At 44.7% G+C, this 62,775-nt stretch overlaps 1 protein-coding gene across 4 annotated transcripts; it reads left to right on the forward strand.

The window, feature by feature from the left end:
* The first annotated feature begins 1,741 nt into the window (after positions 1 to 1,741).
* On the forward strand, positions 1,742 to 58,195 carry acoxl (acyl-CoA oxidase-like). Of its 4 annotated transcripts, XM_056291819.1 has the most exons (19): positions 1,742 to 1,954; positions 2,491 to 2,587; positions 3,009 to 3,095; positions 5,281 to 5,367; positions 5,556 to 5,654; positions 11,536 to 11,650; positions 16,468 to 16,554; positions 17,423 to 17,495; positions 17,909 to 18,041; positions 18,817 to 18,851; positions 21,720 to 21,836; positions 22,613 to 22,766; positions 23,719 to 23,808; positions 26,416 to 26,525; positions 26,792 to 26,903; positions 27,741 to 27,828; positions 39,450 to 39,520; positions 51,541 to 51,642; positions 57,760 to 58,195. In XM_056291819.1, exons 1-19 carry the CDS (start codon positions 1,821 to 1,823, stop codon positions 57,955 to 57,957), a joined length of 1,989 nt encoding a protein of 662 aa, XP_056147794.1. In that variant the 5' UTR covers positions 1,742 to 1,820; the 3' UTR covers positions 57,958 to 58,195. The 4 variants fall into 4 exon arrangements, with proteins under 4 accessions (XP_056147794.1, XP_056147796.1, XP_056147797.1 ...); XM_056291820.1 differs by lacking the exon at positions 2,491 to 2,587 and having other exon boundaries at positions 1,804 to 1,954; XM_056291821.1 differs by lacking the exons at positions 26,416 to 26,525; positions 26,792 to 26,903.
* The last annotated feature ends 4,580 nt before the right edge of the window (positions 58,196 to 62,775 follow it).

A 62,775-nucleotide genomic window follows, 5' to 3' on the forward strand; every position in this document is an offset into this window, starting at 1 on the left:
TGCCGGAGAGCGCGAAAATTAGTCCGTTTCAACGGACCCCAATTTGCGTCCGAAAGCTTCCGGAAGTTCGCACAGGACTGGGTGTTTTCATTATGTGACGTCCAGCCCCCGCTTCCCGCAAAGCAACGGGGAGGCGGAGCGAGCGGGAAGAACAGTCAAAAGTCTGCTTAAAAAGTCACAGGATCCCTACCTGGCGCTCATGGCCTACCGCGAAACCCCGCTGGCGAATGGGTATAGTCCCACAGAGCTTCTCATGGGGAGAAGGATCAGAACTCTTGTTCCAGTCATCCCATCCCAACTCAAACCAACATGTACAGACACAGGGAAACTGAGAAGACTGAACAACCCTTCAGAGACAGCCAGCAACGGAACTATAACCGCCGACACAGAACACGTCACATGCCCCTCATCCAGCCAGGTGAACATGTGTGGATCAGAGACACTGACCAGCGAGGGACAGTGGTGTCTATGGAAGGCACACCAAGGTCTTACCTGGTTGAGACACCAGGAGGTACGCTGCGGAGAAACAGGCTTCATCTCTCTCCAACTCCTGTGGCTCCAGATAATACAACCAATTTACCCGAGTCATTGCCAGAGGGCAACCACGCAACAGATGCAGGGAAAACACAGGATACGTGGAGTCTGTGTCCCAACACAACCAACAGCCTTTTGTGAACAGCCTCTTTTATAATTGCTCTAAAGGAGAGGCTTCATGTTTAGAAGTATTTATTCTGCTATAAATACTGTAACGTGCATGGATAAGTAGACACGTTAGTTCTTGACTAACGGGTCGGACCCTTTAATCGACTGGTTAACGTTGTCGCTTCCGGAGTGGGAAACACGGGTTCACGTCCCGGCTGTGGCGACGGTCCACTGGACTGCCCCCCGAATTCGCTACATTGGTGTCAGAAGTGGGATGGTGACCGTGAGGTCATCGGAAGCGCGTGCGCCCAGCGGCGTGAGGGAGTTGATCCCGAAGGAGGCGGGTAGTGTAACGTGCACGGATAAGTAGACACATTGGTCCTTTATTAACAAGTCGGACCCTTTAGTCGACTGGATAACGTAGTCGCTTGCGGAGTGGGAGACACGGGTTCGCGTCCCGGCTGTGGCGACGGTCTACCGGATTGCCCCCCGAATTCGCCACAATACTGCGGTATTTACTAGCCAGGCAAGGAACAAAAAAAAATAGGTCATATTTTCGACGGTTTTTAAAAAATAAAATTAAAATTTCAGAAGTTCTTCAAGACAATTTAGAAAATGTAACGTGTATTTACACTGAGAAGCAAGACAACTTTTTTTTTATAAAAAAAAATGCAAAAATTATTTTCTTCCTCGTTATGAAGCCAGGCGTCAGCGATGCAGAGCGGCACGGCGTGTAAATAAGCAGTTAAAACACGTCTGCATGTGGAAACGGACTACGTGTTATAACCGCGGCCTATGTCAGATCTCTGAAAAGGTCTTCAACGGTCGGCAAACTTTGATCACGTGTTGCGCTGTATTTTTTTTTGGCGCCTGCATTTTATAGAATGTAAAAAAATATATATTTTTTTAACTTTTTCTCAAAATGTTGTTTTGATCGTCAAAATAAACCACGTAGAATTTTCGAAAGTGTATTTATAAATTCCGCATTTTCATTTTTTTCCGCCTTCTTTTTGGAAAACCGTCGTCTCGTTCGGCCCACTCGGCCGCTGACGTCACGCCGACGCGGAAGTACAGTCGCCTGCCTCCGGAGCCAGCTGGCTGGGTCTGGGCGTGAGATCTGGGCTCGGTTCGTCGCTTTACCAGTTTTGGTTCATTCATTCCTCTGACGGGGAGCCACGATGTTGAGCGGCGCGTCGACGGCGGTCGAAACGCAACAATCTACGCTGTCGAGATATTTGGACGGGGAGTTTTGGCAGTTCAAAGATGACATCCGCGAAGACATCCGCCGATGCGAGCTGTTCCACCAGACCAGGTACAGGCTCTTCCTCTCCCCCACACACACTGTTCGCTGCGCCGTTTTGATTTTCAGTCTCTTATTTCTATCATTTTCCCCCCCTGGTCATATTTGCAACATGCGGTTTGTCTAAAAAACATCTTCTTAGTGGACGGAGCAAGAGGTTGTCCAGAGTTGGTCCTTCCTGCGCGCGCACAGCTGTGGCTCCATGCACGTTTGCGCAGATGCACAGATTAGATTACAGATGTGGTTTAATCCGTCGTGATTAATGCTGTAAAACCTGCCCCCAAATTTTGCGAAGACAACTGCAATCCGTTTATAGCCATCTTGATTGAGGTTTAATATCCTTATTCAGTGTAATTAGTAGGGAAAAAAACCGTGAACTACATTTTTATTAACAGATGAGGCAAAATAATTATTTTAAAATCTGGACAACACAGTTGGCCCTTGAAAAGCCATATCCACTGTTGGTTTAAAAATGTGTAATTTCAGTGTTTAGCAGGGTAAGTCACAGAATTCAAGGACAACTTTAAATTTCCCCCCCTATACTATAGCTTTGACCTGACATTAGACCAGACCAGAGACCTGACCATGGAGAGAGTGTACTATGTCATGCAGACGCCTCTCATGCGACAGCACTTCAGAGATCAGGTACAGCATCTTTCAGCGCATCCACTAAATGATGAACACAGAAAGTTGTCAGACAACATTTTCCTGAGACAAGTCAGAATTTCGGCACCTCTCTTTCAGCTGCTTCTCCTGAGAGGGACTTTGTTGATGGCAGTTGCCTCTATTCAAAGGTGTAAAATCATTTGTAGTGACCCCCACATGTCTGTTTGTCTTTCTGGTTATCTGTCCGTCCTTGTCCATCTGTCAGTTGATCTGTCAGTCTGTTGGTGGATGTGATATATCATTCTGTTTGTCTTTGTGTTTATTTTTCTGTCTGTCTTTCTATTTCACTCTCTATTTGTCTGTCTGTCTCAATGTCTTTCTTTCTTTCTCTCTGTTTCACTCTCTCTGTCTGTCTCTGTCCCTTTCTGTCCCAAATGATATCTCATTGTCTTATTTTCAGGTAACAGAGAAACAGCGAGGTTTTATAGCCAAGAGTCTGGGCTTAACAGAAGTCATCTGTTCTGCTGATATGACGACTGGAGTAAAGGTAGGAGAAACACACACACACACACACACACACACACACACACACACACACACAAACACAGGCAGATGCTGATAGGAGCTATCAGCAAAGAAATTGAGAATTATGTAACCCCACTTTTATTTGCCTGAGTACACATGGAAGTAGGACACATTGTAATTACAAATTTTCCAGTTTCCTTTTATCTGTAAGAGATACACACACATAAAAGCTATGAATGCTCAAAGCCATGCGCATGCAATGTGGGGTCCATGGAGTTGTTTTTTTGTTTTTGTTTTTTTGAGGTAGGGGTGCCTGGCTCAAGAGCATGTCGGCAGTGATGGTAAAGCTCATAGATGTGAATGTTAGTAGAATGCCGTTGCCACCCACTGAACAGTTTTAAAAAAAAAGGTTTTGTAATTTGCACCTTGTGTCCATAAACCCCCTTCCCAGCTTGTATCAGATACTTCTGTAAGCAAACTACATTGGCTACATTGGCTGCAACTCTTAAGTATACAGAAACTCAATGCAGCCATTGTGCTCCCATAAAATATACAAAACAAAAAAGGAGTATCCTATGACACACACTTTCTTTCACCCCCCCCACACACACCCATTATCCAAACCGCTTATCCTGCTCCCAGGGTCGTGGGGATGCTGGAGCCTATCCCAGCATTTCCAGTACTGTTTTCCCCTAAAACTGTCAGTGCAGATTATGACCGTGTTTTCTCAGCCTTCTTCCGTTTATAACACTCAAATTGGCAGTATATACTCAAAATGAAGCAGAACCTTTCGAACAAAAAGACACGTATCGAACGAGAGACGAGTGAAAAGAAGCAGTGTGTTGTGTCTGCATGGTGTGGTGTGTGCATGCACCTGGTGCCAGCAGGTCCAAATATCACATGGTTGGTTGACGGTTGATCGGCGGGGCAAAGTTCAACTTCTATTTCATTTCCTGTCTCTGACTGAACTCCGACTGGCTACATCGTCGTGGAAAAATGAGCACGTTTGAAGGAAGACTCACTGTGCTCATGTGGGGATACCCCCATCATTATGATTAATCACAGATATTTTAGAGACAAATTCCATATTAGCCGGTAATACCTGCCTCATAATCATTCTGTTCCCCCTCCTGCAGTGTGGAGTGACAGAAGGAAGAATGAAGAGTTTGTACTGAGTGTACTGACCACGCTTTTCAGGGACATTTTAGACGGCGTTTCTTTTTAGGAAAGTTCTTTTTTCATTTCGAGGATACTGCTCACCGTACACTGGTGATCCCCTGACACAGACATTAACGAATAAATACAATGCAAGAATAGAAAAAAATCTGCTAGGAAGAAAAAAAAAATCTTCTGCCATATGATGATATAATTTGTTTATACAAGTGGTTCTAAATCTTATTTGCCATCTGAAACAAATACAGCAGCATCTATTTCAAACCTTTGTGCAACTTCCTGTTCCAAGGTTGAAGTTACAGAATGGTAAACGTTGTCACCAAATGCTGATTTTTAAAATTTTTCCTTCTCAGGCTACTTTACAGGAATAGTTACTTAAAACGGCACGGTGGCCCAGTGGTTAGCGCGGTCGCCTCACAGCAAGAAGGTCCTGGGTTCGAACCCCGGGGTTGTCCAACCCTGGCGGTCATCCCAGGTCGTCCTCTGTGTGGAGTTTGCATGTTCTCCCCGTGTCTGCGGAAGGTTTTCTCCAGGTGCTCTGGTTTCCTCCCACTATCAAAAAGACATGCATGTTAGAGTTTATACTCCTGTCTGTGCCCCTGACCGAGGCGTGGCGAGACAAACTGGCGTTGGACCCGGGTGCTGCACAGCGGCTGCCCACTGCTCCTAGCTACACAGCTAGGATGGGATAAATGCAGAGAAAAAAAAAAGGAGCCTAGCGGTATCGCATTTAACTGCTATCATGTCTTCCACGACTGTCTTGAGAGTTGCGCTTGCATTGAATTATTTGTACTTGTATATTCATATTTCATATCTGCGTAAGACATTATTTGAAAAGGTAAGCTCAAATTGTATTTGTGTATCGCCTGAAAATGTGCAAAACAGATTTGAACACACAACTCGGTTGTAATCTTGATGGTCTTTGGAAATATATTTCCACAGCAAGTGTTGTGACACGTAACATGCGTGCATGCACACATAAACAGACACCATAAACTGCATTATGTAACATGTGTTTTTTGTTTTTGTACCAGCTAGGAGTGATCTGCGGTTTGTATGGTGGGGCTGTCATCAACCTGGGCAACCCAGAGCAGAAAGACAAATGGTACCTGCCTGTCAGCGTAAGTGTGTATATACATACACACACACACACACACACACACACACACACACACACACACACACACACACACATATGCACATGCCCTACAGGTATACAATATTCACATGAGGTGTTTGGATGTTGTTGCTTGTTCTTAACTCTGTTTCTGATTTGGGGTGTGTGTGTGTGTGTGTGTTTGTGTGTTAGGATCTAGAGTTCACAGGGATGTTTGCAATGACAGAGCGGGGTCACGGAAGCAATGTGAGAGGCATCCTGACAGAGGCACAGTATGACCCCTCAACAGAGGTACACACACACACACACACACACACACACACAGCCATTACTGGCTCAAAGACAACCAGTAAAATATTTTCACTACTGACCACCGTCAGCAACCAGCAGTAAGAATCGAAGCTAAGTGGCAAATTTGTCTCCTCTTACACAAGACTGCGTTACAACCCTACTCCCCCATGCCCCATCCCCTTGAGCAATGGTGGGCTGCAGGTGGCTCAACTAGCACTGACAACACCTCACAATTTTACCAGCAAGCTAACGCAGAGGTCCCTCGAAAATGTCATGTGATGAGGTAATATTCTGTAAAGCACCGCACAGTCTTTCAGCTTACTAGACATAGCTATATATTTAATGATAATGCTGCTTACCTGTCCTACGAGGCGCTTTTCTTAAAGCTGCGGTTGGGCAAAAATTCCATAATAACCTTTCAGCAAGTGGTCTGAGAGAAAACTAGACTTCTGCACCTCCTCTTGGCTCTGTATTCAAGCTTTATAAGATCCAGCCCGGAAGATTTTAGCCAATCACGGGTCATTTCAAAGAGCGGGCATTCCTATTGGCTGTTCTACAACTGCAGATGCCTGTGTACATGATCAATTCACATCCACCCTGCCCGCCAGTCGCTTGTGGTTGTAACCCTATCCCTTAATGAAAATCAACAAGACCACCTCGAAATGGCTGCTTCACATGAACAATATTAGTGTAAGCTGAAAAACATATTTTTTACATGGATAGATTATCAACTATGATACAAGTTTCACAAGTCCTGCTTTAACGTTTCCTGCAGAAGTCATTTGGTGAGAGGGGCTAAGCGGAGTGATCTACTACTATTACTTTTGGCTGCTCCCATTAGGGGTCGCCACAGCGGATCATCCTTTTCCATCTCTCCCTGTCCTCTGCATCTTCCTCTGTCACACCAGCCACTTGTATGGCCTCCCTCACCACTTCCATAAACCTCCTATTTGGCCTTCCTCTTTTCCTGTTCCCTGGCAGCTCCATCTTCAGCATCCTTCTCCCAATATACCCAGTATCACTCCTCTGCACATGTCCAAGCCATCTTAGTCTTGCCTCTCTTGCTTTGTCTCCAAACCATCCAACCTGAGCTGTCCCTCTAATATACTCATTCGTAATCCTGTCCTTTGTCGTCACTCCAATGACATTTAAAAAAATTCCACTGGGAACCTGTCTGGCCCAGGTACTCCAATGAAAATCTTAGCATCTTCAACTCTGCCAGCTCCAGCTCCGCCTCCTGTCTTTTTGTCAGTGTCACTGTCTCCAAACCATATAACAGCTGGTCTCACAACCATCTTGTAAACTTTCCCTTTAACGCTTGCTGGTACCCTTCTGTCATGAATCACTCCCGACACTCTTCTCCACCCACTCCATCCTGCCTGCACGCTCTTCTTCACCTCTCTTCTGCCCTCCCCGTTACTTTGAACAGTTGGCCCCAAGTATTTAAACTCATACACCTTCGTCACCTCTACGCCTTGCATCCTCACCATTCCGCTGTCCTCCCTCTCATTCATGCACCGTCTTACTCCTACTGACTTTCATTCCTCTTCTCTCAAGTGCATACCTCCACCTCTCCAGGCTCTCCTCAACCTGCACCCTACTCTCACTGCAGATCACAATGTCATCCGCAAACATCATCATCCACGGAGACTCCTGCCTGATCTCGTCCGTCAACCTGTCCATCACCATTGCAAACAAGAAAGGGCTCAGAGCCGATCCTTGATGTAATCCCACCTCCACTTTGAACCCATCTGTCATTCCAACTGCGTACCTTACCATTGTCACACTTCCCTCATACATATCCTGACCACTCCTACATACTTTTATTCAACTCCCGACTTCCTCATACAATACCACACCTCCTCTCTCGGCACCCTGTCATGTGTTTTCTCTAAATCCACAAAGACACATTCAACATTCTCTAAGAAAACGTCACATCTGTAGTGCTCTTTCATGGCATGAAACCATACTGCTGCTCACTAATCGTCACCTCTCCTCTTAACCTAGCTTCTATTACTCTTTGCCATAGCTTCCTGCTGTGGCTGATCAACTCTATGCCTCTGTAGTTTCTACAGCTCTGCACATCGCTCTTATTGAAAATCGGTACCAGTATGCTTCTTCTCCACTCCTCAGGCATCCTCTCACTTTCCAAGATTGTGTTAAACAAACTAGCTAAAAACTCCACTGCCATCTCTCCTAAACATCTCCATGCCTCCACAGGTATGTCATCTAGACAAACCCCTTTCCACTCTTCATCCTCTTCATAGCTGCCCCCACTTCCTCCTTGTTAATCCACCGCACTTCCTGATTCACTATCCCTACATCATTCAACCTTCTCTCTCTCATTTTCTTCATTCATCAGCCCCTCAAAGTACTCCTTCCACCTTCTCAACACACACTCCTCGCTTGCCAGCACATTTCCATCTCTATCCTTGATCGCCCTAACTTGCTGCACATCCTTTCCAGCTCAGTCCCTCTGTTTAGCCAATCGGTACAAGTCCTTTTCTCCTTCCTTAGTGTCTAACCTCTCATACAACTCGCCATATGCCTTTGCCTTTGCCTTTTCCTTTGCCACCTCTCTCTTCACTTTACGCTGCATCTCCTTGTACTCCTGTCTACTTTATTCATCTCTCTTGACTATTCCACTTCTATTTTGCCAGCCTCTTCCTCTGTAAACTTTGCTGTACTTCCTCATTCCACCACCAAGTCTCCTTGTCTTCCTTCCTCTGTCCTGATGACACACCAAGTACCTACTTCCTAGCTGTCTCCCTCACTATTTCTGCAGTGGTTGCCCAGCCATCTGGCAACTCTTCACTACCACCCAGTGCCTGTCTTAACTCCTGCCTGAACTCCACACAACAGTCTTCTTCTTCAACTTCCACCATTTGATCGTTGGCTCTGCCTTCACTCCCCTTCTTCTTGGTCTCCAAAGTCATCCTACAGACCACCATCTGATGCTGCCTAGCTACTTTCTCCCCTGTCACCACCTTGCAGTCTCCAATCCCTTTTAGATCGCACCTCCTACATATGATATATTCCACCTGTGCACACTTTCCTCCACTCTTATATGTCACCCTGTGTTCCTCCCTCTTCTTGAAATATGTATTCACCACAGCCATTTCCATCCTTTTTGCAAAATCGACCACCATCTGTCCTTCCTTATTCCTCTCCTTGACACCATACCTCCACATCACCTCTGTTCCCTGTTCCCTTTACCAACATGCCCACTTCACCAAGTCCACTCCAATCACCACTCTCTCCTCCTTTGGTACATTCTCCATCACTTCATCCAACTCACTCTAGAATTCGTCTTTCTCTTCCGCCCGATAAAATTCCATGAATGTTATCAGTGCATATGCCTCTCAAGTTGGGCTTAGCGGAGTGATACGAGGCAACAGAGAGAGGTGGAAGGATTTACATTAAAATGTTCAATGTTACCTACTGCAGCTTTAAGAGTTGTGTTGCAACTTGCAAAGCTTCTTCATATTGGAATATTTAAATGTGCAGCAACTCGTAGTTTTTCAGAAGGTCATGGAGTTCTTTTTTTTGTTGTTTTTAAAACCTGTGCTGTCCTCAAGCTTAGTATACAACACAGGGAATTGTATGCCAATGAGTCCTAGACAGAGTTAATCTGTAAGTGGAGTTCAGCTTCTCCACATGCAAAGGCAACCTTTACTAATTTTCACGAACCACCTAAAATAACTCCATCCTTCGGATGATCTGTGGGATGACAAGAGCACAGGGTTTTTGTTATACATTTATAGCTGCCACCGGTCCCCCTCTTCTGCATGTTTGATCAGCTAAACAACCAGTCGGCATGGCTTCTCCAAGAGGAAGACAATCACCACAAGTGAGACAAGGAAACTTAGAAACAAAAATGACAACTTGTGTCTGATAAGACATAGAAACAGATGCTGAGAAGTGTTTGACAAAGCGTAATTAGATCAATCTTATCAATATCAGTTTAGGATAGCAGGTATAGCAATAAAGAGTCCACCAGAAAAAAAAGGAGGAGAAAGGGCTTCAGTGTTCCAGGGATTGTGTAAGGCAGATGCTAGCAGTGTGTATGTGAAGTGTCCACTTGTGAGTGCATGGGATTAATCCTAGTAAATTCTGATGTCTGAGATCCTCGACTTGTCATAGTGCTTCCAAACAGCAGACAGGCTCTGACACCACCCACGGGCCCCACAGTTGTGCAGACACCCCATGACCAAGAGAACAGTCACAGCCCAAAGCACTGTGACCCCAGAGGAACACCGATCCCATGAGGGGGCCAGTAGCCCACAAAGCAGCAGCCCCGCATGCCCCCGAGGAGCACAAACCAGTCCCCAAAAGCACAAGCCGAGCCCATACCCCAGAGGCAATCCACACCCGATTTAGGGGTGCCTATATTTCATTGAATGAATCAACTTTGTTTTTGGATAATGCCACTAGTCTTTCCCTTGAGATATATTCTATTAATCTGTGTAACCATTTTGATGTGCAGCCCATCAAAATGGTTTCCTGGAGTTTGGGTGTTTCCACTGAGGAGAAATCTCTGAGAAGACAAACTGATGGGTAAACTGGAATGCAGTGGCCTAGGAGAGCGGATAGTTTATTAATTATGTTGGTCCAGAATGTTTGAATAGGTGGGTACAGCCAAATGCTGTGGTATTGAGTGTACAATGGGCAAGTGTCTTTCTCTAGGAATCCCATTTGGAACATTTTGGTGCTGGGTGATATGTGCTCTGTGTAAGACTTTGTACTGGATAAATTGCATTTTTTCATTGTTGGTCATAGAAAACGTGTTATTGCACATATACTTCCAGATAAAAGTTAAAATTTTACTGATTTTACCTTTAAAGGGGAATTTCAGAGATGGTTTTTTTGTATTTGCAATCATTACTGATCAGTAATGAAGTAGATTGAAGCATAAATCCCTCATTGTGTTCTCTATTAATGGAGGAATAAGTGTTCAGTCTTTCCCACAGCGCCTACACGTACCAGAGGCATCGCTGCACGTAAGCCTGTATATCGTCGTAGTCCATAACATCCTCTGTGCTAGTGTGGGACATCATTTCCACCACCAGAAACATAGCGTAGCCAAGAGAATGATGATGTGTTTCTTGAATGGTGTGTTTGGAGTAGATTAGAGTATTAGAAACCCTGCTAGACTGTATTTAGTTTTTCTGGCCGCCAACTGACGTCACCATATGTCACTTGGTGGCTTGCAAAAAAACCCAACTTTGTTTCACTGCCACTCCAGAGATGCAGGAACAACTTCAAGTGTTTTTCATATGCTATCCCTGTTGCAGATTGGCAGAGATAAGGCTGAAAATTGATGAATTTTCCCATAAACGGAATGCGCGAAACATGGCAAATGATTGACCAAAGTGGTATTCAACAGTACAAATAAAATATAAATGTATTTGAATTATGTGTGCCTGGGTGTGTGCATGTAACTTGACATATCAAAAGATGTTTGTTTGCATCAGGTTATTCTTGTGTGTGCTTTGAAGGATTTCTGCACATGCCACAGATGTATATTTACATTTTAAAAAAAATATTTTTTCCTAAGATAAAAAAAACCCACTGTTTTTCTGGATTTTTGGGGCTCAGTGGAAAGTTACAAATGCGATGTTCAGTTGTTTGGGCATGTCATTGATTAATAAAAGGAAGGACTGTGGGAATGATGTGTATGTGTGTATTTGTGTGGGAAGGAGTGGCGAGTGGAGGGTGCCCTTTTTTTTGTTTTTTTGTTGCTTAAGCCACTGCCCACCAAAATGTCTGCACACCCTGCTCTCTGTCATTCTGTCTATTTAAACTCTCTTTCTCTTTATTATCCCACTACCTCTCTCTCTCACTCACTCTCTCTCTCATATATCTAATTTTATCTATCTAGGAGTTCATCATTAACACACCCTGTGTTGACGCCCAGAAGATGTACATTGGGAACTGCATGAAAGGGAACCATGCTTCTGTCTTTGCTCAGCTCACTGTCAATGGGGAGACACAGGGTTGGTATGCAGCAGTCTGTTACCAAGTTCAACTTATTGTCATGTGTAGAATACAATGAAATTCCTGTGCTCTGGCTCTCTCTGTCTTAAAACAAAGGATACAAGCACAAAAGACTCACCATCCCAATATATATATATATATGCTTAGCACAAAAAGTAAGGAAATTTGTTTTTGGTAGATTATTTCTTTGTTGTAACAATGCTTCTTGGCAATAAATCTTATACCGATGGAAAGCCTGTTTATCTCCCTTTTAAATGGTGCCATATTTGTAAGGAACATGCATTTGTGGGATGAGCAGCAGAGCTGAGTATGTGGGTTATGCCCATGAAAAATTTTGCAAATCTTCTCTGCGCATGCCAAACACCTAATTTTGCTGTTGCTATTGACTCTTGTTTTGAGCTTCTGGTACCCCAGGTGCTGACAATCAGGTGCCTGATATGAGATTTATTGCCAAGAAGCATTGTTACAACAAAGAAATAATCTACCAAACACAAATTTCCTTACTTTTTGTGCTACGTTTATATATATCTATATATATCTATATAGATATATATAGATATATATAGATATATAGATATGTGTGTGTGTGTGTGTGTGTGTGTGTGTGTGTGTGTGTGTGTGTGTATACACACACACAGTACAAGATAACAGCAATGTAATGTAATATGGGTGCATAAGCTATTCAGCAACCTGACTGTCTGTGGAAAGAAATTATTACTGAGACAGGTGGTGTGTGATTTGATGCTCTGTTAACGTCTTTTAGATGGAAAGAGCGAGAACAGAACATGAGCGGGGTGGCTGGTGTCCTTAATGATGTTTTGGACTTTCCTTTTGCAGTGAGTGGTATAAATATTGTGAAGTTGTGGTAGTTCTATGCCATGAATGAAGAAAATGAGAGAGAGAAGGTTGGATGATGTGGGAATAGTGAATCAGGAAGTGTGGTGGATTAGTAAGGAGGAAGTGAGGGCAGCTATGGAGAGGATGAGGAGTGGAAAGGCAGTTTGTTCTGATGACATACCTGTGGAGGCATGGAGATGTTTAGGAGAGATGGCAGTGGAGTTTTTAGCTAGATTGTTTACCAAAGTCTTGGAAAGTGAGAGGATGCCTGAGGAGTGGAGAAGAAGCATACTGGTACCGATTTTCAAGAATTAGGGCGATCTGAAGAACTGTAGCATCTACAGAGGTATAAAGTTGATCAGCCACAGCGTGAAGATATGGGAAAGGGTAATAGAAACTAGGTTAAGAGGAGAGGTAGTGATTAGCAAGCAGCAGTATGGTTTCATGCCATGAAAGAGCACTACAGTTGTGATGTTTGCTTTGAGAATGTTGATGGAGAAGCACAGAGTTGGTCAGAAGGAGTTACATTGTGTCTTTGTAGATTTAGAGAAAGCATATGACAGGGTGCCGAGAGAGGAGGTGTGGTATTGTATGAGGAAGTTGGGAGTTACAGAGAAGTATGTAGGAGTGGTGCAGGATATGTATGAGGGAAGTGTGACAATGGTGAGGTGTGTGGTTGGAATGACAGATGGGTTCAAGGTGGAGGTGGGATTACATCAAGGATCGGCTCTGAGCCCTTTCTTGTTTGCAATGGTGATGGACAGGTTGACGGACGAGATCAGGCAGGAGTTTCCGTGGACTATGTTTGCGGATGACATTGTGATCTGTAGCGAGAGTAGGGTGCAGGTTGAGGAGAGCCTGGAGAGGTGGAGGTATGCACTGGAGAGAAGAGGAATGAAAGTCAGTAGGACAAGATGGAATACCTATGCGTGAATGAGAGGGAGGACAGCGGAATGGTGAGGATGCAATGAGTAGAGGTGATGGAAGACGTATGAGTTTAAATACTTGGGGTCAACTGTCCAAAGTAACGGGGAGTGCAGAAGAGAGGTGAAGAAGAGAGTGCAGGCAGGGTGGAGTGGGTGGAGAAGAAGAGTGTCAGGAGTGGTTTGCGACAGAAGGTTACCAGCAAAAGATGAAGGGAAGGTTTACAAGATGGTTGTGAGACCAGCTATGTTATATGGTTTGGAGACTGTAGCGCTGATGAGAAGACAGGAGGCGGAGCTGGAGGTGGCAGAGTTGAAGATGCTAAGATTTTCACTGGGAGTGACGAAGAAGGACAGGATTAGGAACGAGTATATTAGAGGGACAGCTTGAAGGTTTGGAGATAAAGCAAGAGAGGCAAGATTGAGATGGCTTGGACATGTGCGGAGGAGAGATGCTGGATATATTGGGAGAAAGATGCTGAATATGGAGCTGCCAGGGAAGAGGAAAAGAGGAAGGCAAAGAGGAGGTTTATGGACATGGTGAGAGAGGCTGGCGTGGCAGAGGAAGATGTGGAGGACAGGAAGAAATGGAAACAGATGATCCACTGTGGTGACCCCTAACAGAAGCAGCCGAAAGTAGTAGTAGTAGTAGTAGTAGTAGTGTGGTAGTTCCATGCCAGTGATTTTTGCTGATGTCTTTACAGTCATTTGAAGCAGTCTGCAGTCAGGTTGCCAAACCACACTGTGATACAGCCTGTCAAGATACTCTCGATGGTGCTGCAATAAAAGTTCACAAGAGTTTTGGCACTCATACCAAAACTCTTGAGATGCCTCAGAAAATACAGTCTCTGCTATGCCTTCTTGAGGATGCAATTGGTGTTGAGAGCCCATGTGAGGGTAAACCGAGATATCTAAAACCGTCCACAATTCCAAAAGATGACCCATTGATGGAAAATAGCGATATGATTTTTTTCTGATCTTATTAGTCCAATCACTGTGGTGTCATCTGCAAATTTAATGATGCTGTTATTGTCATATTTGGCAACACAGTCGTGTGTAAACAGACTGTACAACAGGGGACTGAAACAGCAGCCCTTACCTGAGGTGCGCCAGTCCTAAGAACTAATGTAGAGGAGTATGTTTTACCTATTCTCACTGTCTGGGACCTGCCTGTCAGGAAATCTAATAGCCATTACGGATAGAATTTCCTAGACCAAGACCTCTGAGTTTCAGCACCAGTTTGGATGGTACAGTTGTATTAGAAGCAGAGCTGTAATCAAAAAAACAACATTCTGACAAGAGGTATTTTTCTTTTCAACGTGTACTAAAGCAATATGTAGAGAAAGTGAGATAGCGTTATCTACAGATCTTTTGGAACAGTATGCAAACTGTAATGGGTCAAGGGTAACAGGATTTTTACATTTTATATGTGATATAACTAATCTTTCCAGACACTTCATAATAACAGAGGTCAACGCAACAGGTCGGTAATCATTAAGGGAAGATACAGGTGTTTTTTTAGGTACAGGCACAGTGGTGGTTTTCTTACAACACAGTGGGACCACACACAATGACAGGGACAGGTGAAAAATGTCAGTAAAAACCTGAGATAGCTGAGTGAAACATGCCTTGAGGACATGGGAAGGGAGGCCATCTGAGCCCACAGCTTTACGAACCTTAACCCTTTAAAAGTTTTACTCACATCAGCCCCTCAGCAGGTTGGCACGGTGACCCAGTGGTTAGCACTGTTGCCTCACAGCAAGAAGGTCCTGGGTTCGAACCCCAGGCCATCCCAGGTCCTTTCTGTGTGCAGTTTGCATATTCTCCTTGTGTCTGCGTGAGTTTCCTCCGGGTGCTCCGGTTTCCCCCCACCATCAAAAAGACACGTGTGTTAGGGTTAATGCCTGTGCCCCTGAGCAAGGCAATGGAAAGAAGAACTGGAGTTGGTCCCCGGGTGCTGCAGCTGCCCACTGCTCCTATACAATAGGATGGGTTAGATGCAGAAAACAGTCATTGTAAGAATACAGTTCGTTGTAAGAACACAATGACAAAATAAAGTGGCTTTCTTTTCTTCATTCCTTCTTCTCTGTCACCTGTAGATCAACTTCATCAGTGGGCACTGTGCTGTTGTCACTGGGTCCAAGTTGTGAGCTCCAAAGCGGGCATAGAAGTTGTTAAGCTCATCTGGGAGAGAGGCAAAGGTGTTGATAGCCTCACTGGGTTTAGATTTATAATCCGTAATCGCCTTGCACTGCGAGTCACAGCCACTGTAGTAATTTTCCAGTTTGTCCCCATATTGTGTTTTAGCAGTTTTGAAGGCTCTTCTTAAGTCATACCTGGATTTTTTTTTTTTAGCATTCCTTGTCCCCCAGTTTAAAAGCAGTGGTAAGCTCCCTCAACCTCAGGCGAATATCACTGTTAATCCAGGGTTTCTGGTTGGGGTCGGAGCAAATAGACCGTACTGGGATGGTTATCCACACAGAATCTAACATAGCCAGTAACCAATTCAGCAAACTCATACAAACTCAAGGCTGAATCCTTAAAGACTGACCAGTCTGCTTATCAAAACATCCCTGAAGTTTGGATTCATGTTCTGTAGTCCAGCACTGTACTGTCCTCACAGTGGGCTGCACCGACCCCACTTCCTGCTTGTAGGCAGGAAGCAAGAGCACTGACAGGTGGTCAGATTTCCCAAAGGGAGGTCGTGGGATAGACCTGTAAGCTGCCTTGACCATGTAGTAGCAGTGGCCGAGAGTCTTATTGCCTCTGGTTGGGCAGGGGACATTTTGGTAGCATTCTTTATCTGTCAGTGAAACCCCTAAACCTGTGTGTTGGTGTCTTGCTCTATCTATTAAGCTTCACAGGGGAAGGAACCCCTAACCTCTGGCAGTGTTAGTGCCCTGCCTTATCCACTGAGCTATGCAGGAAACACCCCCCCCTTCCTGATTTAATGAGTCTGTTGTGTTTTTGGATTTAAAAAAAAAGGTGAACCTTTTCTGCAAGGGAACCACTTCTTCCTAAAACATGGATTTTCTTTCCTCTGTCTGCCTGTGAAGGACCGCATTGTTTCATCGTACCAATCAGAGATAGACATGGAGTGATGCACCCAGGGGTAACAGCCATTGACATGAGGCATAAAGAAGGTACGACCTGACAGCATTCTATTCTATTCTATTCTATTCTATTCTATTCTATTCTACACCTAGCCAGGAAAGTCAAATTGAGACTGAAATCTCATTTGTAAACTAGCTCTTACAGAAAGGCAGTATGCAAAAAATATGCAAATTTTAAAAAAGAACAAAGAACAGAAAGAAAAATATGAAACAGCATTAGATCAGAATACGGTATTTTCTTAGGTACTCTTCCATCTGCTCAGATTCTAATCTTACCTCATAGTTTCAGGTTTCAAGTTTCAAGTTTATTTGTCATACGAGTTTACGCTTATTCTCGTAATATAATGCTTGTTTTGCTGGCTCAATACACAAGTGGGAATTAAAAGTACTTCTAAAAGTACTTGGAGAACTCAAGGTGCAAAGAACAAGATACATGTACAGTCAGTGCAGACTTTGGCTGTACTATGTTGGACAGTGCTGCAGTAGAGAATGTCTGCACAATAGTAAGGTGACATATGCAGTGGTATTGTAAACAGTAAACTTGTGCAAATGGCAGATTGTGCGGTCGGTAACAGCAACCATAATGGGTGTGTCATCATATAGATGGAATGTGTATATACCTGCCATCTATATGATGGCAAGGCCTTATTTGTTTGCTAAATCTGTTCAAAATCCCCATGACGATTTTACAACTTACACCATCTAGATTTTGAATTCTCACAGGTTCCTGAACTGAAGTAATGCAAATTCATTATTTTGCAATTTTGTGTTGGTGCCGTTGTGTCTATTCGCTGTGTTCTTCACTTTCTGTCTAACCTTCTGACCTTTAACTTTTCCCTCTCTCTTCCTGTCTGTGTTACCCCCACATTTATCTGTCCACCATCTCTCTATCTTCCAGGTTTACATGGGGTAGACAACGGGATCCTAATCTTTGACAATGTCAGAATACCTCGGGAAAACCTACTCAGCAGGTCAGTCACACACACACACACACACATACACAGAGGCAGATAAACACAAACACGGTCAGAGACACACACATACATCGTCATAAGCACACACACAAAATGCATCCATAGCAAGAGCACACACACACACACACACACACACACACACACACACACACACACACACACACACAAGTAGTGTACACGCACACATATTGTACACACACATAGAGACATATATTTTGATGATTTTGTCTCTTGGTATCTCGGGCACGACCCTGCCAAGCCAGAAGGCAAACAGTCACTACATTTGTGTGTTTTCAAAGGTTGAAGGTCTACTCCATGTCTTCAATTTTATATTTTCATGCTACTGAATTCTGTAATAATGTTAACAACAACAATAATAATGATCATGTGAACATGTATGTGTGTTCCAGGTTTGGCAGCGTGTCTGCGGATGGTGTGTACTCTTCCCCCATACAGAATAAGAGTCATCGGTTCAACGCCATGCTGGCAGCACTGACGCCCACCAGACTGGCCCTGACTGTGCAAGCCATGGCGGGTATGAAGGTAGGGGAGCAGTTGGACACTTTAGCCACTAGGGGCAGCGTCGTTTCCATTTAAATTAGAGCGGTGTGGTCGACAATGATTGAATTTAAAAAGACATTAACTGAGGTAATGAAATAAGTTCAGGTAATAATTCATATTCACAGAAAATATATAGAGGATTAAAAATAAACTTTTGGATATCTAATTGTCAGAAATAATAAAAAAGATAGTTATTTTGTTGAAAATTGCTGCAACTACTTGGAGCTCTCTGTGGATGAACTGAAGGAGGGGTCAGATTGCTCCATGAACTCATTTCAATAAAGAAAATAAATATAATTCCTTAACTTGACATTTAAAAGTTGGATATCTCCTGTGTGTTCAGTGATTTGGATGTTAGCTCAGCAGGTACTGGCAGTTGAGTAAAACTTTTTATACTTTTTTTTTTAATGCTGAATACATTTCACATGTTTAACCAATGCAAGTGAAACTACACTGTCAGAATTCAACAAGTGGCTTTGAAACTCACATTTCTTAACAAATACCTGCTGGTTCTTGGAAACTTTGACCCGACTCCAGGTCAGAACTAGTTTTCAATACCCAACCTTAACTGGAGATACATGCAAAATCATTCATTGCTAAAGCTAAAAGTCATTCATTCATCTTAATGAAATATAGCACACTTTCCAAATAAGTGAAATATCCAGGTAACATGTCCAGATACAGGTTGCATATTAATACTGACCTAAAGGGGGCGTAAACAGGATGCCAACATCTCATGTTTCTCTCTGTCTTACAGCTGGGCCTCATCATTGCAGTCCGGTATAGCCACAGGTACACACACACACACACATACACACATACACACACACACACACACACACACACACAAACTATTGGCCTGAATTCAACATTTATTGATTGAAAATATATATGAAAAAACGTATAATTTTTTTTAAAACATATATGTCATCGGCTGGGTGAAGAACATACAGCCAAAGACATCAATCTAATTATCTAATTAATATCCATCAGAATCTTGATCCCTGAGGTTACACTGTGCAAGCAGTGTTTAAATGGGCTATAAAACTTGACAAGCCTGATAATTGTGTGTGTATGTGTGTGTGTATGCGCACGTGCGTGCGTGTGTGTGGTGGACTGTTCCACTTAGGTTGCAATGGTAATGGATGTGGTATGTCAGCAGCTGGGTCAGATTTAAACTGCAGGCAGATTCAGTTCTTTATCCAGGCTCATCTTCTTGCTTAAAACTGTGCTGTGTCTAAGGATGACACACACTCAACAGTACATCAAATGCATCTTCAGATTCCGCTTCCGGTGTGGGAAGATGGTGGCGCGAATTCAGGTTTGCGGCGCCCTCACCCAGTACCGTCCATGCAGTGTCTTTGTCCACATCTGTGTCTAAGTTTGTCTTTATTTGACGGCTGGGAGAGCTGGTGCTGGATCGGCTGGGAGAGCTTAGTCTGCTGCGTCCTGTGGGCCCAGGGACCACGGTCCTGCCTGGAGCTGTGCCCGAAGAGGAAAAATCAAGGGCGGTCTGACAGGACGCAGAAGTGGGGCAGGCTAAGCTAACTGCTAGCCCATGCAGACCGGCAGTTCCAACAGTCATCCTGGCTGGCGTTCATTCTCATGGACAGTGATTTTTTTTTTCTTTTGTTAGTTTAGTTTACATATATGTGTTAGTTTGGATATGTGTGTTCTTGTACTTTTTGGATGTGTTTTTGTCTTTGTGTTGCACTGCTGTGGGCTGGGGGAAACGATGTTTCATTTCATGTGCGTAAGTGCATGAAACGAAATGACAGTGTTTCTGATTCTTAATCAGTCAGCAGAACTGGATTAGGTTCCATCAGGCCCACTTAAACTAGTATCTGCAATGGCCCTGGCTCGTGGTGGCTTTGTGGCTCCAATATTATATCGCCATCATTATATCACTAAGATTATGAGCCAAGTTACTAGCAAGGCGGTGGGGACTATGTTTTCCTTTGCAAGAGAAATACCAGAGTCCTCTTATGAGTCAAAGGGGCCAAAGGGTTCAGAGGGCAAACCATCTCTTTTAGCCTTAGCTATAAGTTTGATTCTCCTCACAACAACACTTATTATCAACCTGTCACCCTGTGTGTGTGTGTGTGTGTGTGCGTGCGTGCGAGTTGAGACCAGATACAGAAGTTTTCCACTGTGTAGGTGGAAGTGTGGGTGAGAGGTAGGGGAGGGGTTTCCTCTGCGGTCGGCATCCCTGAACAGAGCGACAGAGAGAGAGAACAGCGAAGGACCAAGTTGAAGAGTTTTTGTAGAGGAAAGAAAAAAAAAGACTTCCCCTGATTGCGTAAACATCCACAGCTGTGTTCTTACGCCTTTGTGTCTGTGTTCCAGACCTATCAGGAAATTGTGATTTTTGATACCATAACCACTTTCCGTAAAATCACCCTCTACCTGCAAGTATTGCAGCAACAAGGCTTTCCTTTTGTGTTTTTGAGCTACTCTCACAATATACCTCCAGGGAGCCCCTCAAGACTACAGGAGACTGAATTTTAACAAACTCTTACAAGCTTACCACAATAAAACCATCTGAAAACCTTCTTATACAGCACATTGAGTTTTGATTTGATTCATAGATATCACCAATATTGGTGCTATTATACCAAATTAACACTGAAAACATAATTGGGAATTGGCTTGCAGCTTATTTTAAAGACCAGAATGTCCAGCCCGTTTGGTGCTAGTCAAGACTGGAAACCACCGCAACAAGTTGAATATATTGTACATGCTTCTGAGGTTTTTGTGAGTTGACTCTGTTCACGTATTGGCACATAGCACTTCGCACACATTTACGCCACAGTACTGCCACACAGATGTTAGGTTCGAGATGAAACTCCAAGCACATGCACGTGCACACACATTCACACTCACACATTCACACTCACACACACACACACCAAGAGACACCTGTGTTGTTGGTTGACATTGATTCCATCAGTGATAAGGTTTCATCATGTTGCAGGTGCATACTGCTTGCATGTATGTGACTCCGTATTATACCACACCATACACGTGTATACACACACACACAGACACACACACACACACATACACACACACACACACACACACACACACACACACACACACACACACACACACACACACACACACACACGTGCGTCAGACGTAACACCGGAGATCCTCCAAAAGTAGCACTAATGAAAGAACATTCACACAAACACTTCCATACACCTACGTGCTTCCTCACCCAACAATTCATTCATCTCATATGTTTCTTTCTTCTGCCCCTCCTCCTTCCTCTCTTCGTGTATGCTAACATTTCATCGTCCTTCTCGCTCTCTCATTACTGTTTCAGGACTGTCCCATTTTAACACGTCTTATATTTCATACCTCGGTCCTGCTCAGAGATGCTGTGTTAACGTGGTTGTCTGAAAAGGAGTGATATTTTCACAGCAGCCCTCGGCACGTTAGAGTGGAGGAGGGTCACATGGAAACAGTATTTCATCTTGTCTGGCTCTTGCAGCACCACCATGGCATCTTGTCTGGCCTGTCCCTTGTCTCCCTCTCCCACCCATCTCACATGTCTATACACCTCTCTGTCTGTCTCAATGTCTATTCTAAAGTCAACTGTAGGACAAAAGTTTGTCTATTTAAAATAGTCCTCTCTCTTGCCCCCCCCCCCAGCCGTCGTCAATTTGGTCCTAAGGATAAGGACGAGGTGAAGATTATTGAACACCAGACTCAGTACCTGAGACTGATGCCTCACCTAGCAGCTGCCCTGGCTCTCACCTTCACCACCAGGTAAGCCACCGTACCAACCTACAGGTTGGTTGGTACATCATCCAAGTACGATAGGTTCAGAGGAATTGGTGTGCAATTGGTGCACGGACAATACTGATTGTTTTGTTTTTGATTTTGTTTTTCTTAATGCTTCTCTATGTTGTTACACTTTTATTGTTCAAGACAATACAACTAAAATGTATTATTATTATTATTATTGATCGACAGTTACAAAAATGCTTGGGCATCTACTTTACCTTGACATTTATCAGACTGTGATCTGGACATATTGCTGTGTATACAGTGTTTGGTGACTGTGTATTCAGGGTACATGGCTGCAGCGTTACAGAGTCCCAATAGTACATTGGATCAGGTGTATATCATAGCATATTGTAACACTGAATAAGACAAAAAGCACAGAACTGGTGCTTTGGGCCTGTGTTGCATTTCTTCCCCTGCTTCTCTTTTCTCCCCATCAGTCTTCACTTCTGTATGTAATGAAGGTAAAAAAAAAAATGCCACAAAAATGTCTTATTCGATGAAGCACACATTTAGTTGTGAGCATCTCCCCTCACGCACATACAGGACACTCTAGCTGTCACTGTTTTTAGTTATGGATGTATTTCATTTTTCAAAGGAGTCTCATCATTTGAATCAGGATCTAATTTTTAGCCAAATAAAAAAAATGGAGGGAATCACTGTAACTTTCTGGACTTTATATGAAGTCATTTCTGCTCGCACATTTCCATCCGGTGTGTACGTATGTGTCCATCTGTGACTGTTTCTATGTGTTATAGGTTTGCGGCGGCTATGATGGATGATGTCCTGTGTGGAGGAGAGAGCCTGGACAACAACAGGTCTCTACAGGCCCTGATGGCCGGACTCAAGGCCTATAGCACCTGGCAAAACATCCACTGTCTGCAGGAGTGTAGAGAGTGTACCGGGGGAATGGTCAGTGTTCGTGTGTGTGTGTGTGTGTGTGTGTGTGTGTGTGTGTGTGTGTGTGTGTGTGTGTGTGTGTGTGTGTGTGTGTGTGTGTGTGTGTGTGTGTGTGTGTGTGTGTGTGCGTGTGTGTGCGTGTGTGTGTGTGTGTGTGTGTGTGTGTGTGTTTGTGTGTGTACAACTGTTCTGCAGAAACTCTCTAGGAGCAGGGTTAGTTCTGCAGTAGTCCTAGCAGCAGCAGCTGTAAATTGATCAAATCTACAATTTTTCAAGATTGAGATCCCTGCTCTTGAGTATTTTTTGTGTATCTACTTGTAGTTTTAGTAGTAGCAGTGGTTTGTCCAGGATTATTTACATTATGTATGGCAGCATGGTGACAAAGTGACATTTAGGAGGGCACAGGATATTTTCAGGGATCTGATGAAAAGTGTAAAAAAGTGAGCATCTATTTTTTCCAAATATTATGGGCCATGAATGTCTTGGCAGCCTGAGCAGATGACAGAAGATGTGATGGGGAGAGGTGAGCTGAGCTTCTAAACTTGTGATAATTTAACAGGGGACTTTGGCAGCAACTGTTGTCAGGAAAATATAATGTTGAGCTCAACAACACTTGACACTTGAGCGCAACACTTCTATCGGTTGATCTCTATATCCAGGGTGACAGGTGGGGTGGCTAGACATTTTAGAAGGGTGGCAGCTGCAGGTGCCGCCCCATTTGCCCCACCTCTGAGTATCAATAATATACTGTTCTAACTGCATGTATGCATTTGACAGGAATTTACCATAGAAAGCCATAGCCTTGTTTTGAGTACCTGTGGGCATGTAGAAGTAGTAGGAGTTGCAGTAGTTGGAGTAGAAGCAGCAGCTGCAGTAGTAGTAGTAGTAGTGGTAGTTGTAAAAGTAGTTGTGACACCAGTAGTAGCTGTAATATTGTATTCTAATTCTAATGTATGTATTTCAGGGTTTCATGATGGAGAATCGTATTCCTGGTCTGAAGTGCGACTCAGATGTCTTTGTTACCTTTGAAGGAGACAACATGGTGATGTTGCAGGTGGGATGGCCAAAAGGTTCAAAAAGTCCCACTGAATCTAACCATTAATCATCACTAATCAACAGTTACCTTCAGAACAAAATAAACTCAGTCACTGCCAGATGATGCTATACAGCTTATAGCAATGTTCCTTATTGCTTGATTCCTGTGCTAGACTAAAGGTCAATAGTAATCCATCATTTGGCAAATCAGAATAGGCGTAGGATGTGCAGCAATACAGCATCATCTGAGTCCATCTCGACAGTGACGCTAAATATCAGGTGGACGTTGTGTGTGTTATGTCGTTTCTTGGCTTACAAAAATGTTTAAACTGATGGTAAGATGTCCATGCTTTTTGAGAATATCTGTGCTTTGTTTCCTCCCAAAATGTGGCTTTTGAGATGTGATGGGGAATGATGATTGGCAGGGATTATCTAGTAATGACAGGAGTTAATAATAGTGATTTTAATCATGAATATCGGCTCAAATCCATCAGCAAGCCTGTTGGGATGGTTTGAGATTGGAGTGGAGTGATCGAGGGTGAATTGCGATACTAATAAATACGCCTGATATTTACGACACAACAACTGCACAGGTGCTGTGTAGTGTGTGAAAATCAGCAGCTCTTTACTAGAGCAGAGTTAACAATTTCCAAATTGTTCCAAATTTCTAGGCGTCCGGGTGACGTAGCAGTCTATTCCGTTGCCTACCAACATGGGGCTCGCCCGTTCAAATCCCCGTGTTACCTCCGGCTTGGTTGGGTGTCCCTACAGACACAATTAGCCATGTCTGCAGGTGGGAAGTCGGATGTGAGTATGTGTCCTGGTCGCTGCACTAGCACCTCCTCTGGTCGGTCGGGGCGCCTGTTCAGGGAGGAGGGGGAACTGGGGGGAATTGCGTGATCCTCCCACACGCTATGTCCCCCTGGCGAAACTCCTCACTGTGTCAGGTGAAAAGAAGTGGCTTGCGACTCCACATTTATCAGAGGAGGCATGTGATAGTCTGCAGCCCTCCTCGGATTGGCAGAGGGGGTGGAGCAGTGACCGGGATGGCTCAGAAGAGTGGGGTAATTGACCAGATACAATTGGGGAGAAAAAGGGGGGAAAATCCCCCCCCCAAAAGAAAAACAAATTCCAAATTTTCAAAGCTGTAGTTGTAGCAAGGCAGCACGGTGGTGCAGTGGTTAGTGCGGTTGCCTCACAGCAAGAAGGTCCTGGGTTCGAGCCCCGGGGTAGTCCAACCTTGGTGGGTCATCCCGGGTCGTCCTCTGTGTGGAGTTTGCATGTTCTCCCCGTGTCTGCGTGGGTTTCCTCTGGGGGCTCCGGTTTCCTCCCACAGTCCAAAGACATGTAGGTCAGGTGAATTGGCCGTACTAAATTGTCCCTAGGAATGAATGTGTGTGTGTGTGTGTGTGTGTGTGTGTGTGTGTGTGTGTGTGTGTGTGTGTGTGTGTGTGTGTGTGTGTGTGTGTGTGTGTGTGTGGGCGGGCGGGCCCTGTGATGCCTGGAGGCCTGTCCAGGGTGTCTCCCCGCGCCTGCCGCCCAATGACTGCTGGAATAGGCTCCAGCATCCCTGAGAGCAGGATAAGCGGTTAAGATAATGGATGGATGGATGGTTGTAGCAAGTCAGTTATGAAGTGATAACTTTTGAAAAATGACCCACCCAAAGATATAACACACACAAATACATTTATTTTAATTTTATTTTTCATGTTCAATTACATTTTTTTTTTTACTTTGGTAGCCCATCTCCTTTTGATTGGCATCACCTTGTACTGTGTAAACTCCTGTGAGACCAGAGAGAGGTCCAGACATCAGAGACGTGTCAGGATTCAGCAGAATAACATCAGTTGTATTGTTAGGTATATCTCCACCCAGTAGTCCAATATAAATGTGTTCATGACAGAATACACCTTTGGAATCGGCCCACATGTGTGTGATGCTCTGCGTTTTCAAACTTGGACATGATGTCAACCATCTGCTTCATCTGCATCCATTCAAGACAACCCCAAGATCTGAATGAAAAGGTCTACTTTGGTTAGGCGTTGGTTACTCTGGTTAGGCTGGTTGCAGCCGTGACCAGTAGGAATGATGAAACACTCCTCAGGGGCTTCAAGTAAACAGATCCTCATTTGAACTCTGTTTCAGACTCTGCCTACTGCTGCGGTCACAAGGACTCCCAGTTCCACTTGACATTTGAATGCGGTGTTTGTCACCCGGTCCGGGCAAAACGCAATGATGAGTGGCAAGTTCAGATGCCGGCAAATCTCAAATTTTTCTCGGGCTCAAGACAGCTGGTAGATCTTGAGGTGGCTAAGTTCACATTGCGCGTTATGATCTTTCATTGTTCATTTACAAGATCTTGGCAGTAGTCTTGAGGCGAATGAACTACATTTTAAGGGCATCATGTGCTAGACGATAAAACCATGTGGTATCAAAACACCAGTTCTCTGTGGTCAAACTTGCAAAAACACAACAAAAATAAGGTTGATCAGCTCCAAAGACTGGTGCGAGGACTTCAAAAGATCACAGAGATTGTTCCAGAGACCCCAAGAGTTTAGTTTAGAGATTGGTTAGGAATAGGTGGTAGTAGATCATTGATAAATGATTTTTGTGTGTCTTTTCCCAGGTGGTGGTGCGTGAGTTGATGACTCAGTACACACGTAAGCTGGGGAGCGGCTTCGTAGGCGGGTTTATCAGAAACTGGACCAATAGCATTTCAGACAGCCTGCGAACCAGGTCAGAACAACGAGTAAGATCCAGCTTAGAAATAGCCAAGTAAAGTAAAGCAGCTTCACCTTTAAACTGGATCAGTGGTCTCTCAGACAGTCTTCATTCCAGCCATATAGCAGTTTTACCTGCTTACTTATAGGAAGTTTTTTTTTTTTAGTATTGTCAATTTTTTGTCCTTTTAACATAAAAACCCATACCGGCTGTGAATGCATTTTCATGCAGAACATTCACTTCTGCCCCCGTCTCCATTGTTTTCCTCTCCGTCTCTGTAGTTTCCTAAGCTTCAGTACAGGCAGAGTTGGGGACCTGAGTTGCCTGCTGAAGGCTCTTACCTTCAGAGAGCGAGTCCTCCAGCGAAGCCTGGCCGCCAGACTCTACACCAAGGTTTGTGTATGTATGTGTGTGTCTGTTTGGCCAGCTGTGCGCACACCATCTGTGTGTCTTTGTCTTTCTGTGTGATTGTGTTTCTGTGGGTCTACCTGTGTGCAGCTGCATAGTTTGTGTATGTAAGAGAGAGAAGATTCAAGAACTTAATTGTCATTGTGCAAGCACAACGAAATTGCAGTTGTGTCCACCTCAAAATGGTGCATACATAAGAGATAGAAAATACAAAATATCAGCAATAAAAGTACAGAGTCTAAACAATCCATCCATCCATTATCCAAGCCGCTTATTCGAATTCGGGTCGTGGGATGCTGGAGCCTATCCCAGTAGTCATTGGGCGGCAGGCGGGGAGACACCCTGGACAGACCGCCAGTCCATCACAGGGCCAACACATTCACACCTAGGGACAATTTACTTTGGCCGATTTCCCTGACCTACATGTCTTTGGACTGAGGGAGGAAACCGGAGCACCTGGAGGAAACCCACGCAGACACGGGGAGAAATGCAGACTCCACACAGAGGATGACCTGAGATGACCCCCAAGGTTGGACAACCCTGGGCTGTGAGGCGACTGCGCTAACCACTGTGCCACCGTGCCGCCCAGTCTAAACAATATAAGTGCAAAATATAAGCAGTATAAGATATAAAATACAATATAGATAACAATAAAGTACAACTTACAAGGTGCAAAAACATCATCAGCAAAAATGCAGTAAAGGTGCAGTGGATAGATGACATGTGAGTAAATATTGCAAATATTGCATGTGCCCAATGGTGGAAAAAGTGAAGGAGGAGTAAGAGAGACAATTTTACTAGTCTTTTTTTTCACTACCACAGGTGAAGAAGAATAATTGCCTTTTCTTTGATGCCTGGAACTCCTGTCTCCATCACATCACCAGCCTGGCCCTGGCCCACATCCACAGAGGTAACACTACTACTATTCCTGCCACCGCTACCGCTGTTACCATTACTGATATCACTAATACTTTTACTACTACTATTACCAGGGCTGCTTTTAATTCTTTTGGTGAAAGTCTCCAAGTCAAGTCTCAAATCTTCATCATCGATAAGCTCAATATAATCATACTTTATTTCCAGGGCTCCCTCTCTGTAGAAACCCCATGCAAGCATACATTTTATATACATAGAAGCGTTGGTTGAATGCGAATGTGATTTGACGGGGCCCCAAAGACAAAGAACCACACTAAGTGCAGTTTATTGCTGTGCTTGCCATGTGGGGTCATTTTATGTGGGCTCCTACTTCCAATGACTGTGTGGAGATTAATGGCTGACATCACTTGCGCCTTTTGGGGAAGCCAATACCAACTTTGTCCTTCCAGGAGAATTTACTGCATTGGTGTGCACATTGATTAATGTTTCTTGTATTCACCATCAATGTTTAGGTCTGATAGGGGGGCAATCACACATTAAATATTCAGAGATCAAATATGGCCCAATAATATCATTAGAAAATATCACTACATGGGGCACCCTGGTGGCTTACCTAGTAGAGTGTGTACCACATAAGACTTGGTCCTTACCGCAGTGACCTGGGTTAAAATCTGGCACGGGCCCTTTGCTGCACGTCATCCTCTCTCTCTCTCTCTCTCTCTCTCTCTCTCTCTCTCTCTCTCTCTCTCTCTCTCTCTCTCTACTATCGTTATCAAATAAAGGTGGAAAAGGAAAAAAATATATATATCACTACGTGTATTTAGCCAACAGGCTCAGCACAAAACAAGTGAAGGCAGGTCAAAGAAAGTTGAATCAGTTCATCTGCACACAGCGTTTATTGACAGATACGTTTCATCACTCCACTAAATGAGGTCACTTAGATGAGTGATGAAACGTAGTTGTCAATAAACGTGTCCAGATGAACTGATTCAATTTTCTTTGATCTTCTTACCTGGACTATTGAGCATGCATGAAGACAAGTGAAGGCAGGCTGGACTTGGAATAAGAAAAATAAGCCTGTAAATCAATGCTGGTATTGCGTGGCTATAATGTTGTAGGCTAAAGGGTGCAAGGAAGGTTTAGTAGGATGAGCTATTTTGGCTGCTCCCGTTAGGGGTCGCCACAGCAGATCATCCGTTCCCATTTCCTCCTGTCCTCTGCATCTTCCTCTGTCACACTAGCCACCTGCATGTCCTCCCTCACCACATCCATAAACCTCCTCTTTGGCCTTCCTCTTTTCCTCTTTCCTGGCAGCTCCATATTCAGCATCCTTCTCCCAATATACCCAGCATCTCTCCTCCACACATGCCCAACCCATCTCAATCTTGCCTCTCTTGCTTTGTCTCCAAACCGTTCAACCTGAGCTGTCCCTCTAATGTACTCGTTCCTAATCCTGTCCTTCTTCGTCACTCCCAATGAAAATCTTAGCATCTTCAACTCTGCCACCTCCAGCTCCACCTCCTGTCTTTTCATCGGTGCCACTCTCTCCAAACCATATAACACAGCTGGTCTCACAACCATCTTGTAAACCTTCCCTTCAACTCTTGCTGGTACCCTTCTGTTGCAAGTCACTCCTGACACTCTTCTCCACCCACTCCACCCTGCCTGCACTCTCTTCTTCACCCCTCTTCTGCACTCCCCGTTACTTTGGACAGTTGACCTCAAGTATTTAAACTCATACGCCTTCGTCACCTCTACTCCTTGCATCCTCACCATTCCACTGTTCTCTCTCTCATTCATGCATATGTATTCTGTCTTGCTCCTACTGACTTTCATTCCTCTTCTCTCCAGTGCATACCTCCACCTCTCCAGGCTCTCCTCAACCTGCGCTCTACTCTCACTACAGATCACAATGTCATCCGCAAACATCATAGTCCACGGAGACTCATGCCTGATCTCGTCCATCAACCTGTCCATCACCATTACAAACAAGAAAGGGCTCAGAGCCGATCCTTGATGTAATCCCACCTACATTGTCTGTGTCTAGCTATGGAGAGTTTACCTCGGCTTTCCTTGGATTAACTAATTTGGGTGTGAACCGAGCAGCACAGGACATAGTGAATGGACTGGAGCAGCTCCTCCATACTTGTTGTTTAGGGGATCAGTGGAAGACGAGGTTGGTCTCGGTGTGTACATGTAACCTCTATATTCTGGTCACGACTCCAAAGCAGGAACCACACCCACGCAGATACGTCGGGTTCAGGCGACTACTGTCCCATTTATTAATGTTTGGCAATGAATCAAAACAACAGTTGGTCAAGTTTAAGTTCCAATATGAATAGTACTCCAGCTCCTGTACGTGAGGATAAAATACAGTCAGATGTTTGTTTAGAACGTTCGCGACAGCCATTCGCACCTCGTTAGCTAGCATTTCAGAACGTGTTCAACCAGCATCAATATATTCGATAAAAATAAGCAAAATAAACATTCACAACTGTCTTATCTCCATGCAATGTGATCTACGTACATTCACAAGGCACTTTACAGCTAGATAAATCTTGTAAGCAGATTATGACATATTATATCACAAAACAGAAGCGGAGCTCATATTTTGACATACCACCTTTACCACAATCCTCAAGCAAAGGGAACGACTGTAGCAAAGACAGCGAACTCGAACCAACCAGTGATAGCCAGGTTATACCAGAGGGGGGCATCATTGTAACGTAACACAAAGAAATAACTATCACATTAAACGTTATTCCTTTGAGAATATAAATGGAATATTTTGACGAACTTAACACAAATAAATGCAGGTATTTTCATTCCTGCTACATACAGACAGAGCACCAGTCAACACTGGAGTTTACAATGGGGTCGTTCCCAAATTGTGTCAGATAATGGCGATTGGTGATTCCCTTGTGCATATTCTGTGTACTGCCCACACCCTCGAGAACTGCACAGTCAGCTGATCGCATGGTACCATATTGTGAGACATTTAATCGCTCCATTGTCAAGTTACTGGGCTTTTATTTACAGAGAGGGGGTGCAAAAGAACAGAACAACTGAAGAAGATATGTGATGAGAATGGCATTGCCTTTATGAAACTAGGAACGTTTCACAACATCAGATGGACTGCATGGAGGCAAGAGACTCTGTTGAAAATATGGAGGCTATTACCTGCCATTCAAATTCAAGTGGCGACAAGTGATGACAGTGACCTAAAACATATCTGCACAGAGCGTTTTCAGTGTTTCCTAGCCAACATGCTTGACACTGGAAACATTTTACAGTTCACCTCCCTCAGGTTCCAGCTAGATAAATTGACTATTGGTGAATGCAAAGATGAGCTTATGGTAGCTGCTGGACAGCTGACACTATTACTTGACAGTGAAGGCAAGTACAAGAAAGAGACTGTTTCAAATACTGATGCTGACAGGGACAAGGCTGATGTATTGAGAGGTCTAATTCATGAGTTTGAAAGCAGATATGTATCCCTTAAGTCATCTGATCAATTTTTAATTTTTGATCCTTCAACTTGGCCTCAAGAAATGCAAGACTTCCACAGTTTTGGCAACACAACACTTACTAACATCCTCCAGAAATATGAGGCCAGCTTGTCGCTTGACAGAGACTCCACTGTAGGAGAATTGATGCATTTAAAGCAAGCAGGAAAACATTTGGCAGCCTCCTCTGTGTATGACTTTGTCAACACAGTGAAGATAAGTAATCCAGATAGTTACTCCAACAGTGATAAAGTCCTTCTGTTGTCCCTTACACTGCCCCTTGAGCAGTGCTGCATGTGAGAGGGGATTTTCACATCTCAATATAATAAAAAGCAAGTACAGATCCCGCCTGTCAGACTCTCGCCTCTCATCCCTAATGCACATCCATTTGTCTAAGATGACAACTGAGACTTTTGACCCGAAGCCAGCTGTTAATTTATGGATGCAAACAGTTAATCACAGACTCAACCAGGGAGAAAGAAGTAGGCCTGCATCTTCATCTGCCATGTCTGAAAGAGAGGAAGACAGTGAGGAGAGCAGTCAGGAGAGAAGTGATGACGACAGCTTGTAGAATGCCACGTAAAGACAGTACCAAGCAAAATCTCCAGGTGCTCCCTTGAGAACCAGACCAAAAAAGTTATGTGCACCCCTACATATCAATGCACTTTGGTGCACGAGGCATAACTGAGCGCTAAGCAGTGGGCTAAGCTAAACATGATGGGGAATGTATTTAAAATGCATTATTTTCTGAATAAACTGTTGCTTCAGTGTTTCACCAGGTCAGATCAGATTGAGGTATTGATTTCAAGTCTGTAGTTTTTGCTTTCAAGTCTCAAGTCCTAAAGCAGTCAAGTGCAAGGAAGTCCAAGTCTTGCAGCACACAAGTCTAAGTTGAGTTGCAAGTCCCACTTATCCAACTTGAGTATGACTCGAGTCCTAGCCTTTTTAAGTTTTAAGTCTGCAGCTCTGTTGCTTCTCAATACTGCTGCAACTGCCTTCACTACATCGAAAGCATGGCCCTCAGTTAACATTAGACATATGACTATTACTACTACTATTACCACTACAACTGCTGCTAATATTGTTGATACTACTGCTATAACTACTACTGCTCCTATTACCATTGTCTTCACTGCTTTAGCTTATGCACAGAGCTAAAACTGCTACTACTATTAGATGACTATTAGATATTAGATCTATGAATACTGTCCTAATGAATATATATTTATGTATGTAAAGAGCAAATTAACATTTGATAAGGTCAAAAAGGTTTGTGTATATACAAGTAGCATGATAAGTTTACTGTATCAAATAAAACAAAAATAATCACTACTACACTGCACACATTCATACATTACTAACATTCACTGATGTTGCATTGATAAAAAATAATATTAACAACGACATTCAAGGACATTCAAGGACATTTAAAATTCAAAATTTTTCTCGCTGTTCTAAAGGGAAAAAAGATTTGTCACATATTTTTTCTGTACATGTTCAGCTAGCACAAATGTGATATAGCTGTCATCCCTGAAAATCTTTTTAAGAAGTTTTCTTAGGTAACCTTGAAAAAAAAATATAGGTCCGTACATGTTTATTCTATATTTCTGGAATGAGTCACAGCAATTTTGAGTCACTGCTCAAAGTTCATCTCTGATCCGGCAGTGGTAAGCTAGATAATGTACTTATTCTCAACCAGACATCTGTAACCTTTCGATTTACACACACACACACACACACACACACACACACACACACACACACACACACACACACACATTTGTAGAGTGTAGCAGCCAAAGCAGACTTAAAGCTGTGGTGAGAGAGAGAGAGACTATAGGTTTGCTCTTTGAAACAGCCGCAGTGCGCAATTGGGTTTGCTGCTGTTAGGCACTTCACAATTGTGTTTGAAAAAAAAATGCATGAATTATAAAAAGCTAGAAAAAATACAGATAAAAAAGAAATTTAAAGTCTCTGTTTCTTTTTTATGTGAGGTTATCTCACCTTGCTGGCTGTCACTTGGCTTTGTTTTTTGTACAGCACTAAGAAATCAAAATTCAAACAACTTACAGTTTAAACACACTAACCGCGGAACGTTTTTTCTTAAAACCGCAGTTCACTAGGAATTAGACAAATACTTTTTTTTAAGGATCACCATATTTTTTGCAGCAATTTGACTATATCAGCGCATGGGAACAAACTATATCTTTGGTACATTTCCAGTGAGTACATATAACTACAAAACCACCTTCATTTCACTAAAGTGACCAAGGTCTGAAAACAACTTATACCCTCTCCCTCAAGTCAAGCACAGAAATTGTAAATTGGTCCATTGTGTACTTTATTTTGATGTTGAGGAATGCATTAATAGGCAGGCCCCTTTCTCCCTTTAAAATCCAGCCAATATGGCTTTTTGAGAGCGTTTTCCGTTTGGACGTTGATGTATATCTAGCAGGACCTGAACATGAGGGTGGATCATGGCAAACCTTCAAATCCTTGCTTCATCAAAATAAATAAAATCCCACCAAGGGGACTGTAACCAGGCAGGGTTTGGGAAACGGAATAGGGCTTTTTGGGGGAGAATAACCAAAAATGCCACTTTGGACCATTTTCTATAATCGCACTCGATTAAAAGCTGCCTGAAAAGATTTTTCTTCACAAACATGGCCGATGTACTTTGGCCAAACTGTCTCTGATTTGTCTTAGTAGGATAAAGATCAGTTCTCACAGTGTTAAAAAGCCAACTTTCTGTTGTCCTCAGTACTGTCTGTGACGTGTTATTTTGTGTTTCAACACTGCGTACAACACAACACAGGTGTCAGATGACTGCACAACTATAAAAAGTGATTTGTTCATTCATTCATTCATTCATCATCAGCCGCCTCTCCGGGGTCTGGTTGCAGTGGCAGCAAGCTAAGAAGGACACTCCAGATATCCCTCTCCCAAGGAATGCCCTCCAGCTCCTCCTGGGGGATCCCAAGATGTTCCCAGGCAAGACAGGACATGTAGTCCCTCCAGCGAGTTCTGGGTCTACCCCGGGGTCTCCTCCCAGGTGACCACGCTCGGTAAACCTCCAAAGGAAGGCACCCAGGCGGCATCCTAATCAGATGCCCGAACCACCTCAACTGGCTCCTTTCGACGGAAAGGAACAGCGGCGTTACTCCAAGCTCCCTCCAGATGTCCGAGCTCCTCACCCTATCTCTAACTGAGGCTGAGCCCAGACACCCTATGAGGGAAAATTGGGTATTGCCTTGAGATCCTGTCAATACCCAATTTCTCCTTGGGGATGAATAACTTATTCTGATTCTTATTCTGATTCCTACGAAGGAAACTAATTTCAGCCGCTTGTATCCATGATATCACCCTTTCGGTCACTACCCAAAGCTCATGACCATAGGTGAGGGTTGGAACGAAGATTGACTGGTAAATTGAGAGCTTTGCCTTCCGGCTCAGCTCCTTCTTCACCACAACAGTCTTGTACAATGTCCACATTACTGCTGAGGCTGTAACAATCCGCCTGTCAATCTCCCACTCCATCCAACCCTCACTCGTGAACAAGACCCCAAGATACTTGAACTCCTTCACTTAAGGCAACAACTCATTCCCAACCCGGAGGGAGCAATCCACCATTTTCCAGTAGAGAACCATGGTCTCAAGACTTGGAGGTGCTGACTCTCATCCCAGCCATTTCACATTCAGCTGCAAACCACCCCAGTACATGCTGGAGGTCACTTTCTGATGAAGCCAACAAAACCACACCATCTGCGAAGAGCAGAGATGCAATTCTGAGGTTCCCAAAATGGACACACTCCTCACCTTGGCTGCGCCTTGAGATCCTGTCCATGAATATCACAAACAGAATCGGAGACAAGGGACAACCTTGGCAGAGTCCGACACCCACCGAAAACGTGTTTGACTTTGTGCCAAGAGTGCGGACACAACTCTCACTTTGGTTATACAAGGACCGGATGGCTTGTAGCAACTGCCCCGATACACCATACTCCCGCATTACCCCCCACAGAGTGCCCCGGATTACATGGTCGTAAGCCTTCTCCAAGTCCAAAAAATACACGTGGACTGGTTGGTCAAACTCCCATGCCCCCCTCAACACTTCCGCAAGGGTAAAGAGTTGGTCCGTTGTTCTACGGCCAGAACGGAATCCGCATTGTTCCTCTTGGATCCGAGGTTCGACAATCGGTCAGAACCTCCTTTCGAGCACCCTAGAGTAGATCCAAAGGAATTGAATCGAGTGCAACTGGACTTGGTATATATCCACGAAGACGTTTCACCTCTCATCCAAGAGGCTTCATCAGTTCGTGCCTTTCTGACTAGACCAAGCTAGTCTGACTGGCTGGTGATGAAACTCAGATATTTATCCTCTTTGGAGTCGTTATCAGAGCTAACGATGTCCATGGCTCTTTGTGTTCCGATGTGTAGCAACGCCCATCGTTATCAGAGTTATTGATATGTGTGGCTCTTTGTGATCTGATGTTAAGCAGCAACGGTCGTTGGGGGTGTTAGTTTCGACTTCGTTAGTGCTCCATTCAGTGGTCATGAGTTGTTGGAGCCGTTAGTGACCGACTGTTGTTCTTGGAGGCTAAGCTTCTTGAGTCTCCTGGGTAGAGATGAAAAGACGGCATTGTAAGTGGGAGATAGGTGGTGTTGCAGACCTCCTCCTCTGTTGAGGGATGGTTTTTCCAGTTTCGCATAGATGGCTTCCTTCACCCCTCTTTCAAACCATCTATCTTCCCTGTCCAAAATGTGTACATTGCTGTCCTCGAAGGAGTGTGTCTTCTCCTTTAGGTGTAGATAAACTGCTGAGTCTTGTCCTGAGGAGTTTGGCCTTCTGTGTTGGGCCATCCGTTTGTGTAGTGGTTGTTTGGTTTCTCCTATGTATAGGTCAGTGCAATCCTCATTGCATTGTAAAGCATACACCAGATTGCTTTTTTGGGTGTGTGGTACACGGTCTTTGGGATGAACCAGTTTTTGTCAGAGTGTGTTGCTGGGTTTGAAGTATACAGGGATGCGGTGTTTGTTAAAAATTCTCCTGAGTTTCTCGGAGACCCCAGAAACATACGGGATGACTATGTTATTCCTTCTGTTCCTTTTCTCCTCATCGCTCACCCGGTTGGTCTTTTTGGAACGTGTTGCAGTTTTCACAAAGGCCCAACTGGGGCAGCCGCAGGTTTTTAAAGCTCCCTTCAGGTGTTTGTGTTCTTCCCGTTGGGCCTGAGTGCTGCTGGGCACATTGTCAGCTATGAGTTGCAGAGTTCTGATGATGCTCAGTTTGTGTTCCAGAGGGTGGTGTGAGTCGAAAAGTAGATATTGGTCTGTGTGTGTAGGTTTCCTGTAAACCCCAATGTGGAGGTTCTTGTCTTCCCCAATGTGGACGTCACAGTCCAAGAAGGGCAAACTGTTGTTCTTTACATCTTCCCTTGTGAACTTAATGTTCTTGTCCACTGAGTTGATGTGTTTGGTAAACGCTTGCACCTCTTGTGTTTGGATTTTGACCCATGTGTCGTCCACATATCTGAACCAGTGGCTCGGAGGTGTTCCTCTGAAGGAGTTCAGGGCCCTGTGTTCTACCTCTTCCATATATAAGTTGGCCACAATGGGAGATACTGGTGAGCCCATTGCACAGCCATGTTTCTGTCTGTAAAACTGGCCCCTGAATTGGAAATATGTAGTGTTCAGGCAAAGGTCCAGTAGTTGGCAAATCTGGTCTGGGCTGAGGTTGGTCCTATCATGGAGGGTGTTCTCCCGTAGCAAACATTGCCTCTCAGTTTCCAAAGCCTCCATGGTTGGGATGCAAGTGAATAACGAGGTCACGTTGTAGGATACCATGGTTTCATTCGGTTCCAGTTTTATGCCTTGGACCTTGTTCACAAAGTCAATGGAGTTTTGGATATGGTGAGGTGTTTCGCCCACTAAAGGGGTCAAGATGTTGGCTATATGTTTGGCAATGTTGTACGTGGCCGAGTTTATGCTGCTGACGATGGGCCTGAGGGGGGTTCCATCTTTATGTATATCTGAATTTCATCACCAGCCAGTCAGACTAGCTTGGTCTAGTCAGAAAGGCACGAACTGATGAAGCCTCTTGGATGAGAGGCGAAACGTCTTCACGGATATATACCAAGTCCAGTTGCACTCGATTAAATTCCTTTGGATAACCATGACCTGGATGAATGAGAACATTCACAGACACCCTAGAGTAGACTTTCCCAGGGAGGCTGAGCATTGTGATGCCCCAATAATTGGAGCACACCCTCCAGTCCCCCTTTTTGAATATGGGAACCAAAACCCCAGTCTGCCATTCCACAGGTACTGTCCCCGACCTCCACGTGACACTGAAGAGGCGTGTCAACCAAGACAGCCCAACAATGTCCAGAGCCTTCAGCATCTCAGGGCGAATCTCATCCACACCCGGCGCCTTGCCACCGCGGAGCTTTTTAACTACCTCAGAGACCTCTGCCAGGGATATGGGTGGGGCTTCCCCTGAGTCTTCAGACTCTACCTCCTCCACTGAGGACGTGTTAGTCGGGTTCAGGAGCTCCTCAAAGTTTTCTTTCCACCACTCAACAACATCCCCAGTCTGGGTCTACAGTTCCCCTCCCCGGCTGAACACAGCCTGAGTCAAGCCCTGCTTCCCCTTCCTGAGTCGCCGGATGGTTTGCCAGAACTTCCTTGAGGCCAACTGAAGGTCCTCCTCCATAGCCTCACCGAACTCCTCCCACACCCAAGTTTTTGCTTCCGCGACTGCCGGAGCGGCAGCCCTTCTGGCCTCCCGGTTCCTGTCTGCTGCTTCAGGAGACCCCTGGGCCAACCAAGTCTGAAAAGCCTCCTTGTTCAGCCTGACCGCTTCCCTCACTGCCGGTGTCCACCAGTGGGTTCTTAGGTTGCCGCCTCGACAGACACCGATGACCTTATGACCACAGCTCCTGCCTGCCGCATCTACAATAGACGCTTTGAACATGGCCCACTCAGACTCCATGTCCCCAGCCTCCCTCGGGATACATGAGAACTTCGTCCGGAGGTGGGAATTGAAGACCTCACGGACAGGGGCCTCTGCCAGACGTTTCCAGTTCACCCTCACTACACGTGATTTGTTCAACGATCACAAAATGCTAATGGTAGTTTCAGGGCTGTTGAAATTGGTGACCTTCGATCAAATCACCTTTTTATATAATTAAGCAGTTGTCTAACAGAAATATAAACATATATCAATAACAACACCTGTATTGTGTTATACGCTATGTTGAAACACAATAAGTGGTCACAGACAGAGTCGAAGGCGATGGAAAGTTGGCTTTTATACACTGTGGGCACCTAAGATGAAGTGGAAGTACGTCGGCAATGTTTGTGAGGAAGGACTATAGGGCAGGAGTCATGATTCAGGTTTTTTTTTATGTGATAATGGAGGAGTGGGGGGGGGCGTCCAAGGTAGCATAGTGGTCTATTCTGTTGTCTACCAACATGGGGATCGGTGGTTTGAATCCTTGTGTTACCTCCGGCTTGGTCGGGCGTCCCTACAGACACAATTGGCTGTGTCTGCGGGTGGGAAGCCAGATGTGGGTATGTGTCCTGGTCACTGCACTAGCGCCTCCTCTGGTCGGTCGGGGTGCCTGTTCAGGGGGGAGGGGGAACTGGGGGGAATAGCGCGATCCTCCCACGCGCTATGTCGCCCTGGTGAAACTCTTCACTGTCAGGTGAAAAGGCATGTGGTAGTCTGCAACCCTCCCTGGATCAGCAGAGGGGGTGGAGCAGCGACCAGGATGGCTCGGAAGAGTGGGGTAATTGGCCGGGTACAATTGGGGTGAAAAAGGGGGATTATTCCAAAAAAGGGGGGGGATTGTACAGATAGATTTGATAGTATTATCGAGTGAATTTTTATTCATTCTCAATACACAATGAGTACACGATGACCCGTGCCAAACAAAAGAAGTCAGTCTTCAGGAAGGAGCAGAAATGTGGGTTGATATAAGACTGCACACATTTTTCTATATTTGTGGCAGGCATTATTAGTTAGAGCTAGATTAGATCTTGCAGGAAAAAGACATTTTTCATGTCTGCATCACTTTGAAGTTGCAGTCCTTTGGTAAGAATAAGGCTGTTTGTTTAACCCCCTGGTCATGTCTGCCTGTTTTCTTAGTGACTTTGGAACAGTTTGCCCTGGCTGTGGAGCAGTGCCCTGTTGAAGAGGACCGCACCTTGCTAACTAAGGTATGTCCTTATCGTGTGTGTGTGTGCATGCATGCATGCGTGCATGTGTGTGTGTGCGAGAGAGAAGGCATGCATATGTGTACATGTATGTGCACATCCAGAAATGTGTATATGATAGTGGCTCTTTGTGTATCCATATGTCTGTTAGGTTCTTATTTGTTGTGTGTCTATGCGTGTCCATGTGTTTCTGCATGTATACATGTTAGTGCACGCCTGTAAGTCTTTGAACTTATTCATATTTGCATGTTATTCTGTGCATTTGCTCGGGTGTTTGTTGATGTGTGTCTGAACCCACATAACACCTGTGTTTTTGCCTTCTCGTACAAGACTGAAAAAAACAGTTTTCCACTCCTCTGCCATCACACAGGCTTGTAGAGGAAACCCTGAGCTCTCACTTTGAGTCAACCCACACTTCTATGGAAACTTCCCATACAACACCACACAAACACACAAACTCATGCATGCACATTACAGATCACAGGATGCATCAGCCATCAATGTCATGGTGACAACATGCATGACCAAGACTCAAAAGCAAGACTGAAAACACCTCGAGTTTTGGGTACACCACTGGAAAAAAGCAACTCCTATTGTTTGGTTCACACCTACGTGTCAGAAATATTTAACTTTTTCCAACACAAATCTTGAAAAGTGATAGCAAAATCAGTGATTTTGAAAGTAAAGACTGTGTAGTGGGATTAAATGCTCACACACATGATAACAGATTTAACTAGCTAATTAGCAGAATATCCATGAGTATCTCAATGTATTGATGTTAATCCTATATGTTTTCAGTGACACATGTCCTACAGGTGCAATATTGATATAATATATTTACAAGCTGAATATTAAGTTAGTATATGTTATGCAAATAATACTATATTGGATACAGTTTATAATACAAAGTGAAATAGCGGCTATACTTTTTGCTAATAATTTACTAATTGAATTTTTTGACAAAAACTGTGTTGCAAAATATTTGTTTATGACTTCTTTTCCACAGTCAAAACAAACCAATAACTAAACATTTTCACCTTTATTTTTAACTGGGATTCAGACAAAGTGACAGTCATATGGATGTCATTGAACTTATTTTTAATCAACTTGCATTCATTTCTTGATCAAAACTAAGAAAGAAAATGTTTGTCAATGATCTACCCAAAATGAAATATTGAAACCAAAACTGACATTGAAACAAAAACTTAAGTATATAATTATCCATCCATCCATTATCTGAACCACTTATCCTGCTCTCAGGGTCACGGGGATGCTGGAGCCTATCCCAGCAGTCATTGGATGGCAGGCAGGGACGCCAGGCCATCACAGGGCCCACATACACACACACACACACACACACACACACACACACACACACACACACACACACACACACACACACATACACACACACACACATATTCATACCTAGGGACAATTTAGTATGGCCAATTCACCTGACTTACAGTTCTTTGGACTGTGGAAGAAAACCGGAGGCCCCGGAGGAAACCCACGCAGGCACGGGGAGAACATGCAAACTCCACATAGGTTAAGAGGAGAGGTGATGATTAGCGAGCAGCAGTATGGTTTCATGCCAGGACAGCACCACAGATGTGATGTTTGCTTTGAGAATGTTGCTGGAGAAGTACAGAGAAGGCCAGAAGGAGTTACATTGTGTCTTTGTAGATCTAGAGAAAGCACTTGACAGGGTGCCGAGAGAGGAGGTGTGGTATTGTATGAGGAAGTCAGGAGTGGCAGAGAAGTATATAAGAGTGGTGCAGAATATCTATGTGGGCAGTGTGACAATGGTAAGGTGTGTGGTAAGAATGATGAATGGGTTCAAGGTGGAGGTGGGATTACATCAAGGATCAGCTCTGAGCCCTTTCTTGTTTGCAGTGACGATGGACAGGTTGACGGACGAGATCAGGCAGGAGTCTCCATGGGCTATGATGTTCGCGGATGACATTGTGATCTGTAGTGAGAGTAGGGTGCAGGTTGAGGAGAGCAAGGAGAGGTGGAGGTATGCACTGGGGGGAAGAGGAATGAAAGTCAGTAGGAGCAAGACGGAATACATATGCGTGAACGAGACGGAGGATAGCAGAATGGTGAAGATGCAATGAGTTTAAATACTTGGGGTCACCTGTTCAAAGTAATGGGGAGCGCAGAAGAGAGGTGAAAAAGAGATTGCAGGCAGGGTGGAGTGGATGGTGTCAAGAGTGATTTGCGACAGAGGGGTACCAGCAATGACTGCTGGGATAGGCTCCAGCATTCCGTGACCCTGAGAGCAGGATAAGCAGTTTGGATAATGGATGGAATGGATGGGTACCAGCAAGAGTGATAGGGAAGGTTTACAAGATGGTTATGAGACCAGCTATGTTATATGGTTTGGAGACAGTGGCACTGATGAAAAGACAGGAGGTGGAGCTGGAGGGGGCAGAGTTGAAGATGCTAAGATTTTCATTGGGACTGATGAAGAAGGACAGGATTAGTAACGGGCTATATATATTAGAGGAACAGCTCAGGTTGAATGGTTTGGAGACAAAGCAAGAGAGGCAAGATTGAGATGGGCTGGACATGTGTGGAGGAGAGATGCTGGGTATATTGGGAGAACGCTGCTGAAGGTTGAGCTGCCAGGTAAGAGGAAAAGAGGAAGGCCAAAGAGGAGGTTTATGGATGTGGTGAGGGAGGACATGCAGGTGGCTAGTGTGACAGAGGAAGATACAGAGGACAGGAAGAGCTGGAAATGGATGATCCACTGTGGCGACTCCTAACGGAAGAAGGAAGAGGAAGAAGAAGAAAGACCTTTATACTGTCCTTGTGTAGTGTCCATTGCATTGCATTTGAAACCACTGTAGTTTATAGAACACACACACACACACACACACACACACACACACACACACACACACACACACACACACACACACACACATACTGATCAGCCAAAACATTAAAACCACCTGCCTGATATTGTGTAGGTCCCTCTCGTCCCATCAAAACGGCTCTAACCTGTCAAGGCATGGACTCCACAAGATCTCTGAAGGTGTCCTCTGGTATCTGGCACCAAGACATTAGTGGCAGATCCTTTAAGTCCTGTAAGTTGCGAGGTTGGGCCTCCATGGATCAGACTTGTTTTTCTAGCACATCCCACATGCAGGTGGCTAGTGTGACAGAGGAAGATACAGAGGACAGGAAGAGCTGGAAATGGATGATCCACTGTGGCGACCCCTAACGGGAGCAGCCGAAAGTAGTAGATCCCACAGATGCTTGATCAGACTGAGATCTGGGGAATTTGGAGGCCAATGCAACACCTTGAACTCTTCCTCAAACCATTCCTGAACATTTTTTGCAATGTGGCAGGGGGCATTATCTGGCTGAAAAAGGTCACTGCCATCAGGGAATACCATTGGCATGAAGGGGTTTACTGGGTCTGCAACAATGTTTAGGAAGGTCGCATGTGTCAAAGTAAAATCCACATGAATGCCAGGACCCAACACTACCCAACAAAACATTGCCCAGAGCACCACACTGCCTCCTCCGGCATGCCTTCTTCCCATAGTGCATCCTGGTGCCATCTCTTCCCCAGGTAAATGATGCACATGCACCCGGCCATCCAAATGATGAAAAGAAAACTTGATTCATCAGACCAGGCCAGCTTCTTCCACTGCTCCATGGTCCAGTTCTGATGCTCACGTGCCTATTGTAGGCACTTTCGACAGTGGATAAGGGTCATCATGGGCACTCTGATTGGTCTGCGGCTACACAGCCTCATACGCAGCAAGCTATGATGCTCTGTGTGTTCTGACACCAGTCTATCATAGCCACCATTAAGCAGTTTGAGCTACAGTAGCTCTTCTGTGGGAATGGACCAGACAGGCTAGCCTTCACTCCCCATGAGCATCAATGAGCTTTGGGTGCCCGTGACCTGGTTGTCAGTTCACTGGTTGTCCTTCCTTGGACCACAGTTGGTAGATACTGACCACTGCATACCAGGAACACCCCACAAGATCTGCAGTTGGAGATGCTCTGACTCAGTCATCCAGCCATCACAATTTGGCCCTTGTCAAAGTTGCTCAGATCCTTACGTTTGCCTTTTTTTTTCCTGCTTCCAACACATCAACTTCAAGAACTGATTGTTCATTTACTGGCTTATATACACTCACCGGCCACTTTATTAGGCACACCTGTCCAACTGCTCGTTAACGCAAATTTCTAATCGGCCAATCACATGGCAGCAACTCAATGCATTTAGGCATGTAGACATGGTCAAGACGGGGGAGAAAGGTGATTTAAGTGACTTTGAACGTGGCATGGTTGTTGGTGCCAGGAGGGCTGGTCTGAGTATTTCAGAAACTGCTGATCTACTGGGATTTTCACGCACAACCATCTCTAGGGTTTACAGAGAATGGTCCGAAAAAGAGAAAATATCCAGTGAGCGGCAGTTCTGTGGGCGAAAATGCCTTGTTGATGCCAGAGGTCAGAGGAGAATGGCCAGACTGGTTCGAGCTGATAGAAAGGCAACAGTAACTCAAATAACCACTCATTACAACCGAGGTATGCAGAAGAGCATCTCTGAACGCACAACACGTCGAACCTTGAGGCAGATGGGCTACAGCAGCAGAAGACCACACCGGGTGCTACTCCTGTCAGCTAAGAACAGGAAACTGAGGCTACAATTCGCACAGGCTCACCAAAATTGGACAATAGAAGATTGGAAAAACGTTGCCTGGTCTGATGAGTCTCAATTTCTGCTGCGATATTCGGATGGTAGGGTCAGAATTTGGCGTCAACAACATGAAAGCATGGATCCATCCTGCCTTGTATCAACGGTTCAGGCTGGTGGTGGTGGTGTAATGGTGTGGGGGATATTTTCTTGGCACACTTTGGGCCCCTTAGTACCAATTGAGCATCGTGTCAACGCCACAGCCTACCTGAGTATTGTTGCTGACCATGTCCATCCCTTTATGACCACAGTGTTCCCATCTTCTGATGGCTACTTCCAGCAGGATAACGCGCCATGTCATAAAGCTCGAATCATCTCAGACTGGTTTCTTGAACATGACAATGAGTTCACTGTACTCAAATGGCCTCCACATTCACCAGATCTCAATCCAATAGAGCACCTTTGGGATGTGGTTGACCGGGAGATTCGCATCATGGATGTGCAGCCGACAAATCTGCAGCAACTGCGTGATGCTATCATGTCAATATGGACCAAACTCTCTGAGGAATGTTTCCAGTACCTTGTTGAATCTATGCCACGAAGGATTAAGGCAGTTCTGAAGGCAAAAGGGGGTCCAACCCGGTACTAGCAAGGTGTACCTAATAAAGTGGCCAGTGAGTGTATATCCCACACCTTGACAGGTGCCACTGATATCAGGACATGGAAACTCTTCACAATGCACGGAGGGTTCCACCCGAAGTCCAGCAGCCTGAGACTGTATGATAGGTGAAACGATGGGGGCCGAGGGTTAGTGAGTGTCAGAGCCACTATCCAGGATGAAAAGGGGAACATCCACAAGTACATCAGAAAGAGGGCCCCCCCAGGATGAACTGCTGAGTGAGTACCTCAGGCAGCAGAAGACAGAGAGTGGGGAGGAAGAAGAAGAGGAGATATCATGGAAGATCAAGCCCCTCCATGGGATAGAAGACATAGCTGATATTGAGAAATCCTACCAGTGGCTAGAAAAGGCTGGACTGAAGGACAGCACAGAGGCTCTGCTCACAGCAGCACAAGAATAGGCACTCCGCACCAGATCGATTGAGGCAGGGGTCTACCACACCAGACAAGACCCAAGATGCAGGCTGTGCAAAGACACCCCTTAGACAGTCCAGCACTTGGTAGCAGGGTGTAAATTCTAACTGGGGAAGCATACACTCCAAAGGCATAACCAAGTCAAGTCAAGTCAATTTAATTTGTTTAGCCCAATGGGATAATGTACAGGAACTTTTATACTGAATACCGACTGGAAGTCCCCAAGTCCAAATGGGAGACACCGCCAAAGGTGGTTGAGAATGGCAAAGCTAAGATCCTGTGGGACTTCAAGTTCTAGACTGACAAGCAGGTGCTGGCTAACCAACCAGACATTGTGGTGGTCGACAAGGAACAGAAGACAGCAGTAGTGATCGATGTAGCAATCCCGAGTGATGGCAACTTCAGGAAGAAAGCACATGAGAAGCAAGAGAAATACCAGTTCAAAGGGATTATATTTCTAAATCTCATATTTGCCAACATAAGCATTTTATAATCCACATTTACTTGCTACCTAATATGGTTCATTTTATGTCATTTGAAACCAGGGCAAGCCATATTTATTATCCATAGAGGGCACTACAGGTTGTTGATAAAATTATTTTTTTTCAAGTTTGTCAGAATCAGCAAATTATAAAATTATAGCTTCATCACAACACTATCAAAGTCACACGTATTTTGTGCTTAGTCGAAACACAAAGCAAAATTATGAAAAATGCTCACTGCAGCAAAACCAGCCTGTCTTAATTTTTTTCCAGTTATCTGTGTTGTATCAATATTAAATAGTGACTCTAACTAAGGTGATGAGATGCCACAGATTATTTAATTTGTCTACTACTACTTTCGGCTGCTCCTGTTAGGGGTCACCACACTGGATCATCCGTTTTCCGTTTCTTCCTGTCCTCTGTATCTTCCTTTGTCACACCAGCCACTTGCATGTCCTCCCTCACCACATCCATAAACCTCCTCTTTGGCCTTCCTTTTTTTTTTTGCTACCCTGGCAGCTCCATATTCAGCATCCTTCTCTCAGTATACCCAGCATCTCTCCTCCACACATGTCCAAGCCATCTCAATCTTGCGTCTCTTGCTTTGTCTCCAAACCATCCAACCTGAGCAGTCCCTCTAATATAATTGTTCCTAATCCTGTCCTTCTTCATCACTCTTAATGAAAATCTTAACATCTTCAACTCTGCCACCTCCAGCTCCGCCTCCTGTCTTTTTGTCAGTGCCGCTGTCTCCAGACCATATAACATAGCTGGTCTCCCAACCATCTTGTAAACCTTCCCTTTAACTCTTGCTGGTACCCTTCTGTCGCATATCACTCCTGACACTCTTCTCCACCCACTCCACACTGCCTGCACTCTCTCCCTCACCTCTCTTTTGCACTCCCCATTACTTTGGGCCCCAAGTATTTAGACTCATATGCCTTCATCACCTCTACTCCTTGCATCCTGACCATTCCACAGTCCTCCCTCTCATTTTCGCATAGGTATTCCATCTTGCTCCTACTGACTTTCATTCCTCTTCTCTCCAGTGCATACCTCCACCTCTTAAGGCTCTCCTCAACCTCCACCCTACTCTCGCTGCAGATCACAATGTCAACTGCAAACATCATAGTCCATGGAGACTCCTGCCTGATCTTGTCCGTCAACCTGTCCATCACCATTGCAAACAAGAAAGGGCTCAGAGCTGATCCTTGATGTAATCCCACCTCCACCTTGAACCCATCTGTCATTGTCACACTTCCCTCATACATATCCCGCACCACTCCTACATACTTCTCTGCAACTCCCGACTTCCTCATACAATACCACACCTCCTCTCTCGGCACCCTGTCATATGCTTTCTCTAAATCTACAAAGACACAGTGTAACTCCTTCTGACCTTCTCTGTACTTCTCGATCAACATTCTCAAAGCAAACATCACATCTGTGGTGCTCTTTCATGGCATGAAACCATACTGCTGCTCGCTAATCACCACCTCTCCTCTTAACATAGCTTCTATTACTCTTTTCCATATCTTCATGCTGTAGCTGATCAACTTTATACTCCTGTAGTTGCTACAGTTCTGCACATCGCCCTTATTCTTGAAAATTGGTACCAGTATGCTTGTTCTCCATTCTTCAGGCATCCTCTCACTTTCCAAAACACAATTTTGGAAAGCAAGAGATTGTAACTAGATTGTTAAAAACTTTCCAAAATTGTGTTTTGGAAAGTCTTTAACAATCTAGTTAAAAACTCCACTGCCATCTCTCCTAAACATCTCCATGCCTCCACAGGTATGTCATCAGGACCAACTGCCTTTCCACTCTTCATCCTCTTCATAGCTGCCCTCACTTCCTCCTTGCTAATCCACCACACTTCCTGATTCACTGTCCCCACATCATCCAACCTTCTCTCTCTCTCATTTTCTTCATTCATCAGCCCTCAAAGTACTCCTTCCACCTTCTCAGCACACTCTTCCCGCTTGTGAGCACATTTTCATCTCTATCCTTGATCGCCCTAACTTGCTGCACATCCTTCCCAGCTCGATCCCTCTGTCTAGCCCAACGGTACAAGTCCTTTTCTCCTTCCTTAGTGTCTAACCTGTCATACAACTCACCATACCCCTTTTCCTTTGCCCCCTCTCTCTTCGCTTTACACTGCATCTCCTTGTACTCCTGTCTACTTTCTTCATCTCTCTGACTATCCCACTTCTTCTTTGCCAGCCTCTTCCTCTGTAAACTTTGCTATACTTCCTCATTCCACCACCAAGTCTCCTTGTCTTCCTTCCTCTGTCCTGATGACACACCATGTACCTCCCTAGCTGTCTGCCTCACTATTTCTGCAGTGGTTGCCCAGCCATCCGTCAACTCTTCACTATCACCCAGTGCCTGTCTTAACTCCTGCCTGAACTCCACACAACAGTCTTCCTTCTTCAACTTCCACCATTTGATCCTTGGCTCTGCCTTCACTCGCTTCCTCTTCTTGGTCTCCATACTATTTAATTTGTATTTCCTGAAATTCTGCAAAATTTACTTTTTATAAGATCATACATAATGCCTCAGGCAAGGCCCAAACAGTTGCACTGGTTGTTTGCTGTTCTGTGTACAATAAAAATCAAAGGAAGTATTTCGATCTTCTGAAGATTTTATTTGTCTTTAGGTGTTTAGGTTATATACATGCTGTTATGAATGAATCCGGTCAGAGGTGACAATGTTGACCTAAAGGGGTGTGTGTGTGCGTGCGCACGTGCGTGCGTGTGTGTGTGTGCGTGCACTATTTTCCACTCCTTGTTTTGATCTTGTGTTGCAGTTATCTGTGTGACAAGTATGCACTCTTATGCACACACACACACACACACACACACACACACTCATTCACATACACGTATGTTTATTTCTAAACTGTGATGAGACCCACTAGGGTAATAATTTCACAGTTTCCATTTCCTTCTTGTTCACACTTGATGACAAAGTCAAGGCTGATGCACAAGATACACTGCCTATTGCCCCCCACCTAACAAAAAAAGAAAACAACACAAACTGCTTGCTAGTCCTAGCACATATAGTGGACACCTATAACATTCACATATTTGAATATCATTCCTCTTCTGTTCAGTTGTTCAGGATTATAAGAGTTATTATATTACTATTATTTTATTATTTTATCATTATTATATATTATAATTATTTTATTATTTATATGCTGTTTTTTATGCAGCAGATTCAGTGTGACAATTCTGTGTGTGTGTGTGTGCGTGTGTGCATGCGTGCATGTGTGGGTGTCCTTCACAGGAGGGCCGTGCTTGTGTGTATTACTGTGTGCATGTGTTTGTGCGAGTGTGCATGCGTGTATGTGTGTGTCCTTCACAGGAGGGCTGTGCTTGTGTGTATTACTGTGTGCACGTGTATGTGCGAGTTTAACAGTATGTTTGTGTGTATTTATGTTTTTGTGTTCGTGCTTTGCAATCTTTGGCTTGGACATGTTTATCTTTGTGACTCGGTGTGTATCGCCCCTGTGAGGATCCGTGTTTGAACGTGTGTGCGTGTGTGTCCTTGTTGGGCATGCATTTTTGTGTGCTTAACGTCTGGTTTCTGGACAATTGTGTTCCTCATTGTTTGCATCATGAGCATGAGCAGGGCACTGAATCATTGTCACACATTCAGAATGGTTGGTGTGTTGACAAAGGGCTTTACATGGCGAGAAATTATAGGATTGTTGACTTTCTGATTAGGGACATATTGTCTTTTCTTTCATCAGCCATGACATCTTTCAAACATTCCCGTGTTACATGTGGCGTGTTGTAGATAGCGCATGTGAGAGTGACTCTCTTTTATTTTCCAAAAAGGAAAAAGAAGTACACACCTAGCTGTTTGAGGTGCAGACACTACTGACCACTGCAAAAAGCAGAAGTAAAAAGAGACACTCTCCTCGAACCCACACAGTTTTAACTTCACCACTGTTCCAGCAGGCAAGCCGGCTCCACCGGGGTTCAGACATAACTGCATTGGACCGCTGAGTGTGCGGCCATCTCCTTTTACTTTTGCAGTCCATTATATTTCACATTACATCAAATAGCCCAGATGTTGTTGTTAATAAAAAAGGCACAAGTAGTCACTGTTTTGGAAGTGAGATGTAGCATCAGGTCCTTGCATAACCAAAGTGAGAGCTGTGTCCTCATTCTCACCACAGAGTCAAACACGTTTTCGGTGGGTGTCAGACTCCGCCAAGGTTGTCCCTTGTCTCCGATTCTGTTTGTGATATTCATGGACAGGATCTCAAGGCGCAGCCAAGGTGAGGAGTGTGTCCATTTTGGAGACCTCAGAATTGCATCTCTGCTCTTCGCAGATGATGTGGTTTTGTTGGCTTCATCAGAACGTGACCTCTGGTGTGCACTGGGGTGGTTTGCAGCTGAGTTTGAAATGGTCGGGATGAGAGTCAGCACCTCCAAGTCTGAGGCCATGTTTCTCTACCGGAAAATGGTGGACTGCTTCCTCTGGGTTGAGGATGAGTTGCTGCCTCAAGTGAAAGAGTTCAAGTATCTTGGGGTCTTGTTCACGAGTGAGGGTTGGATGGAGCAGGAGATTGACAGGTGGATTGGTGCAATATCAGCAGTATTGCAGACATTGTACCGGACCGTTGTGGTGAAGAGGCAGCTGAGCCGGAAGGCAAAGCTCTCAATTTACCAGTCAATCTTTGTTCCAACCCTCACCCCAAAAGGGTGAGATCGTGGATACAAGCATCTGAAATGAGTTTCCTCCGTAGGGTGTCTGCGCTCAGCCTTAGAGATAGGGTGAGGAGCTCAGACATCCGGAGGGAGCTCGGAGTACAGTTGCTGCTCCTTCATGTCGAAAGGAGCCGGTTGAGGTGGTTCGGGCATCTGATTGGGATACCTCCTGGGCGCCTTCCTTTGGAGGTTTTCCGGGCACGTCCAACTGGGAGGAGACTCAGGGGTAGACCCAGAACTCGACTGAGGGACTACATGTCCAATCTGGCCTGGGAATGCCTTGGGATCCCCCAGGAGGAGCTGGAGGGCGTTGCTGGGGAGAGGGATGTCTGGAGTGCCCTACTTAGCTTGCTGCCACCATGACCCGACTCCGGAGAAGCAGCTGATGATGAGATGAGATGAGATGAGATGAGATGAGATGAGATGAGATGAGATGAGGTGAGGTGAGGTGAGGTGACATGAGATGAGATGAGATGAGGTGAGATGTAGCTTTAACTATAATCAAGAGGAGGCCTAAGTAGTATCATACCAGCGCCTCTTAATTGCTATCTCACAGCTTGGGCATGCAAGCTACTTGCAGCCGGGGAGATGTTGTCGGGTTTATTGCAAGGAGTTTACAATTGTCAGGAAAGTCAAAGAGCAAGGCAAAGAGTTGGCAAGATATAGTTTTGGGCCAGTGGCATTGCTGCTGTTATTTGTTCTCCTACTAGACCTTTGGCTTTACTGTATACATGTCTGCAGGGTAGCCTGCCACATGCTTGGCATGCTAACTGTGTATATTCAGAAATGGTGTGTGATAAGCTGGGGGGGGGAAAGTGTGTATGTGGACATGTGTTAGTGTGTGTACAGTGTGTTTGTGTATGTGTGTTTGTCCTCTTTGTTGGGATATGTGTGTCTGTTTGTGTCTCAGTGTGTATTTTTCTTGTAAGGGTCTTTGTTTGCGTGTGTGTGTCTCTTTGTGTGCTTTCTCTCATGTTGGGGGGTCCCTGTGACCTGTGATGTTCTTTTAGTGATGCAGTGTGCTTTTATAAACTGCCTCCGATTGTTTTGTGTTGTGTTCAGTTCTGCCTTCTTCATGGGACCAATCTGGTGTACCAGGAGAGAGGCTGGTACCTGGAACACCACTACCTGACCCCTAGAACCAGTCGATTGATACGCAATCAGGTAACACACAGAAATATGGGCACACACACACACACACATACACCGACAGAAATACAAAAATACACTCACTAATGCATACAACAGATACACACACAGACAGCACTTTTGAACAAAGGTCTTCTACTAGTCAAATGATGTGTGTGGTTTGGAGTCATGGGTATCACCTTTCTTAGAAAAGGTCAGTCCTCGTTGCTGCTCCAGTGACCTGAAAACACAACAACACCGCTGTTTTGTTCGCCGTTCCTCTTTTTGGCAGTCTCAAAATGAAATCCGGTTTGGTTCAGACATCTCAAGGTGGAGTCCTGAGCTACCTGCTACCGCTAACTCACGCCGAGCCTTTAAAGACAAGTTGCCAGCGTTGAATCTTTGACCCTTTCCATCGTGTTCCTGCCTGAAGGAGCCCGAGCCAGACAGGACGGTGTGACGACCTCTGCATTAAGGTGGTGTTGATTTACAGTGACTCATGACCCCATCAGCTTCATCAGACCTACACGTCGGGAAGTTTCATTCTGCACATTTTTTAGGAGCCACTTAAAGACAGATCAGTTGTCTTCCTCGTTGGCATAGCAACGGAAAATAAGTCTTAATGACTTAATTAATTGGAGTGTGTGTGCATGGCACTCCCTCCCCAGCTTCTCCACTCAACTCTCTCCCTCTCCCCTTCTGTGTGTGTGGGTGTGTGTGTGTGTGTGTGTGTGTGTGTGTGTGTGTGTGTGTGTGTGTGTGTGTGTGTGTGTTTGTGTGTGTGTGTACTCTGTGTGTGTTTGAGTGTTACAGCAGTCTGCTAGTGCAGTTGTTCTCACTTGGCTGTGATCAGAAAACAGGCAGTTAAACACACACACACGCACACATGAACACATGCACACACAAACACTTTCCAAAGTGCAGCAAGTTTGAATCCTACAGCAGCTCTGTGCTTGCATCGATGCAGCAGTTCGTTCTGCTCATCACGGTCCCGTTTCTGACTGGTGAAAACACCCGAACAAGACGTTGAAGCATTTTGGCTGCTGCCATGGTTTATAAGAAAGCAAGTTTTTCACTTTATTGTGTGAAACACACCATATGCCTAATTGCCCCATGTAAACGGGTAGGGCTGAGAAGCACACGGGTACAACTACAAAAAATAAAACTAAAAAAAAAATCACAACCCCCTAATTAGGATGTTTAGTATCTCTATTCAAATAGCGAAGTGATTAACAAGCACCCAACACTTACAATGGGTCTGTGCTTCTGAGACATTGACATTGACGGGCAGGAGGGTTTGAATCCGGAGTGAGTTCATTTATCAACATGCCTGTGATCCTTTCACTCATAACACATTTTTATTTCCGATGAAGAGCTAATAGAAACATCTGCGGGTTGTTCCTTTCTGACTGTCACTCAGATCGTAACACAGATAACATGATGTAGTGCTCCCCCCTCGTCTTTGCCTTTGTCAAATGAAGCCCAACATGCTGTTTTCACCCTGATTCATTTCTGATGGTTGTCTGACTGTTGGAACGGCAGCCTGACTTCACTGCTGACTTGCGGGAACCCTTACCTGCAGGTGGACTGTTGATTGACTTAGAAACACAAGGAGCAAGAGTATCTGTGTATGTGTGTGTGTGTGTGTGTGTGTGTGTGTGTGTATGTGTGCGTGCGTGTGAGAGAGAGAGAGATAGAGAGAGAGACCGTAATAATATTGACTAGTTGTAATGTGAGAGGTCATGACACAATAGTGCTGTGACTCTGAAGACCTCGCACCATGCTGAGAAAGATCACAGCTATGTGAGACACACACACACACACACACACACACACACACACACACACACACACACACACACACACACAAACACAAACAATTGGTCCAGGTGGCCAGTATTGTCTCTCAGCCCAATAAGGGGATGGTTCATGGTTCACTCTATGGGGACTTAAGCGCTGCCATTAGTAATCAATAACCAGCTGTCAATATCTGTCAGACAGACTGACACACACACACACACGCTTAAAATACTCATGATTTAAAACCTTAATTTTTAACTAACTTTGTTTATAACAAATTAAATGACTTCCATCCATCCATTATCCAAACCGCATATCCTGCTCTCAGGGAGCCTATCCCAGCAGTCAGTGGGCGGCAGGCGGGGAGACACCCTGGACAGGCCGCCAGGCCATCACAGGGCCGTAATCTTTTATAATTTTCCAGCTAAACACATCCCTCATTTAGTTATGTGTTTCATTATTAAATGAATATTGTAGTTACACTTAATGAAAAACATTGATAGACTCATCTGTAACCAGTAGGGGGCAGGAGAGTGGATCTAATGTAACATGGGAACATGAGCTTTTCTTTCTTTCTTTCTTTTTAAAACAAATTGCTTATTTGTTAAGATATTTGAACTTTATGGCTGAAGGACCATCAACGCAGTTCTGATCACTTGTATTAGCAGGGGGAAAAAAACTTACGTAAGTAAATTAAACCCGCACCCATCATGTGTTGACTGCAGCCATCCATTGTTCTTCTTCGGCATGTGTTTTCATGCTGTGTCCCAGTAAACCACAGGGCCGTCTGACTCATCAGGCTCCGATGCCTCATTGAGTTTAATGGCCGAGTCCATAAGCTGTTATTAAACCTGTATCTCTTTTGGCAACACAGTTGTGTTGATAATAGATTGAAATTGACCAAAAAAACAAACAAACAAACAAACAAACAGAACGTGATGGTGTTGGTGGTGAAGATCCCACTGTGTAGATCCCTATGTGCCATTACCAGCTTGGAGTAAAATCGTACCAGAACTTTCTCTTTTGTGTCTCCCATGTTTTATTTCCCATTAAAGTAACAAGGAAATGACATGATGAGGGTCATGGGCCAGACTAAAACCCACGACATCAGCATATTCCACAGTTTAGGGTCATCTTTAAAGAAGGCTCCGTCTGTGGTTTATATTTGGGTGTGGTTGTGAGAGACTAACCAACCAGCGACGGAGGACCCGAGGGCTGTGCAGGAACTTAAGACAGCAGTGAATCTGCAGCGTGGGTTGGACGTACGCCACTTATACAAGTAAAAGGACTTTAATTTGGACTGTGATTTGTCTCTAATGGAGTTTGTCTGTTGACAAAATGGCCATAGTGATGCTGACTCTAACCTCCTCTGATGTGGAGGTGGTCCAGTCCTATCAGCCTGCGCCCAGAGTGCACCCCTAATTTTTATGTGACACAGAGTCCTCATAGAAGCATCAACACAAAACTTACACTTCACTGTTGGCATCACTCTGGGTGGGCTTACTGTATAGTTCAGTGGCTTCACCAGGCTGGAAAAAAAGTTGGACAGCAATGATGAAAGTTAGTGGAAAGACAGTACTATTAAATCTTAACTTGAGGGCACATAATGCCAGCATCTGAAAAAAAAAAAAAAAAAAACGCTCACGAAATCCCCGAGTGCAGTGACAAGACATCATTTGTTGTTCGTCGGCGTGCGTGCGGGTTGTTATTGATTTTTGATTTTGATATACTTTATTGATCCCCGTGGGGAAATTCTGCTCTGCATTTAACCCATCCTAGCTGTGTAGCTAGGAGCAGTGGGCAGCCGCTGTGCAGCGCCCGGGGACCAACTCCAGTTCTTTTCCCATTGCCTCTGTCAGGGGCACAGACAGGAAGGAGTATTAACCCTAGCATGCATGTCTTTCTGATGGTGGGGGAAACTGGAGCACCTGGCGAAAACCCACCGCAGACGCGGGGAGAACATGCAAACTCCACACAGAGGACGACCTGGGATGACTCCTAAGGTTGGACAACCCCGGGGTTCAAACCCAGGACCTTCCTGCTGTGAGATACCAGCGCTAACCGCTGGTATACCGTGTTTATTGGTGATTGAGATCCTATCCGGGAGACTTTCATAAATAAATGATAACAGTGAAAGTCAAAAAATGGCGTTTGATCAAAAAAGGTCGTAGTGGGGATGTGATCTGGATTAACGACCGAGCAGAACAAGCCATCTCGGTCGCAGACTGGGGCCCAGATGGTTTGGAGGAAGTGACTAAAATAATGTTTATCAGCCTCGCTGTCATAATCTTGATCGCCGGTCTTCTCAGTTCAGTTACTGTCATCACAGCCATCACCAGCACAACCATCATCATTAGCATTGTTTGAGGTATTATTAATATCATGTAGCTTCCTAAAAAACGAGCTACAAAGTAACTGTTTATAAAGAAAAAGGCCAAGCCCTTTATTTGGGTCAGACAGTCCCATCATGTAAATAACCACTTCTCTCTTTCTCACAGACACACACACACACACATACACACACAGGTCTACAATTTCCCACGCTCGGGGTAATTGATCTGTATTGATGACATGTAAATGCTATTGATTGGTTTCTGTGCTTTTTTGTGTTTGTGTGGGTTTGCAAGTTAAATGTGCGTGATCGTCTCTGTTCATTGTGCGTGTGTGTGTGCGTGTGCGAGAGAAAACAACTGTGCTACAGAGTACAATTGTTCCCACTTAGCTCTGATCAGAACAGCTTTTATGCACATGCAGACACAACTGGTGTGTGTGTGTGTGTGTGTGTGTGTGTGTGTGTGTGTGTGTGTGTGTGTGTGTGTGTCTTGGATCACCTCCTTGTCGTGGTGGAGAAGCTTGTGTGCACCAATGATCCCAAGAGCTATGCCGTCCGGAGCGTGGCTCCTGGTAGGGTCACCGAAGGTGGATAGGTCAAGGGGGAGGTTCCAGACGAAGCACGATCCAACAAAGACCTAAACGGCAGAACTGGTAGAAGTTGTCTCTAGGTCACAATGGCAGGGAAGGCGGATGAAGGCTGTATCAGAGGGTGGTCCCCAATCATCTTGGCTCTCCATGCTGTTGGACTCTGAATCAGAATACTTTATTCATCCCCGAGTGGAAATTGGGTTGACTGGCCACCCCCTGCCAAGGACCGTGGGGTGGCTGCGGGCGCATCAGCCTCACCACGAAAAAACTGTCACGTGTAGGCATCCCCTCACAAGGATTCCCACAAGGACCTAGAAGGAGGACAGTCATACTCGACCCTGAGTGACTGCTGCCGCTGCTGTTGATGATAATGATGATGATGATGATGATGTGTGTGTGAGAGAGAGAGTGCGCGCATGTGTTTTTATAATAATAATAATAATTACAATTATATAGCGCTTTTCTAGACACCCAAAGTGCTTCACTTTGAAGGGAGTAACTCACTTCAACCACCACCAATGTGTGGCACCCACCTGGGTGATGCACAGCAGCCATTTTGCACCAGAGCGCTCACCACACATCATCTTGAGGTGGAGAGGGAGGAATCAATGAGCCAGTTACACAGGGGGATGCCTAAGTGGCCAGATGGAGAGAGCCAGGTTGGGAATTTTGCTAGGACAGAGGAACCCCCTACTCTTGGTGATAAGTGACATGGGATCTTTACCCAGCACCTTTCCTCCACACATGTCCAAGCCATCTCAGTCTTGTCTCTCCTGTCCTTCTTTGTCACGCCCAATGAAAATCTTAGCATCTTCAATTCTGCCACCTCCACCTCTGCTGCCTCCTGTCTTTGCATCAGTGCCACTGTCTCCAAATCATATAACATAGCTGGTCTCACAACCATCTTGTAAACCTTCCCTTTAACTCTTGCTGGTACCCTTCTGTCGCAAATCACTCCTGACACTCTTCTCCACCCACTCCACCCTGCCTACACTCTCTTCTTCACCTTTCTTCTGCACTCCCCGTTACTTTGGACAGCTGACCCCAAGTATTTAAACTCGTACGCCTTCGTCACCTCTACTGCTTGCATCCTCACCATTCCACTGCCCTCCCTCTCATTTTGTTACCTCTTGGAGACTTTTTCCAGTATAAACACCAACTTTGTCGAGACCAGAAGTCCTCATGGGGACCAAAGCTCGGTCCTGAAGCAAAACTTCATTTCTGACGTGTTAGGGGTCAGGTGTGAATTGAGGTTAGGTTAAGGTTTGGGTTAGGCTGTCCACAATGAATGCAAGTCAGTGCAATGTCCTAGCAAGGATAGCTGCGCAAACTTGTGTGCGTGTGTGTGTGTGTGTGTGTGTGTGTGTGTGTGTGTGTGTGTGTGTGTGTGTGTGTGTAACATGTGCACTCACACACCTTTTTTCCCCACAGCTGTTGGAATTGTGCCGATTGGTAAAGGATGAGGCGCTGAAGGTGGTGTCAGATTTCAAAGTCCCCCCCTTCTGTATTAAGGCGCCCATCGCTGGAGTAGCCAATCCGCGTGCTCAGTGGGCGTTCTACTCAACACCAGATCCTGCCCCCTCCGCCTCCTCTCTGCCTCAGCACCACGGGAGGACTTCCAAGTTGTGAGGGTTTAATGTGTTGGCACAGTGCAGTCCAGCCATGTCATGAAGACACTAGTTAGCTTGCAGAGGACCGACTGGGACGGCAACAAGACGATTGTTTGTATCGTTCAAAAGGGACGGGGAAGGACATAAGATGGACACTAGCTGTGTTTCTGTTAAGTTATTTTGATATGAATTTTGAAGTTGTGAATAAAGAAATCCCAAATTTGGCTAAATGGATCTCTTAATATCACAATAAAAAAAACGCTTTTACAGCTGCTTGAGGAGGTCGTTTTGAATTGATGAAGGCATTTGATGATGCAGAGCGGTGGAAAGTAACCCTCGCCAATCGCTTAAAACCAGCTACAGGAAGCCCATCCAATGTTGTTGTTTTTTAACTTTTCAACGGTTTGCATAAAATATGCTTAAAATTTTGATTAAAAACACAAATGAGTTTAAAAGTGCATTTGAAGCTAAGCTAGTAAGAGATCCCTGGTTTTATCTTAAACAAGTTGTCTGTCTGCACAAATTGTTTTATCTAAAACATTGTTGATCTGCTCACAGTGCACCAATCTCAGGAATCAGGAACAATTTTTTTTGTCATTTCATCTCATGTACTAATATGTACACAAAAGACACTAAATTCCATTTCCCCTAGCCCACAGCAGTGCAACGCAAAAGACAAACACACATATCCAAAACCTCCAAAAACCCACCAAAAACATACAAAAACAGAACAAAGCAAAAAAAAAAAAAAAAAAAAAAACACAAACAGCCAACAACACAGTCCACCCAGTGCAACACAGTCTTAAAAACTCCACCACCCAAAGAACACCAGCCAGGATGACTGTCGGAGGGGCATCTGGGTAGCGTAGCGGTCTATTCCGTTACCTACCAACATGGGGATCGGTGGTTTGAATCCCCGTGTTACCTCCAGCTTGGTCGGGCATCCCTACAGACACAATTGGCCGTGTCCGCGGGTGGGAAGCTGGATGTGGGTATGTGTCCTGGTCGCTGCACTAGTGCCTCCTCTGGTAGGTTGGGGTGCCTGTTCGGGAGAGGAACTGGGGGGAACAGCATGATCCTCCCACGTGCTACGTCCCCCTGGCAAAACTCCTCACTGTCAGGTGAGAAGAAGTGGCTGGTGACTCCATATGTATCTGAGGAGGCATGTGGTAGTCTGCAGCCCTCCCTGAATCGGCAGAGGGGGTGGAGCAGCGACTGGGACAGCTTGGAAGAGTGGGGTAATTGGCTGGATACCGTTGGGGAGAAAAAAATCCCCCCCCCCCCCACTCCAAAAAAGGATGACTGTCGGAACTGCCGGTTTGCATGGGCTAGCAGTTAGCTTAGCCTGCCCTGCTTCCGCATCCTGTCAGACCGCCCTAGGTATTTCCTGTTCGAGTGCAGCTCCAGGCAGGGCCATGGTCTCTAGGCCCACAGGACAGGACACACAATCTGATGTCTGACTCACAATTCATACAACAGTAAGCTGAGACTCAACCTGGTTGGACGATAAAATTAGAATTTCAAAACAGGACCGTTAACAGATATAGTCAAATGACACTGGATTAAACTGTTTGAATTATCTTTCTAAAATTAAGATTTGAAGTTTTGATTATAATATCGAATTAGATTCTACAATTTACCAAACTCAAAGACTGAAGTCAAGGCTTTAATTTTTTTTTTTTAAGGTGAGGCCAGTCTGTTAAGAGTTGGTAGGCGGTTGAGGCGTTACTTATTATTTTTAATGCAAATGATATGTGCTCAAACTCATTAATATGAATGGTCAGGATGATGCACAACTCCTCACCTCTACAGCCCTGCAGGCTCCACTATTTTAGTAGAGAACATCATCAAGGATATTACGGCGTTCTTAAAATGGTCACCAATCCAGTTTCACTGCCTATAAAAGTTCCTTTTAAGTAGTGTGCATAAAAAAATTAATAAATAGATAACGCAAGAAAAATCAAAAACAGTTGATGACAAGCTTTCAGGTTACCAAAACAATTGGTTAAGAGACCAGCAGTTTGCAGCGAGCCAGTCTTACATGGAAAAGATGGCGAAAATTCACCATGAGATCCACTGTTAGGGTTAGTTTAGACATCAGCATGGTGAATAAACCAACCTGACCTCCGAGCAGAACTGTCGAGGACACCTGTATGAAAGTTGGATTTGGGCTTTTTGGAAAGGAAAAAACGTATTTCTCACTCATGGCTTGGTATAACTTGAATCTGTTGAAGGTTTCCCCAACACTTTTTCACCGTTTCCTGTTCCTTTGGCTATGTCCTTCTTCTAATCTAGCACAATCTATCGAACATTTTGCTAACGCTGCTTACCATTGCTTTTAGTGAGTGAGGTGTGGGAGCGGTGTCGGAGGAAGTTGCTAAATAATGATCGCTAGATTGTCTCAACCATGTTGCAGAGGGTCACTTATCAATACTAATACTGAAACACATCTTTGCCCAGCATTGTTGCTCAACCTAAAATACTCATTGTGCAATTTGCCATGACATTAACATTAATTTACGAAAATAAAAGTGGTATTTTCATCTGACACCGCATGCTGGTGGTATACTCATCTTTCTTTTTTTTTGCCCATACATGTACTGATATAATTTTGCCGATGAAATGAAGTGTGCTGTATGATTCCTATCATACAGTATTTTGCTATGACAACTATTTTGTAAGGATTCTCCATTGTCATATTTCAGATGAAGACTGTATGTGATGTTAGGTATGGATCTGTGTGCATGTGGTTAATCACTGAGTATGCGGTGTGAAAGACGGTAGGACTACCGAAAACTGCCAACTCACCCGTCTCTGAATATGACTCATACAAAGTGTATTCTACGAATGGCCACGAATACCTAGTACTATATCATTTGTAAATCAGCAAAATGTGTGAATTATAGTCAGTGGACGTTTGCAAGGCAAACATGGGAGAGCAAACATTGACATCATTAGCTAAAACCCAGATTTGATTTGTTCGGCAGTAGAGAATGCACTGGTGATCCCGTTTCATTTTTGACGAATCTCAGGGATTTCAAGTAGTTGGATACCAATGCAATTACCACAATGTCTATAGTTGTCGTTAACTTAAAATGAAGTGAACCTTCATAATATAGGATGTATTTAAGAAATTTCAATATGGACAAGCTGTCCTGAAGAGACCTCTAGATTGAACCCCTTTCCACCTCCAGCCAACCCCACAAGCAGAGCAAACAGGGACTCTAAATCAAAGCACAAACAGAGCCTGTCTATACACACACGAGCCCAGCATGCATGTTGTCTCACCTGCAGATGAGGAAAACTTGCAGGCGAGGCAGCTACTGTAATTTACAGTCAATAACAGACAGCTGTACTACCCTCACTGTATGTGGAGTGAGGAGGAGGAGGCGGAGCGGAGCGGAGGAGGCGGAGCGGAGCATATTCTAACTACTGTGGTTACTCATCAGTAAACAGCCAGCCTGTGTGTGTGTGTCCATACCGGCCAGCCGTTAAAGGTGCTATGGGTAATATTTCTGCTTTCCCAAAGCGTAATATAATGAGTAAATTGCTAAGAGGTAGTTATTGAACCACATTAGATGACTCACTCCCACCCACACTCCAGATTTCTGCCTTTAAAAACACAGGAGCCGGGCCAACCGAGTGATTTTAATGTTTGAAGGCCTCCGATACCCTGAACACCAAACACTTGATTCACAGTCCTCCGTCAACTATGCAGCTGTCTTGGCAAACAATTTCGATTGAAGCAATTTGGAAATGGTAGATTTTGGCAAACATGCTGGGTACCCGCTAGTTTTCTATTTGTATTTGCTCATCTCATCTCATTTGATTTGTGCCTCTTATTCACATCACTGAATTATAGAGGTCAGCACTCAGAAATCACAGAGGCCTTTTATGATGTGTGGGCAGCAGTACGCTATGAGAAAATCATACTTAACCATAGTTTCACCATGGGATGAACCCAGATGTCATTTAGATGTCGGATGTCATTTAGAATCGTACAGACAAAAACTGACAAAAACAGCACTGAGAGACTTACTACTTACCACAATTAACAGAAACATATAAGATCTGGAGGAGCCCATGTTGTCTTGAATAAGAACAAAAACAACATGCATCAGTATAAATGAACCAAACACAGTGAGTCGCCAGCGAGAGCTGAGTGATAATGTCTGTGTGGGAGTGGAAGAGGGAGCCAGATACCAGCAGAAGCACGATAAAGGGGCATCACTTCCCTGGTCTCTGTTTTTCACTCTAACTTCCTCTTCCTGTAGAGATTATTTTTGAAACATAGTGGATGTCTAATTTCACTCCTGCTGAGGAACACTCCTGTATGGAAGAGAAGGGGAGCTGAGAGAGAGAGAGAGAGAGAGAGAGAGAGAGAGAGAGAGAGAGAGAGAGAGAGAGAGAGAGAGAGAGAGAGAGAGAGAGAGAGAGAGATGTCCAGAAGACCCACCCTACTGTTAAAAGCTAGACCAGTCTATCGGTGAGTGAAAAACAAAAACCAAGCAAACAAAACAAAACAAAAACCCAAAGAGTAATGTGAGAAAATGTCATCACTATTCAACATTATCCAAGAGTCACACTGATTTTGCGACAGTCGCTCCAGATAAGAGACCATCGCCAGCAGGAAAACGCAGAGGCTAGAGCGACACACCTGATGCGCATAAATACACAAGCGGTTATTGTAACACCTCCGTACTTCGCCCTCGATGGTGGTTTTCTGAAAATCAGAGAACCCATCGCGCGCGCGCGCGTGTGTGTGTGTCTCTCTCTCTCTCTCTCTATTCGTACGTCACGCCATCGTGTTTCCCGCATTAACTGTTTATCCGAAAAA

Source organism: Lampris incognitus, chromosome 13 (assembly GCF_029633865.1).
Source record: "Lampris incognitus isolate fLamInc1 chromosome 13, fLamInc1.hap2, whole genome shotgun sequence".
Lineage (NCBI taxonomy): Eukaryota > Metazoa > Chordata > Actinopteri > Lampriformes > Lampridae > Lampris > Lampris incognitus.

What these genes read in the sequence shown, in the direction of transcription:
- acoxl (XM_056291819.1), top strand. Translation starts at nt 1,821, where the DNA reads ATGTTGAGCGGCGCGTCGACGGCGGTCGAAACGCAACAATCTACGCTG. An exon ending in ATATGACGACTGGAGTAAAG is followed by an intron (nt 3,096 to 5,280) that starts GTAGGAGAAACA and finishes TTTTTGTACCAG; the next exon opens with CTAGGAGTGATCTGCGGTTT. An exon ending in GCTCTCACCTTCACCACCAG is followed by an intron (nt 21,837 to 22,612) that starts GTAAGCCACCGT and finishes TATGTGTTATAG; the next exon opens with GTTTGCGGCGGCTATGATGG.